This window comes from Nicotiana tabacum, chromosome 6 (assembly GCF_000715075.1).
Source record: "Nicotiana tabacum cultivar K326 chromosome 6, ASM71507v2, whole genome shotgun sequence".
Classification (NCBI taxonomy): Eukaryota; Viridiplantae; Streptophyta; class Magnoliopsida; order Solanales; family Solanaceae; genus Nicotiana; species Nicotiana tabacum.
Genome location: NC_134085.1, coordinates 158,560,002 through 158,632,090, shown reverse-complemented (window position 1 = coordinate 158,632,090; position 72,089 = coordinate 158,560,002). Strand labels below are relative to the sequence as shown.

Here is a 72,089-nt window from a genome sequence, read left to right as displayed (position 1 = left end):
GCTCACGACACCCAATATTACCCTCCCGAACCCACTTTCAAAGCGCCTGAGCCATATACCTATTCTCCCCATTTTGAAATCCCGGGAGAGGTTGAGAAACCGGTCAAGAATACAGAACAGGAGGAAGTGATTCGTAAAGTCAAAAGCCTGGAGCAATCCTTCAGGAACATGCATGGTTTAGGTAACCAAGTTAGCGTCGCATACAAATATTTGTGCCCTTTCCCTGATGTTCAATTGCCTGCGTGGTTTAAAATGCCGAAGTATGACTTGTATGAGGGGCACGGTGACCCAGTAGCCCATCTGCGTGGCTTTTGTAGCAAAATGAGAGGTGATGGGGGGAAGGATGAATTGTTGATAGCATATTTCGGTCAAAGCCAGCGGATCCGCACTAGAATGGTACACGAGACAGGACCCCGGCCGATGGTATACATGGGATGATTTAGCACAGGCATTCATTTGGCCATTTTCAATATAACCTTAAGATAGTCCCCGACCGTCTGTCATTGTTGAAACTGGAAAAGAAGCCTGGGGAAAGTTTTAGAGAGTTTGGTTTCCGCTGGAGGGAACAAGCAGCAAGGGTTGATCCTCCAATGAGGGAGAGTGAGATGGTAGATTACTTCTTGCAAACATTGGAACCTACCTATTTTGGTCATCTAGTGACATCTGTCGGGAAGTCGTTTAATGAAGTGGTAAAGATGGGAGCCATGATTGATGAAGGATTGAAGTCTAACAAGATTTTGAGCTACTCGGCGTTGAAAGCAACCACCCAGGCCATCCAAAGTGGCACTGGTGGTGTGCTTGGAAAGAAGAAGAAGGAAGAAGTTGCCACGGTTGAAGCTAGTGCTTGGTCCAGGCCCAATAACCCTTCACTCTACTACAACCGACCCAGACCCCACCACCCAAACTACCAATATACCCATATGGCCCACCGCAACACTACTATCCACCACCAGAACCACATTTTTCTATCCACCACTCCCAGACCTACACTCAGCCTCCGGTGCTCTCGCAATGGCGTGCACCGAATCCCCAAAACACACATCCACCCCCACAAAACACCTATCCACCTCCCAGGTCAAACAGACCAGGAACCAGCTTCCGCCCAAACCAAGCTTTTAGAAGTGAGAAGGCCCCAAACAGAAAAACATTTACTCCGCTGGGAGAATCTTACACTGCTCTTTTCCAAAGATTGAAACAGTTGGGAATGTTGACCCCAATTGAATCCAAAGCACCAAACCCCCTTCCCAGAAACATGGACCATTCTGTTAGCTGCGAGTATTGCTCAGGGATGCCGGGGCATGATACTAAAAAATGTTGGAAGTTGAAAAACGTGATACAAAAGCTCATTAATAACCGCCGTATTGAAGTACAGGCTCTAGAGGCCCCAAACATCAATCAAAATCTGTTACCAGCGCATTATGAAGCCAATATGATCGAACTGATACATAAGGGGACAGAGCCTAAAAAACCCTCGCAGGTGGTTATGGTGATTCGTTCTACGGAAGCCAAAGAAAAGACAGTGAGCGCAAGGCCAGTGGTTCAGTTAAAAGCAATAAAAGATAGGCTAGTGTTGGTAATGGGAAAGGGACCATTTGTTGCTGCAAAAAAACTAGAGCCAGTCAAGTTAAGGGTACCAGGGTCATCATCTGCACCCGTGGTGGTTGTGAAAGGGGCCTATGTAGAACCAGTTGTCATAAAACCAGTAGTCTAGTTACCCATAGTTGATAGCAAAGCCGTACCATGGAATATGACAAGGTAGTGGTGACATACAAAGGAAAGGAAATTGAGGAAGAGAATTGTGAAGCACAAGGACTAACTCGGTCGGGACGTTGTTTTGCTCCCGAAGAGTTGAGAAAGGCTAAGGGTGCTAAAGACAGTCCAGTGCTAATCAAAAAAGCTGTGACGGAAGAAGAGGCAGAAGAGTTTCTCAAAAAGATGAAAGTGCAAGATTATTCCATTGTTGAACAACTGAGAAAAACACCGGCCCAAATCTCGTTGTTGTCGTTATTGATTCATTCTGACGAGCATTGCCGAGCTTTGATGAAGATATTAAATAAAGCTCATGTGCCCGACAAAATTTCAGTGAACCATCTGGAGACAATTGCCAACAAGATCTTTGAAGTGAACAGGGTAGCATTTTCTGATGATGAATTGCCTGTGGAAGGCACAGAACACAATAAAGCTCTCTATTTGACGGTCAAGTGTGAAGGTTCAATGGTTACTCGGGCACTGATCTATAATAGGTTGAGTGCTAATATTTGCACGTTGTCCACATTGAACAAGTTGAAGATTGATGATGATAGAATCCGTAAAAATAGCATTTGTGTTCGAGGGTTCGACGGAGGGGGAACAAACACAGTAGGGGATATTATACTCGAATTGACTATTGGCCCAGTTGAGTTCACTATGGAATTTCAGGTGTTGGATGCTGCAGTATCTTACAATCTTTTGTTGGGTCGACCATGGATCCACGCGGCCAAAGTCGTGCCTTCCACGTTGCACCAAATGGTCAAGTTCGAGTGGGACAGACAAGAAATTGTGTTATACGGGGAAGATCCCACATGTGCCATGAATGATGCCATTGTGCCCTTTATAGAAACTGAAGATGATAAGGGACCATGGGTTTATCAGGTCTTCGACACGGTCCCGGTGAGCAGAGTGCCCGAGGGTAAAAGCATTCCATGTCCCAGGGTGGCAGATGCGACCGTCATGGTAGTATCAGCAATGCTGAGTAACAGGTTCATGCCAGGAAAAGGTCTGAGGGCTAAACTTCAGGGCATTATTCAACCCGTTTCTCTGCCCAAAAATCTGGACACCTTCGGATTGGGGTTCAAACCAACAGCGTCAGATGTTAGAAGGGCCCGTAAATTGAAAAAGAAAGCTTGGGTTCTTCCCAAACCAATTCCATGCTTGTCCAGGTCCTTCGTCAGGCCGGGTAGCAAGAAACAGTCATTGGCAAAGGTGTCAGGTTCACTGATTGGGGCAGAGGGGAACTTGGATAAGGTGTTCGAGAGAGTATTTGCTGAAGTGAACATGGTTGAGGCCGGGGAAGGGTCAAGCGGAGCAGATATACAGTACATCGGACCACATGCTAACATCAACAATTGGGAAGCTACTCCTCTTCCAATTCGGAGGGAGTCGTGGTAGTGGGTTTTGTTTTCCTTTTGTCACCTGGATTATTCCAGGGTTTGTAATCCAGTTGCTATGTTCCGTCCGTTTGGATGAGTTAAAACCTTGTTATCTTTACATTCAATGAAATGCAATTTTCTTCGTTCCTAATTTTGTTTCTATTTTTCTTTTCTTTTGTACAGTTCTTTTTATGCTGATATCAATGATATGACATGCATGAGGAATCTTCGGCCCAGTTTTAAAAGCCAATCTAGCTCGGAAGTAATAATACAAGAAATCGAGTGTGATGATGGGGTGGATTGTAATAACGATGAAGCTTATGAGGAAATTAGTAAAGAATTAAGTCATTTTGAAGAAAAACTCAAACCTAACCTAAATGACACAGAAGCAGTTAATCTAGGGGACCAAGACAATGTGCGAGAAACTAAAGTAGGTGTTCATCTGGAGCCACAACTCAAGGAGGAGATAATTAAAGTATTGCATGAGTACAAAGATGTTTTTGCATGGTCATATGATGATATGCCAGGTCTAAGCACCGATTTGGTGGTTCATAAATTACCCACTGATCCGGCACTCCTCCCTGTCAAGCAGAAGTTGAGAAAATTCAAAACGGACATAAGTTTGAAGATCAAAGAAGAGATTACCAAGCAGTTTGAGGCAAAGGTAATTCACGTTACGCGGTACCCCACTTGGTTAGATAATGTTGTGCCTGTGCTGAAGAAAGATGGCAAGACCAGGGTATGTGTCGATTATCGGGATCTTAACAAGGCAAGTCCAAAAGACAATTTCCCACTACCCAACATCCATATACTGATTGACAATTGTGCCAAACATGATATTGGCTCTTTTGTGGATTGTTACACGGGTTATCATCAGATTCTAATGGACGAGGAAGATGCAGAAAAGACGGCATTCATCACGCCGTGGGGAACGTATTGTTATCGGGTCATGCCGTTTGGTTTGAAAAACATTGGGGCAACTTATATGAGGGCCATGACAACCATATTCCATGATATGATACATAAAGAAATCGAGGTGTATGTGGATGATGTGATCGTGAAATCTAGACAGCAATCCGACCATGTCAGAGATTTGAGAAAGTTCTTTCAAAGGCTTCGCAGGTACAATCTTAAGCTCAATCCTGCAAAATGCTCTTTCGGGGTGCCATCTAGGAAGTTGCTGGGGTTTATAGTCAGTCGGCGGTGTATTGAATTAGACCCGTCGAAGATCAAAGCTATTCAGGAACTTCCACCTCCAAGAAACAAAACCGAGGTGATGAGTTTGTTGGGAAGATTGAACTATATCAGCAGGTTCATTGCTCAGCTCACGACAACTTGTGAGCCGATTTTCAAATTGTTGAAGAAAGACGCTGCAGTTAAATGGATGGATGAATGTCAGGAGGCTTTTGATAAGATAAAGGGGTATTTGTTGAACCCACCCGTGTTGGTCCCGCCAGAACCAGGGAGGCCCTTAATTCTATATCTGACGGTTTTAGATAATTCATTCGGTTGTGTACTGGGGCAGCACGAAGTTACGGGTAAAAAGGAGAAGGCTATCTATTATCTCAGCAAGAAGTTCACATCTTACGAGGTTAAGTATACTCATCTGGAAAGGACATGTTGTGCTCTAACTTGGGTGGCACAGAAGTTGAAACATTATTTGGCATCCTACACTACTTACCTTATATCTCACTTGGACCCGTTGAAGTATATTTTTCAGAAACCCATGCCCACAGGGAGGCTTGCAAAGTGGAAGATCCTCCTTACAGAGTTCGACATTATCTATGTGACACGGACTGCAATGAAAGCACAGGCACTAGCTGATCATTTGGTTGAGAACCCCGTCGATGAAGATTATGAAGCTTTGAAAACTTATTTCCCTGATGAAGAGGTGATGCACATTGATGAATTGGAACAAGCTGAGAAGCCGGTATGGAAACTTTTCTTTGATGGGGCTGCAAATATGAAAGGCGTGGGAATAGGAGCGGTACTTATTTCTGAAACAAGTCAGCATTACCCTGTTACAGCTCGGCTTCGTTTCTACTGTACGAACAACATGGCAGAATATGAGGCATGTATATTGGGATTGAGATTAGCTGTGGATATGGGTGTACGGGAAGTCTTGGTCATGGGTGACTCGGACCTACTGGTACACCAGATTCAAGGAGAATGGGAAACACAGGATTTGAAGCTTATACCGTATCGGCAGTGTCTGCATGAGCTTTGTCAACGTTTCCAGGCCATAGAATTCAGGCACATTCCAAGGATTCTTAATGAGGTTGCCGATGCTTTGGCTAATTTAGCGTCAATGTTGCATCATCCAGATAAGGCTTATGTTGATCCATTGCAGATTCAGGTCCGTGATCAGCATGCTTACTGTAATGTGATAGAAGAGGAAATTGATGGCGAGCCGTGGTTCCATGATATCAAAGAGTACATTAGGGCGGGAGTATATCCGATACAGGCCACCGGTGATCAGAAAAGAATAATTCGGCGATTGGCAAGCGGGTTTTTCTTTAGTGGAGGAGTGTTGTACAAAAGAACTCCATACCTCGGGTTGTTAAGATGCATGGATGCAAGACAGGCCACATCTATCATGACTGAGGTACATTCCGGAGTTTGTGGACCGCATATGAGTGGGTACGTTCTAGCAAAAAAGATTCTCCGAGCAGGTTATTATTGGCTCACGATGGAGGGGGATTGTATCAGTTTTGTGCGTAAGTTTCATCAGTGCCAAGTGCATGTAGATTTGATTCATTCTCCACCATCGGAATTACATACGATGTCTGCACCATGGCCTTTTGTTGCATGGGGCATGGATGTTATTGGGCCAATTGATCCAGCAGCGTCAAATGGGCACAGGTTTATTTTGGTAGCTATAGACTATTTTACCAAATGGGTGGAAGCTAAGAGGTTCAAGTCTGTGACTAAGAAAGCTGTAGTCGACTTCGTGCATTTAAATATCATCTGTCGGTTTGGGATTCCAAAGGTAATCATCACGGATAATGGGGCTAATCTTAATAGTCATTTGATGAAGGAGACATGTGAGCAGTTTAATATTACCCATAGGCATTCCACTCCATACCGTCCCAAGTCAAATGGTGCGGTTGAAGAAGCCAATAAGAATATAAAGAAAATACTCCGGAAGATGGTTGAAGGATCTAGACAGTGGCATGAGAAATTACCTTTTGCATTGTTAGGATATCGCACCACCGTTCGTACCTCGGTGGGGGCGACTCCTTATTCATTGGTGTATGGCACCGAGGCAGTAATACCCGTAGAGGTGGAAATCCCGTCTCTGCGAATCGTTGCAGAGGCTGAAATCAATGATGATGAATGGGTGAAAAGCCGTCTTGAGCAGTTGAGTTTGATTGACGAGAAGAGATTGGCATTAGTGTGTCATGGCCAACTGTACCAACGAAGAATGGCAAGAGCATACAACAAGAAAGTGCGTCCAAGGAAATTCGAAGTCGGACAGTTAGTACTGAGGTGGATTTTGCCTCATTGGGCTGAAGCAAAAGGAAAGTTTGCCCCAAACTGGCCGGGACCATTTGTAGTAACCAAAGTGTTGTCTAACGGAGCATTGTATTTGACAGATGTGGAATGAAAATGTATAGAAATGGCCATCAATTCCGATGCGGTCAAGAGATATTATGTATGATTTCTTTATTTCTGAATGTATCTATTTGTATTTGGCATATCTTAAAGATTGAAATGATGAAGGCGTTTTGTCCTGCTATCCAAACACTCTTATCCCTTGTCATCCCCTTTGAGCCTTACTTATTTTTCATACCCCTCTTTAGGAATCAACGGCACTATCAGGGAACACAGGTGCCGAATATAAAAGAAAGAAGAGAAAAACAAAGGAAAAGAAAAAGAAAGAAAAGCAAAAGAAAAAGAAAGAAGAGAAAAACAAAGAAAAAGAAAGAAAAGAAAAAGAAAAAGAAAGAAGAAGAAAAGAAAAAGAAATAAAAGCAAAAGAAAAGAAAGAAGAGAAAAACAAAGGAAAAGGAAAAGAAAGAAAAGAAAAAGAAAAAGAAAGAAGAAGAAAAGAAAAAGAAAGAAAGAAAAAACACAACAACAAAAGTTAATTATGATACAGTTAACTACGTTTGACTTGATCCCGAAAGGGTACGTAGGCAGCCTTACTCCGAGGCTCAGTCATATCAAAATAGAAATCCAAAAATCCCCAAGCAAGAAACTGGGGCAGAAGTTGTGATTGTTGTAAAAGTTGGATTCCGAAAGTTGTAATTTGAACCCATTTGAATTGTTTTGAGCCTTTCATACTCTTTCTTTCTAACCCAAGCCAAAAGCCTACATTACGGTCCAAAGAAAGACCTTCTGATCAATTTTTGATAAATGCCAAGTCGAGCAGGTAGCGGTAATTCTTGGCAATGGCAACACTCTGGTTCAAGCAAGAAGAACAAAAGATAAAAATGAGAGAGTCTTATGGGTGAAAACCCTTACGGGCACCGTAAGGCGACGAGAGCTGAGAGAAAAATAAATGAGAGAGTCTTGTTGGTGAAAACCTTTACGGGCACCTCAAGGTGAAGGTGAGGTAAGAAATGGCAAACTGAGAAAGATCCGTTGATAGAAACCGTTTCGCGGTACCGCAGGGGAACAAGGTTAAGGTCTGGATAAATCAAACAAGTGATGGAAGTTCTGGGCAATGAGGTACGGCAATTGAGAGTTGTTTGGTTGGACAGATTGGGCTGATTAATCCAAAATGCATGTCATGACCATTGGTACTAGCTGTCACGCTCAGATAAGCTTCTTTTCCTTCTATTTTCAAACAGTCATCTGATTTTGGATTCTTCTTATCCTTAACTCAAAAGGTCATCGCATTTCATTATCTTTTGAGGGTTTTATCTAGCTGAGATGTTTCAGTGCCAATTTTGTTCAAAGCAAGCAGAGGGGATTTCAAGGCTCACTACCAGCTTCCGGAATTGTAAAGCACAATGTGGTCAGAGCATGTCAAAAACAACATGATGTAAAATGGAATAGGGGAAGTCGCCGGAAGTTGCATCGGCAGAATATTTGGGAAATGTTATGGGAAATGGAAGGTTCATGCAAAAGGGCCGGAAAGATGAGACAACAGTATGGGTACAAAAGCATTCAGGTGGTCAGAAATTGGGGAATGTGGAAGTCGGTTGGAAAGTCAGACAGTTCAGAGGATGTCAGGCAATACAAAGCAAGGCAATGGAAGGACGATGCAGCAAGAATGTCATCAACTAACCACCATTTTTTTTAACTAACGAAATTTTCGGTGATTGAAACAGGGGCAGAAAAATTGTTTGTCAGGAGGAATTCGCCGTGAGGGAAGAGCGGGTATTAATCAAGTTTAATCGCAAGTGTGGCATGGTTAAAATACAAGATAATCATGAATAGCATATAGGAATATAAGTTGGTTGCAAAGTTCGCATGTTTAAGATAAATGCAAGTTGTCAGGAGTCCGCCTGGAGAATAGAGACATACTTTTCAAGTTTGATGTCAGGAGTCCGCCTGAAGAACGGAGACATACGGTTTAAATTTTAAAAGTCAGGAGCCCGCCTGGAGAATGGAGGTGTTAAATATTTTAAGCAGTCGAAGTCAGGATCCCGCCTGGAGAATGGAGGTGTTAAATATTTTAAGCAGTCGAAGTCAGGAGCCCGCCTGGATAATAGAGGAGTAGTTTCAATTTTAAGTTCAGCAGTCAGGAGCCCGCCTGGAGAATGGAGGTGTTAAATATTTTAAGCAGTCGAAGTCAGGAGCCCGCCTGGAGAATGGAGGTGTTAAATATTTTAAGCAGTCGAAGTCAGGAGCCCGCCTGGATAATAGAGGAGTAGTTTCAATTTTAAGTTCAGCAGTCAGGAGCCCGCCTGGATAACAGAGGAATACATTCGAGTTCGAGTTTATTCAAGTTCAGCAGTTTGGAGAGAGGGAATAACATCTCAATTCACCAGGGGAATAGCAACAGGGAATTTTATCGAGAAAGCACAAGACAATGAGGCAATAAGGAAACACAAGACAACAAGGCAGCAAGGAAGTACAAGAGCAAGTTTGAAGAATTTAGATAGGATTTTTGTAATTCATAGAGCATAGTTAGTTTAGCTTCTTTTATCTTTGACGTGGTGTAATAAGGGAGGTCAGCAAGCAGTAACAGCAGCAAGCGCAGTGAAATCACAGTTCCTGGTAGTCCCAGCTACCAGACATTCCCGATGATTCCTGTTTAGCCCAGGATATGTAGGCAACCTCTGAAGCAGGATGCGGTCAAACTTTTCAAAATGCTTCACAACGGAATATTTGAACGGGCAAAAATCGCTCGTATTTGCTCACTTATCTTTGCCCGAAAACCTTTTGTGTTTCCGAGCAAAGAGGGGCAGCTGTGAGCACGTGATTTTTGCCCTATATATGATTATTCCCAAAATCCCAAACAAAATAATTTTTCTTTATTTTTACAATTTTTGTGCATTTCGGTGTCATTTTCTGATAATTGTTACATTTTATTTGCGCATGTTAATTTTTATAAAATATAAAAATATGCATTTTCGCATTTAGGTTTTAGTTTTATATTTTAGTATCAATTAAGGGTTAATTTGTTTATAACAAAACATGAAAAATCACAAAATTAGTTCACTTTTGCATTCTAATGATTTTTATTGTGAATTTGTCATGAAATAGTTTTTAAAACAATTTTAGGAATTAATTAGTCTTTATTTTGAAATAATTAAGATTTCATGTTGGTGTTACATCTTTATAAAAATTAGAAAAATTATAAAAATTTAAAAATGAGAAAAAGGAAATAAAAGAGAAAAGAAAATAAGAGTAGGAAAGTGGTCTTAATAAAGACCCAAATTTGGGCCAATTCATTGATAATTTTCAGGCCCAAACACCCTTAGACCATTCCAACCGGATCCAGGCCCAATGCTTCAATACCCGGTCTACCCAACAAAGTCCAAACGACGTCGTTTCCTCAGCCTTTAATCACGACCGTTGGATCTCATCAATCCAACGGTCCGGATCTAACTAGGATGTTTGGTATATAAGTGTCCGAACTTCCCCCCTCACCCCCACTCGTACCGTACCCTTCTTCCTCATGAACCCTAATCCACGCCGCCCCTAAATCCCTCGCCGGCGGTGAACGTCACTTACACCGTTCAAACCCAAATTAACACCATAGATCCCCCATGAATCCCTCTTGCCATTCCCGTTATTGGTTTCCCTCGAATATTGCCGGGGCTCGTCGAATCTCCGGTTGAAGTTTCCGGTCAGATCGCAGGTTTATCCAAACCAGCCCAAAATCACACCACACAATCCCCTGACTTCCCTCAACCCAAATCCATGATTATTTTCCTTCAAATCTCTGTGAAGCGGCTCGAATTTCAGATGTAAGAATTTCTGGCCAAAACCCTAAACCAAAATCTTTATGATTTCGAACAGTAATATCCTTAACCATGTGTTCTCTTGTAAGAACACATGGTTAGGGATGTTGCGTGTCAAAAATCTGAAAGGATTCGGACGTCAATGACTGGCCGTAGTTTCTCGTGCTTCAGTGAGTTTTCCTGTTTCTTTTTACTTGCATGGTTGAAGTTTTAGTTATAGTCTTGATTTCATTAAGTGTTCTGTTAATTTTACGATTTACTTTTGTGTATTAGTATAGTTCTGTCAATTTCTTTTAGTTCTGAATTTGATGTTTGAATGGTCGATTGTGAGCTTATTGGTTAAGAGTTAATTAATTTCATTTAATGTTGATCAGTAGCTTAAGCTTTGCTTTGATTGATCCTGGTCTCTGGTTTTCCTAGTTTGATTGATTTGGTGTGATTGAACAATTGGGATTGGTTAGTTCGATTAGTTAATTTCTGAGTTCTAATTAATCAGTCCTAGTTAGTTTTGGATTAATTTAGGGGATTGGTTATAGCTGTTGAGAATGTGGGTAGAATCAGTAACTTTGAGAAGCTTTCAGGGGTAGTTTGGGCATGGAAAAGGGTAATTCTGATAGGAATAGTAATTTCAAAGTAATGAAAGGGCAGTATAGGTATTGCATGGGTAGAAGAATACCCTAGGGCCTTCTAGAATAGGATTTTAGTGCACATTTCAGCACAATAGAGGTGCTTACTTGAGTAACAAGTTAGAAATAAGAGGACTAAACTGAAAATAGGGGAGGGACTAAAAAGAAAACCCAAAATCTGATTAACCCTCTTGTATCACCTATAAAAGGACATCAAGTGCCTTGAGGAAGGGGATTTGAATTTTCAGCCCAAAAATCCCCACCAAAAGCTTTCCTCCTTGCTTTCAATTTCAGCTAGCACTTCAATTCCAATACTTAAGAAGAAACATCAAAAGATGGAAAAATCAAAAACAGTTTCACTAGTTCATCACTAGTGTTAGTGATTCTCAGTCTTTCTTTGGGCATTCTTTATTCCAACTCGAGGTTCTCTTCCTAAAAAGTGTTTGGGAGTGACTAACGACTGATTCAAGTGAGTTTGGGGCCTATTAGTTTGGACTTCAGTGGAGATTTGGGTCCAGAAGGATTTGAGAGCATCTAGGCTCAGCTGTGAGGGCTAGGAGTGCATTCCAAGTGTGTGTTGGATTGATCTGTTGAGTCTACTTATATTTCTGATTTTTCAAAAGCAGTTCCTGGCCTGTTCTGTGATGATATATTGTTGAGTTTGTTGTTGTTGCTGTTCAAAGTAGCTGACTTCTTTCCTTCTCATATTTTCCCTTATCCAGGTACACAATTGTACCCCTGATGACTGTGAGCTCAAGTGGGCAGAAATGAATTATGTGAAGAATGAATTTACTTGCAGAATTGAGTTCTGATTTAGCTAATTTCCAGATCTACGTATTCAGTGCTTAATTCATGGATATTGTTTAAGTTTTGCTTGCTTTTGTGCTAAATAGACTATATAAACTGTTATATTTCGGAGTCATGTGATTACTATGATGTGAACACTAGTGTTAGTTGATTACATGATAGGTTGATAGTAATGTTGGCGTGAATTAATTCAGAAGTAGTTAGTCTGCTTTATGCTATTGAGATCATGTTTACATCTTGGTTTTCACTTGATGATGTCTAAGAACTCACCGGAATATCAGTGGATAAATTAGTCCGTGCATAAAACTGGAATTCAATTGACTAGTATCCTTCTAATTCGAGTAGATGCGTATTGTTTCCCCTTTGCTAATTATTGAACACTTAAAATAATTTAGAGGTAATTTCAGGGGGCGTTTGGTTGAGCTAAAATCAAGGCCTCGCTGGGCTCAGCGATAATCCATCTTAGGCTGTCACACGGACGGCCTTCATGAGTTTGGGCTTCCTAAGGGATTCGATCACAGGTGCTGTTATCTGTCACCTGGGCTTCCCTTTCTCCTGCCTGACCGAATTTTGGGCTGTTTCTGAAGCCCATCAGTGGTCCAGCTCATTGTTGAGGTTGGACTACTGAATTTTATTCAGTTTACATGTAATTAAGTTCTCTTTCTTCTTTTAGGGACATTTGATCACTAGAAAATGGTAGTCACTCTCAAATGGGCCTTTTAATAAGTGTTGAGATGAATCTCGCCAAACAAAATCTCAAATACATGACCCTTATTTAATTAACATATGAATCCTTAGAATTCGAGGCGTGCCATTTGGTTGAATTTCCATGGCCCTCGCAAATTTAAAAACGCATAATTGCTTTAGGCGCGCTATTTAATAATCTACTTTCTTAAACTCGGGTGCGCATTGATGCGACCCAAATCCGAATCTCAACGGAGTCGAAATGTGTCAACGACCATGGGTGCATTGATTGTGACGTGGTTCGAGACCCGTTTTCACGACGTTGCAATTCTCATAATAATAATAAAAGCGGTTTGAAATTAAAAAAAATAACCATAAGCAAAAACATGTTCTGAAATCAGATAAAATTAAATACAACAGTTAAGCGACCGTGCTAGAATCACAGAACTCGGGAATACCGAACACCTTCTCCCGGGTTAACAGAATTCCTTACTCGGATTTCTGGTTCGCGGACTGTTAACAGGGTCATAAATTTCCTCGGTTCGGGATTCAACCGGTGACTTGGGACACCATCAATCTCCAAGTGGCGACTCTGAATAATTAATAATTAAATCCCGTTCCGATTGTCTTTTAAATGGAAAAACTCCTTTACGCCCTTGCGGGTGTAGATGAAAAAGGAGGTGTGACAGGTCTTATGGAAGACGAGGGAACTAGTAAGGTACGTCCCCCTACTTGTCCTAATTGTTATGAACTTCAAGAATTTGTTGATATTGCTCTTGCGAATTTTGAAAGAGTTCTAAATGAAGTCAGAAATATCCAAAGAGAAAAGAAAGATTTGGCCTTGAAGCTAGAAGTTAGTGAAATTGAGTGTGATATGCTACAGGAAGAAGTTAATGAACTTCAACTTTAATTGAATGGATTGCAAAAATCTACTAGTCATAGTTCAGTCAAATCAAATCAGCATGTTCATCACAAACAGAAGAAATTTCATGCCTGTTCCTTTTATGGTAAAATGGCCATAGTACTAACTAATGTAGGAATAGAATCAGAGCAGAAAAAGACTCTGAAAATTCTAATAGTCCATTTTGTTTTTACTGTGGTAAAAGGGGTCATACCTCAAATCCTTGCAGGTTCAAGGATAACAGGAGATGGGTTTGGCAACCCAAATCTTCAAATCATACTAACACTCAGCATTCTAACCATTCAGGACCCAAGCAGGCTTGGGTACCCAAAAATAAGTGATTTTGTTTTGCAGGAAAATTGCAAGAAGAATCGAAAAGGAAAATGGTATCTCGACAGCGCGTATTCCATACATATGACTGGTGACAAACAATTATTCAAGACAGTCACCAAACTAGATGGAGGAATCATTATCTTTGGAGACAAATCCAAAGGAAATGTAATTGGTGTTGGAAAAGTTCTTCTAAGCTCAACATGTGATGTAGATTAAGTCTACCTGGTTGATGAACTCGGCATGAACTCGGCTACAATCTTCTCAACATTAGTCAACTATGTGACAATGACTATGAGGTTCGTTTTAAGAAAAATTGTTGGTTTATAGAAGATGAATCAGGTAAATTCATTCTTTCAGGTAATAGAGACAGAAATGTCTATACTATTAGCAACTTAGATAATCTTGGGGATCAAATTTGTCTTGCTTACATGATCGATGATCCCTGGGTCTGGTATAGAAAACTTGGGCATGTCAGCATGCATACTATTCAATGGCTTTCCAAATATGATCTCGTTATTGGACTTCCAAAACTAGATTTTTCAAAGGATATATTTGTGATGAATGTCAACTAGGAAAACAAACTCATTTATCTTTCAAAATCAAAAATATTGTTTCCACCTCCAAACCTCTCCAACTATTGCATATAGATTTATTTGGTCCAACTAGAATTGTTAGCATAGGTGGTAGGAAATATTCTTTTGTTATTGTGGATGATTTCTCTAGATTTACCTGGGTTATGTTTTTAAGTCATAAAGATGATGCTCTAAAGAATTTTGAAGTTTTCTGTAAGAAGGTTCAACGAGAAAAGGGATACTACATCTCCTCTATTAGAAGTGATCATAGAGAAGAATTTGATAGCAGAGCTTTTGAAAAAAATTTCAACAATCAAGGAATCTCTCACAACTTCTCTTCACCGAGATCTCCGCAACATGATGGAGTGGTAGAGCGTAAAAATAGAACTTTACAGGACATGGCAAGAACCATGATTGTAGAAAATTCTCTACCTCACTATTTTTGGGCAGAAGTGGTGAGCACGGCATGTCATATCATCAACAGGTGTCTGATTCGACCAATCCTCAAAAAGACTCTGTATGAATTGTAGAATGGTAAAAAACCCCAATATTGGCTATTTTCACCCGTTTGGATGCAAATACTTTATTCACAATAATGGAAAGGACAATTTGGGTAAGTTTGATCCTAAAAGTGATGAAGGTTTATTTCTTGGATACTCTCCTTCAAGTAGAGCATATAGAGTTTATAATAAAAGAACTTTATGCATTGAAGAATCAATTCATGTTGTTTTTGTTGATACTAACCCTCGCCCAAGGAATGAAAAACTTTTTGAATATGAGAAAATCTCTTTTGTCCCTACATCTGTTATTGTGGGAAAGGATCATCAAAGCGAGTCAGCTGATCAGCAAACTTAGCCAGCTGAAGAGCCTGTAGAAAATCACGAACCATCTCAAACAGACCAGTCGACTAATGTGGAAAGAGAGCCTTCCTCAAGCACTCAAAATGAATGAAAAAGTGAACCTAGCTATCCTTATAAATTCATTATATGATATCCATAGGAAGGAATCACTACCAGAAGATCTCAGAAGAACAAATCAAATGTGACTCTTATTTCTCAACTTGAATCAAGGAAAGTGGATGAAACTCTGAAAGATACTCACTGGATAAAGGCTATGAAAGAGGAACTTGATCAGTTTGAAAGAAATAAAGTATGGGAATTGGTTCCAAGACCTTCAAATTCCTCCGCCATAGGGATTAAGTGGGTATTCAAAAATAAATTGAATGAATTTGGTCAAGTGGTTCGAAATAAGCAAGGCTGGTTGCTCAAGGATACTCTCAGCAAGAAGGATTCCACTATGATGAAACCTTTGCGCCTATAGCTAGGGATGGCAATGGGGCGGTGCGGGTGCGGGTCAGGACGGGTTTCAACATTCGTAGGGTGGGTTACAGTGTTTATGGGGGCGGGGCGGGGCGGGTTCTAATATTTTTAAAAAAAATCAACAAACGGAGAGGCGGGGCACGGGTCAAGATTTTTTTTTGAACTAAAAACCTAAAAGGCTAAACTGGAAAAGGCTACCAACCACACTAATTTCTCAGATTTGGTAGCGCCCAGAAGAGATTAACCTACATTATTTGATTAAAAGATGTTACATCATGTAAGGAGCTATTATGTGGAGCAGAACTTCAATTTTATCGATTTTGAATATTTCAACAATAATTTTAAATATTTATTATTAAATTATAAATTTAATATATATTTAACTTCAATAAATTTTTAATATAATTATATTATTTGAAATAAATTTACTAGGACAGAACCCATAGCTGGGTTTCACCTCTACACATGATTGCAGAACTGTAATTTGTATGAAAGACAAAAGATTTTGAAAGAAAAGGCTGGACGTGTTGGATAGACGATAGTTATAAACTTCATAAATATTTGTGAGTGTTCCATGAGTGAAAGATTAACTTTTTAGACAAAAATAGAAAAACAGTCTTATACTTGTTCTTCACTGAACAATTTCTTTTCCCTCTTAGAATAGTTTAGAAATTTTTTTTGGAATAAATATCTTCAAAAAATAGCACACAACACAAAGTAGAAAAAAAAATTAAAAAAATGTGGGGCGGGTTTGCACGGGGCGGGGCGGGTTGAAACCTTCGCGGGTTTGCCCCGCAACCGCACCGCACCACACCGTTTGCCATCCCTACCTGTAGCAAGACTCGAATCCATAAGAATACTACTTGCTTTTGCTACTCACAAAGGATTCAAGCTATTTCAAATGGATGTTAAAAGTGCGTTCCTGAATGGCTATATCTCTGAAGAAATATATGTGAAGCAACCACCAGGATTTGTAAACGTCACTTTTCCTAATCATGTATAAAAGTTGACTAAAGCTTTGTACGGTCTCAAACAAGCTCCTCGTGCCTGGTATGAAAGGTTAAGATCTTTTCTTCTAAATCAAGGTTTCAAACGAGGTAATATCGATACGACTTTGTTTATTAAGCATTCTTGTTCACGTAATCTTATTATTCAAATTTATATTGATATTTTTTTGGTAGTCCTAACTCTGTTTTATGTGAAGAATTTGCTCTTTCTATGAAAGGAGAATTCAAAATGAGCATGATGAGAGAATTAACGTTTTTTCTCGGACTTCAAATCAAACAGTCTCCTAAAGGGATTTTCATTAGCCAAACCAAGTACACTAAGGAACTTATAAAGAATTTTGGCATGGAGATTTTTAAGTCGATCGGTACCCCAATGAGTCCAAAAATGATGCTCTATGAAGACAACAATGGAAAGAATGTTGATGAAATCATGTATAGAGAGATGATTGGTTCCTTATTATATCTCACTGCTAGTCGACCAGATATTATGCTCAGTATCTGCAAGTGTGCAAGATTTCAGTCGGCTCCTAAGGAATCCCATTTCACTGTTGTTAAACGTATTATTAGATACCTTATTGGTACCTCTGAGCTAGGATTATAGTATGATCACTCCAACAATTTTGCCTTAAGAGGATTTTCAAATGCAGATTTTGCAGGTGACAAGAATGATAGAAAAAGCACCAGTGGCACGTGTCAACTTTTGGGAAATGCATTAGTATCTTGGCATAGCAAGAAACAAAATTATTGCTCTATCAACAATTGAAGCAGAATATTTAGCTGTTAGAAGTTGTTGTATATAAGTTCTATGGATAATACATCAACGTCTCGACTATGATTTATCTCTTACCTCTATTCCTATATTTTGTGATAATACCAATGCTATTTGTTTATCAAAAAAATTTGTGCATCATTCTAGGGCAAAGCATATAGAAATTAAGCATCATTTTATCCGTAATCATGTTGTTAAAGGTGATATTGTCTTAGAATTCATTAGTACTTATTCTCAACTTGCTAATATTTTTACAAAAACTCTTTTGGAAGAAAGATTTTGGTTTCTCCCAAAACAAAATTGGCATTGTGCCAAATTTGTAAAACAAATATTTTACTTTATTCTAAAATATTTTATTTCCTTTATTATGTGTGCTTAACTTTAATTACTTGAGTGTAATTATTGTGTTTGCATCAGTGCCACCGATCCATCACCTCAAAAACATCACTTTCTTTCTGAACCCGCCTTTTCCTTTAACCAAGGTGACCCTTCAATCCTCCTAAAGCTCGGATAAAAACCCTTTCTTCCCTTGTTACTCTCCTCATTCTCATAAAAACCAACATTCTCACCATGGCAAAAAGAAACCCTTCTTCTTCCACTGCAACCAGACGCAACAGAAGATTTCAAAAACCCCTCAACCCTAAAGAACTTGTAGACTTAGAGTCATCCATTGACTCAGATTTCCTCAAAATAGACAATGAGATAAGGAATCTTTCGAAAATCCTCCCATTAGTCAGAAAAGGGAAGGCAAAAGGCCGATGGAGCAAACCCCCAAAGAGTCTGTATGCAAGAAAGGAAAGGTGGAAAACAATGAATTCGGACCTGATGACAAGTTGATCTTTTATGGCCCGAGTGAAAAAGCAAGATTTGAGTCCTACAAGTCAAAATCTCTGGCTTAGGGATGCTCTATAAGTTTTTATCTTATGAAAACTTTGCACTGTGATGTGATCGCTATATTTGATTTTCAGCATCTTTCTTCTCTGTTTGATACTGTTGGAAACTTTGTTTATGAGGAACAAGTGAGGATGTTTTATTCAAATTTGTTTGTGAATGACAAAGATGATTTGGAATCTATGGTGTTAGGCACTCGAATTGTTCCGGGCTCTTATCAATTGGAAAATATTTTCTTTGTTAAGTTTAGTGGGTTTGATGTTTTTATGCAAAATTCTTGGCCAAAATATTTTGAAGTATCCTTTGAATAAGCAAAAACCTTTTTATCTGATAACCCTCCTGATATTGGCCCCAAGAATCTAAAGTTTGAACACTATGTCTTGGCCCACATGATTGTTACTACTTTACTCCCCAGAACTGGGTTCCTTACACTTTATCCACTAGAGATGTTTTTGTCCTTTACTGTCTTGTTAATAATAAAAGACTGGATTGGTTTGTGTGGATTTGCTAATACATGCTTGAAAGTATTAAGGACATATCTTCCTCTACTGCCTATTTACCATATGGTCTGCTCATCTCATTTTCGAAGTTATGAAGGTAGACTTGGCACCCTTTACACCCAAGCACATTACCAGCACTTATGATAAGACAACCTTTTAAATGATGGGGTACACCTTGGGTGATGATGGATGGGTTAAGCGCGCCAAAGTTGAAAGCATTCCAGTGTCAGGTTATGTTCAAACTGAACAACCAGCATCTCAGTCGACTGCCTCTCAAAATCTTCAGCAGATTGAACAATATTTAGATGAGGTAAAACAGCTAGTGGTTGAGATGAAGGAATAGGTAGACAAGATCATGGAAATCACTAAGGAGAGAGGTACAGATGGCTAAGCTTAGAATAGATATAGGAGCTACGCGGAAACATAGAACCAGGGCATTCAATTCTATGAGTGAAAAGATGGATAAGCTTGTCAAAGATGTCGAAAATTCCTATGAATCCTTCTGCGCCAAAGTGATCAACACTCTCAAGTGCTTCCTAGGAAGAAGCTAATGCGTATTTGTGTGATGGTATTAAAAATAATATTTTCTCTTTTTTATTTTTTCTCTTGCTTGCTTGCTGGTAGTTCTAACAAGTTTTTTTTTTTTGCTTGGGTCTGTATAAACTATGCCTCTGCTGAAGGCATTACTTTTGTTGCACTATCTCGCTAGTTATTATGTATATTACTTTCTATATTACTTGTCTTGTTTGTTTTTTCCCTTTTTGATTGATGTCAAAGGGGGAGAACAGTAGAGAAGTAGAAAAACCACTCAGGAGGAGACATCATCAACTCAGGGGGAGCAACGCAGAGGGTGAATAAAAGGGAAGTCTACATAATTATAATGTATTTACTGTCTTGATTGTCATCATCAAAAAGGGGGAGATTGTTAAGTCAAAATCTAAGTTTCAATGATGAAAATTTTTTCTTACCTTGTTTTGCAGAAATCAAGAATCAACAAAAGGAAAGAAAACTAATGAGAAGATGTTCAAATATGGGTTGTTGAATTCATAGACAAGAAAAAGGAATCCAAATCTATCATATCCTTTCAGCCTCAATCGAAGGAAATCAAACTAAAAATCAAGAAGCTATTTCCAGCAAATATTTTGTATCCTCAATTAGCTCAATCGAAGGCTCAAATTTATCCACAATGTAAGATCGTGACAAGGAAATTCAACGAATCCGGCCCTTCCCAAGAGCAGTATTTGAGAGGCACCCCTTGGGTCAAATCCCTTTGAAGATCCTGTGCCTCTAACTCAGTCAAGGTTCAACGGCTCTCAACTTTCCTATAAGAAGTCTGCTAAGATCAATTGGAAGATTTTTGCAACTCGAACATTATTTTCTAGATCTCTCTAATTCTTAGCCAAAACACTGTATTCCTCAGTTTATCAGTGTCACAAAAAATAGGAAGGGTTAGAATGCAAAAGAGAGTTATGTCACTATTCAAGATACATTATTGCTATACTTCGTTGATGTTGAAAGAATTAAAACCATACTTGTTGTAATAACTTTCAAGATCTAAGGGAACTCTTGTGACCCAAGGAAAACTGAATGTAAGTATCACACCGGTACCGAACCAATATAAAACCTGTTGTGTGTCATTCTCATTCTATTTACTGTTATTTTTCATTCTGCACAAAATCTAGTCAACTAAAATCATTGTTAGTCAACTAATTTTTAAATAGACCACAATTCACCCTCCCCCCTCCCCCCTCTTGTACTTTCACAAGGGACTACGATTATGTGGAAAACTCATACTTTGATCATCTTTTTAAGTTCTTAACAATATGAAAGCTATCACTTTTCTATATTTTTATGAACAATATGCGATGTTAATCAGGCAGGACATGGTGTGACTTCAGCTTACCGAGGACATGGCCCTTGATAGGAAGGTATGGAGGGAGAGAATTAGGGTTGAAGATTAGTAGGTAGTTGAGCATTTTTCTACTCCGTTCTGTGTGCAAGTCTAGTCGGTCAGTGTGTTTTAGTATGCTAGTGGTACATGTAGAGCTCGTACTATTTTCTAGGACCTTGTCACGGCACTGATTATTGATATTGCTTTTTCAGGTATATTTTCTAAATCTTGGCTCGCTGGTACTATCTTTCTGGTTATGGTGCTGTTACTATTCTATTGTCGCATTTCATCTTCTTGGGTCGAAGATCTATCGGAAACAGCCTCTCTATCTCTAGGGTAGGAGTAAGGTCTGCGTATATACTACCCTCTCCAGACCCCACTTGTGGAATTATATTGGATTGTTGTTGTATATGCGATGTTAATATTTTAGATGGGCTATAAGAGCAAGTTAATGAACATTACGTTTGACAACCTCTATTTTCTTAGATTCTTATTTTAATAGCATGAGAAAAACACATCTTAATTTATTACGGTAAATTTGAGCAAAATAATGCACATATTATATGTTTAGTTTTTTTGAGAGTATAAACAGAGTATGTGAGCCTAATCAACAAGTGGAATGTTCTCTAAAACAACTTTCTAACATAACATTTAATAACGGTACTTCTTTCACTCATCGAAATGGAAAAACACGCCGTCTAAAAACTATAGAGATAAGTCAGTGATAAAAGCTAATGTTTCTAAATCTAGTGTTACAGATTAAAATTGATACTCTATTCTCCTACTTATTACTATCCTAAGGAAAAGCTTATTTTGGCCAAGTTTCTAGAACTCTATAGATGACTATCATTTTTTTCCGTCGAGATGCATGGCTCTTACTAGTAGTACTTGTACTCCATTTCTTATTTCTAGATCATTGTTATTATACATTGTGTCTTTATTTTTTTTTACTTTTTTTGTTGTTGTTATTGTTGGTTGCTTTCTTTTTATTGTTCCTTGAGCTGAGGATTTATCAAAAATAGTCTCTCTATCGTCACAAGGTGGGGTATAAGGTATGCATATATATTACCTTTTCCTGACCCTACTTATATAATTATACTGAATTTGTTGTTGTTCGTCGAGATGTATGGACCTGTGAACGGTAAGAGAGAACTATAGTAGAAGAGAAGCCTTTAATGGATTGTTCTCACTCCAAATTTTTGTGGTATAAGGTTAAATTGCAACCATTAAACTTCAATATATTCCCTCTTATAAACTATATTTGACTTATTCATACTTTTTAATAAAAAATTCTCATATTTCAATAATAATATTTATGTATTTTTCAAAATCTAACTGTCACGACCGAACTAACTAACGCCCTGCCTAGGTGACTGGGCAGTGAAAGATAGCATAGCCCACTCTGCATCCCTTTCCCGACATCCGTCGAGTCAGAAGAAGCAGCGCCTAAAGGGACGACCGAGACATATTGGAGGCAAGAGGGCGTCGGCCCAAGTAAAGGGCAAGGGTGACTTGATTATATATAGTAAGGGAAAACCTTCGATTAAGGGGGTTGCTCCCTCCTTTCTCTCTCTGAAGCTCTCTTCTTGTATTCTTGATAGGAAAGAAGTAATCTATAGAAGAATATGTAAAGCTATCTCCCTATCGATCGATGGGAGGTACAATATTGAATTTCAATAAGATAATTTACATCTTTCTTATCTAATATACGATCCATACTATTAGCTCTTTGATCTAGAATTAATTATGTCTGACTAAGATTTACCCCTTCATCTTCTCTGATTGATTTGTTCAAAAAGGTTTCGATATCTTTTGCGTCAAACAATTTGGCGCTGTCTATGGGGATTTCTTAGTGAAATTTCCTAGTCTCTCCCAGATCAAAGGCAAGAAATACGATCCCCCACCAAAAGGAGAACGAAGGAAAAACCCAACCCACACGAGACAAAGGCGCAGTGCGGTAGGGGGAGGAGAGCCGAGAAAAATTACCAAACTTAGAAATCTTCGCCCCATCAACCATCGATATGCCAAACAAGACGAACAACGTTACCAACCTGTTCTCCTCTATCGGACCACCGGACGGGGGCAAGGAAAGTATCACTCTAACTCACCTTCTGCTCTTTGCTTAGGTAGGGACACAAAGGCCGCGCATGCGAACGAATAAAGAAACACCTCAGTTAAAGGACAAAAAACTACTGCAAAACAACTGTGATAAAGCCCGACGGTGATACCTCCAAGCCGGAAGGCGAGAGTTAGACAAGGAAACCACAATATGTGCGCAGAATGAACCTAAGGGAAACAACAACGTTTCACATTCTCCGACGTTGCACCCTCCATTGCGAGCAATGTCAAATAGACTGGGACCCTCCCAGAAGATATTTGTCTCTCCAAAAACTGGGACTGACGACGGGTTATTATTTCGATAAGTTCGAAATAACACCCTTTAAAGCCAAGGGCATTTGCCAAAAAGAGAAGAATTCGACCTCGATCGAACGACGACGGGTTACTATTTCGATAAGTTCGAAATAACACCCTTTAAGGCCAAGGGCCTTCGCCAAAAAGAGAAGAGTTCAACCTCGATCGAACGACGACGGGTTACTATTTCGATAAGTTCGAAATAACACCCTTTAAGGCCAAGGGCTTCGCCAAAAGAGAAGAGTTCGACCTCGATCGAACGACGACGAGCTACTATTTCGATAAGTTCGAAATAACACCCTTTAAGGCCATGGGATCGAACTACGACGGGTTACTATTTCGATAAGTTCGAAATAACACCCTTTAAGGCCAAAGGCTTCGCCAAAAGAGAAGAGTTCGACCTCGATCGAATGACGACGGGTTACTATTTCGATAAGTTTGAAATAACACCCTTTAAGGCCAAGGGCCTTCACCAAAAAGAGAAGAGTTCGGCCATGATCGAACAACGATGGGTTACTACTTCGATAAGTTAGAAATAACACCCTTTAAGGCCAAGGGCCTTCGCCAAAAAGAGAAGAGTTCGACCTTGATCGAAAGACGACGGGTTACTATTTCGATAAGTTCAAAATAACGCCCTTTAAGGCCAAGGGCCTTTGCTAAAAAGAGAAGAGTTCAACCTCGATCGAACGACGATGGATTAATATTTCGATAATTTCGAAAATAACACCCTTTAAGGCCAAAGGCCTTCGCCAAAAAGAGAAGAGTTTAACCTCGATCGAACGACGACGGGTTACTACTTCGATAAGTTCGAAATAACACCCTTTAAGGCCAAAGGTCTTCACCAAAAAGAGAAGAGTTCGACCTCGATCGAACGATGACGGGTTACTATTTTGATAAGTTCGAAATAATACCCTTTAAGGCCAAGGGACTTCGCCAAAAAGAGAAGAGTTCGACCTTGATTGAACGACGACGGGTTACTATTTTGATAAGTTCGAAATAACACCCTTTAAGGCCAAGGGCCTTCGCCAAAAAGAGAAGAGTTCAACCTCGATCGAATGACTACGGGTTACTATTTTGATAAGTTTGAAATAACACCTTTTAAGGCCAAGGGCCTTCGCCAAAAAGAGAAGAGTTCAACCTCGATCGAACGACGATGGGTTACTATTTTGATAAGTTCAAAATATCACCCTTTAAGGCCAAAGGCCTTCACCAAAAAGAGAAGAGTTCAACCTCGATCGAACATCGACAGGTTACTATTTCAATAAGTTCGAAATAACACCCTTTAAGGCCAAAGGCCTTCGCCAAAAAGAGAAGAGTTCAACCTCGATCGAACAACGACGGGTTACTATTTTGATAAGTTCGAAATAACACCCTTTAAGGCCAAGGGATTTCGCCAAAAAGAGAAGAGTTCGACCTCGATCGAACGACGATGGGTTACTATTTCGATAAGTTCGAAATAACACCCTTAAGGCCAAGGGCCTTTGCCAAAAAGAGAAGGGTTCGACCTCGATCGAACGACGATGGGTTACTATTTCGATAAGTTTGAAATGACACCCTTTAAGGCTAAGGGACTTCACCAAAAAGAGAAGAGTTCGACCTCGATCGAATGATGACGGGTTACTATTTCGATAAGTTCGAAATAACACCCCTTAAGGCCATAAGCCATCGCCAATGAGGAAGTGCGAAATATTCCTAAGGCCAAGAATCATCGGAACTTGCAAAAGACCGGGACTCGCCGTGCAGAAATCTATCTCGCACCGGAATCACGCAAAACGAAAACAAGAATAGAATACAAAGCAAATAACAGCGAAAAAATTCTCCTTTATACCAAGTCTCCACGCAAATGGTCGCGGATTACATGAGACCCAAGTCAACAGTCTAAAATAAAAAATAAAAAGAAGTAACAATGACAATTAACTATGAATGAAAAATTGAAAAACAAACAACCAACGGAAAACAAATCAACACCATTATCCCTCTACTCTGCATCGTCATCGCCTCTCTCTCTACTGCCATCTCCGGGAAGTTCTCCTTCGGCATCCATGTCCCCATTAGCTTCAGGCGTCGTTGCATCATACCCGCAATTGACGCGAGCCTCCCGCGCTTTCACTCACCCTTCTTCATATGCAGCCTCAGTCACAGTACCCGCCTCCCACAAACTTTTATATATATATATCATTGGGCTTCGGCGTAAACCCAAAGCTCGTGCATATGGCGGGGAATGGCGGTGGAGTAAAATTCAATCTGATCCAACAGTCGCCCATTTTCTTCCTCCAGTGCTGCGACCCAATCTCCCAGAACCGATGCCTCTTGATCAATCTCGCTTATGCGCTCCTCGAGCCTTGCTTCCATGAGGGCAGTCGACGCTCTTTTCGACTCCTGTTCGGACTGGAGAACGCGGATGGTGTTCTCTAGGGTCGTTACCCTCGCCGAAGCCGCGGACCAAGCACCCTCGATGCTCTCCAACCCAGTGACCTTGTTCTCCAGCGCAGTCAATTTCCCCATCCATTCCACGCTCATCACCTCGACCTTGATCAAGTTCTGATCCATCTCCGACTGCATTGACCTCAATTTCTCCTGCTTGCTCGCATTCTGCGGCGACTCCCTTGCCCAACTTGAGCTCCTCCTCCTTCATTCAAAGTTTCTCCTCAAGCACACTCCTGCTGCGGATAGCTTGCATCAACTCCTGGTCCCTTTTCTCCAACTTCTCACCAAGAGCCCGATTACCGGGGTTTGCTTTCAGCCGCTCATGCATCTCGTGGCACTTGTTGCGGTAGCGACGATATTTATTCAACATCTTCAAGAAAATCTTGGCCCGAATGTTGGCCCTGCGAATGCTTTCCACTTCCACCATATATGTCTGAAAAATGTAAAGACGGGTTAGAATCGTATCATCAAGAAAGGTGAGGGAAAAGCAAAAGTAAGCATAACATACCCTTAAGCCCATAGCGGCTACCTCATCCATCAAATCAACATCAGAAACGGACCGAAGGGCCGCATTCTCGGCTGCGGAGCATAACATGCTGAACTGCGGCACCAGATCCTCTGTGTCCCCCAAAAGATTGGTATCCAAAGGGATCTCAAGAATACGAGCCGAGCCTCTCACACGAACCATCGAGTGAGTAAGGCCCTCATCAAACATCCTGACATCATCAGGGTCGAGGTCTGATTCAGATTCGTAATCATCGATCACCACGCCTTTCCCTCTTTCGGCAGCCAAAGAGGAAGCACGACCAACTGTAGAGGATGAGGGTACGTATGAAACTATAACAGCGGCCCTAGAAGTCTGATCTTCCACCACGACAGGTTGCTGACGACCAACAATGGTGGGAATCTCTAATTGAGCCGAGGCAACGGCTGGTTCCGTCCCTACGGGGGGAGCCACGACAACCCCCTCTCCAGATTCCATCATAGGAGAGTCATCTAGATAAATCACTGTTGGGGGCGTAGTCTCAAACTCCACTTGTCGTCTCTTCGACGGTCCCTCCTCTTCCCCAGTAGACAAAGATTCACCCGTCGGGCAAGCAATGCGGGTCGGGACTTCGGCCAGAGAAGTGGCCCTCGCAGGAGTAACCAAGGCCGCAGGCTCAATTGAAGCAGCCCTTGACGAAGGTCGGGCAATGGGTACCGCGACAGGGTGAGTAGATGAGGCCGGCTGACGAAAAGCTAATGGAGGAGCCCTTGCTCTCCGCGCTCTTCCTAACATCGACAAACGAAACATAAAAGCTAAGTAAAACTAGAGGAAGAATATCAAACAGAAACGTCATCTCACCTGTAAGAGGCCTGCATCCGAACCTTTCATAAAAGGTCGACCATGTGCGAACCCCACTGTATTGGGAAGGATAGCACTCACCCATTCGCAAATACCTTCGACGGGCGGAGGGGGAAATTTCTCAGCTGCAAAGACATGATAAAGTTTAGTACCATAACAGAAAATGGTCGGGCATCTCATCGACTAAAAATACAAAAAATTACGCACAAAGTTCCACTTCTCAGGGAATCTCGTTGGGTCCGCCACAATATGCTCAGTACGCACGTAAAAATAGTTTTCGTAGAAACGACGGTTAGTCCTTTCGTCCATCTTCACCACCAGACTCTTCAACCCCCGAGGACACATGTGAATCATCGTACCGCGAATAAGTTGAGGGGCGAAGATGCTGAGCATATGGCCCAAAGTGACCTCACGATCGGCGAGTTCCGTGAACTTAAGCAGCATAAGTAATAACTTGTACAAATAAGGTAAAAGTTGGGCGGGGCATATCTTGTAAAAAGGGCAAAAATCCACCACCAACAAAGGAAGAGGAAGTGTATACCCAATAAGAAAGGGGTAGGCATAGAACACGCAATACCCGGGGCGGTCGAAATGAACTATTTCGTTCCTCACCGCCGGCCGCATATCAACGTAATTGGGGATTCCCCATCTTTCTTTCAACTCTGCAATGTCCCTTTTTCTCATAATGGAGTGGACAGGTTCTGATTCCACCCCAGCACGAATACTGAGATCGGTCAACTCTCTCCCATGGTGAGGCAGGATCTCAACCACCGACGGGACCTCCTCATCTTCCACCGCATCTACCCCTCCGGTGGCCTAAGCAACACTTTCCGATGCCGGAACTGTGGCAGGAAGATCGGAGCGAGAAGAATCACCAGTCATTTTGCCCAGATGAGGCGACAGAAAGACAACGGAAAGAAAGGACGTAGATTTTCAGTTAATTAAGGGTAAACAAAAACTTGGAGGGTCAGAAAGAGGATATATCTGCAGAATTCTCTCGAGTAAAGGTAAAGAAATGTGTCAATCGAATGATAAGCTCCCTCTATTTATAAGAGACATAAATCCCCCGAGCACGAAACCCAAAAGTCGCCAATCGAATCTGAAAGGGCACGAAACGTCTCAGTTCCCCGGGAACATGTGTCATAATGGCGGTAACCGCGAAATAGCGCTTTGATACCAAACGACATTTCGATTCCAAAACCGCCGCAAGGGTCCATGGGTATCGAAAGAACCCCCATCCCCCCTCCCCCAAGGAATGTAACTAAGGAATGAAAAGTCAGATTTCGCTCGAATTCGTAGCAATCATGATCCGTCTGCCGAGCCCGACAGACGAAGGGACTAACTGTATTGGTCAAAATCTGACTGTCACGACCGAACCAACCAGCGTCCCGCCTAGGTGACTGGGCAGTGAAAGATAGCATAGCCCACTCTGCATCCCTTTCCCGACATCCGTCGAGTCAGAAGAAGCAGCGCCTAAAGGGACGACCGAGACATATTGGAGGCAAGAGGGTGTCGGCCCAAGTAAAGGACAAGGGTGACTTGATTATATATAGTAAGGGAAAACCTTCGATTAAATGGGCTGCTCCCTCCTTTCTCTCTCTGAAGCTCTCTTCTTGTATTCTTGATAGGAAAGAAGTAATCTATAGAAGAATATGTAAAGTTATCTCCCCATAGATCGATGGGAGGCACAATATTGAATTTCAATAAGATCATTTACATCTCTTTTATCATATATGCGATCCATACTATTAGGTCTTTGATATGGAATTAATTATGTCTGACTAAGATTTACCCCTTCATTTTCTCTTATTGATTTGTTCAAAAAGGTTTCGATATTTTTTGAGTCAAACAACTTGTAATTCTTCAAATTTTATATTCCAGGTACGATTGACTAAATTCTCCTGCAAAAGAGAAACGAAATTGGAAAACGCTATTGTCGAGAGTACCAGAAAGACACTTGAATGAGTATTAGTACCAAAAGCTAGGAATTTAGGACGGAGTCCGGAGGAAGGAGAAAAGAAGTTTCCAAGCTAAAAAAAGGTTAGTCGTTGGTCAAGTATTGGGGTCTATTAATTACGTTCGCACATACCTTTTGGAAATTGGAAAAGTGCAAAGTTTCAGCTACTCAAGGCAATTCGCATTTAATCACAAGGCAGGCAATTAGCATGAGTTCTTAGAATTCTTCCAAGTAGTAGTAAAACTGTCCCTTCTAGATTTACGTTGACTATTCTAAGAATCAAATTTAATATTACTTCTGTTTTCTGTTTTAATTTAGATGAGGTAGTTTGACTCGGCACGGAGTTTAAGAAAAAAAAAAACTTTTGAACTTTGGTCTTAAAAGCTTAAGGGGTAAAAAATTTGTGAGACCATGATATTTTTGTGGTTATAAAGCTTCTTATTTAGGGTAAAATGAGTAAACTGAATAATTTAAAATTAAATTATTTCCAAATTTAAAAATATATCATTTATTTTAAAAAAGACTAAAAAAAAATACCTCATCAAATTTGAAAGCGGAGGAAGTAGTATGATTCTGTTGCCATAACCTGAATCAATGACTTTGCGTAATCAGTGACTTTGCAATTGGCCTAAAGCCTCATATCGTCACGCAATGGCATGTGACCTGAAGATCCTTTACACGTCTCATGCCTTGTTTCTTATTATTTCATTCTGCATTTTCCAAGCGAAACAGAAAAAACAAAAACAACTTTAATCGCAAAATTGTCAGAAAATATGTTATGGAGGGGAGGGAAAGAGTGATTTAAACATAAAGCTCAACAAAAAATATTACCATAGGAAAGCAAAGACCAAAAAAGAGGAGCCAAATATATATGTCCCTGGCTCTATCTCTGTGTCCTTTCCCCATTAAATAGGGCCTCCAAACCAAAAAAAAGATTATGACATTGTCACACCATGTCTTTCCTCCTGTTTACTATTGAAGGAAAAAAGTCTTGAAAATAAAAAAGACAAAAGCAAAGAACGGTCAATGCTTAAATAAAATTCAACGCAGACCAAGTGATGAGGCACCTTAGAACTCCAATAAGGGGGAGGGAGCCAACTGCCAAGGCCGTCAACCTTTGATTTATAAATAAATTGGTCCAAAAGCCAATAACAGCAACAGCCTTCCATAAAACGTAGCCATTTTCGACTCTCCTCCTTCGTTGGAGAGTTATTCTTCTTCACTTCATTTCCGTTACTCCAACGCTCTTTTGAGGTTCCTTATTAGCACTCTTGCAAACTACTGCAATGGCTTTTTCGGATAACTCTGTCCGAAAATCTTTGATCCCCAGTTATCTTTACACGGGACGTTCTTCTAATCTCACTACTTTGGATCATCATGACAAAATGGATAGCTCATCTCAGCCGTCCGTTTTCCCGTCATCATCAACCAAGAATTTCTTGGTTGCGGCACCGAAGGAGGGGTCGGGTTCAAGTTCGGGTTCAGGGTATAAGGTAGAAATGTATACACCGGCGTTCTACGCTGCCAGTGCGGTGGGTGGTATTCTGAGCTGTGGTCCTACCCACACCGCTGTCACCCCGCTCGATATTGTTAAGTGCAACATGCAGGTATTACCATATACTACAGCATAGGATATATCCCTTTTATTTTCTAACCTAGGATTTAAAAGCTTATGAATTCGCAATTGTTTATTGAGTTTTGCACATATTCAACGAATCTTTTGAGATAAATATAGGTTTTGAATTAAAGCTATTGGATTCGAGCGTAACGTAACGATGATGCTTAAGTTTAGTTTTTTGAAAATAACGATCATGAAAACCTGATGCTTAGGCTTGCATAAACTGTTCATGTTAAATTAGACTTAGTTTTGTGTGTTACTTTGATCAAAACTTCATTAAAGACTCACTACCATGTATAATAAAACAAAAGACAATTACAAAGTATTTAAATGAAGCAAAGAAAAAAAGGGAAAAAACCAGAAATTCAACTTCCGTTCACGTGTATTTTTAGAGCAATTCACATATAGTAGTTCAGTTATTTTAATATGACAAAAAATAATTTTGTCAATTTATTATTATAGTAAGTACAATTCATTCACATTATATTGATGTGACAATAAATAGTTTTTATCGGGCGAAGCTAGCACGTCGAATACGGGTTCGGTCGAACCCAATAGCTTTGGTTTAAACTTTGTATTTGTCATTAAAAATTCAATGAATATGTATCAATTACTAATTTAGAACCATAAACTTCAAATCCTGCCGCCGCCTCTGGTTTTTATCACCTTACTGTCGTAGTGGTAAATTTCAGTTACCCTACCAGAAATTAACCCTTGTAGCAAAGTTATAAGAGGAAAAAAGAGCCAAATTTCCACAAAAGTTTGGTTTAATGACGGATTTGATCTCCTTATAATTGACTTGTTTGATCTATCAGATTGATCCTGCAAAGTACAAGAGCATTTCCTCTGGTTTTGGAGTTCTGCTTAAAGAGCAGGGTATTAGAGGTTTTTTTAGGGGTTGGGCACCAACTTTACTTGGTTACAGCGCACAAGGAGCATGCAAATATGGATTCTACGAATATTTCAAGAAGTACTACTCAGACCTTGCTGGCCCTGAGAATGCTATCAAGTACAAGACTTTGATATATCTAGCTGGTTCTGCTTCTGCTGAAGTTATTGCTGATGTTGCACTCTGCCCTTTTGAGGCTGTCAAAATTCGTGTCCAAACTCAGCCTGGTTTTGCCAGAGGCTTGTCTGATGGACTTCCCAAATTTGTCAAAGCTGAAGGCGCTGCTGGGTATATATGCCTATTCTATTATGTTATTGTTAATTTTTTCGTTGTGGGGTTTGATCAATATTCAATACTAACGAAAACTTGGACTTGAATTTTTCTTACAGGCTTTATAAGGGGATTGTACCTCTATGGGGACGACAAATTCCATGTAAGCTTACATATATATGTTCTCTGAATTTTCCATCAGTTATGGTTTTAATGTGTTTTTATTTTGATACTTTCTTTAATTTAAATCTTGGAAACCTTCTCAAACGCGTCATCCTATTTCTTGCAAAAACAATCTGTATAACTTTAATCAGACCACTTACAAGGTAATTACGAGTAAATCTTAATAAATACTTATTAATTAGTAACCCAGTAAAAGCGGTAACTGACCTACTATCACAAGTTAAACTATATTGATAGTGTAAATAAATATATCTCAAATTCTTGACTTTTTATCGGCCGAAGTGCCTGGCATCTGTTTGCTCTTTGTTGAATGTTCCATTGACCGAGTCTAACATGGGTTATTTAACAGATACCATGATGAAGTTTGCATCATTTGAAACCATAGTGGAACAACTCTATAAACATGTCATTCCAACACCAAAAGACCAGTGCAGTAATACTACGCAGCTTGGTGTGAGCTTCGCTGGTGGATATTTGGCTGGTATTCTCTGCGCTGTTGTATCACACCCTGCTGATAACCTAGTTTCTTTCCTCAACAATGCCAAGGGTGCAACTGTTGGCGATGTGAGTATACATTAACCTGCATCCTCTATACTAATATTTTTTTGCAATATGCCTAACAATTTTTTTGTTCAATTTTTCCCTTTTGCCAGGCTGTGAATAAGCTAGGCTTATGGGGTCTCTGTACTCGTGGTCTTCCCCTTCGTATATTCATGATTGGTACACTCACTGGAGCACAATGGGGAATCTATGATTCTTTCAAAGTTTTCGTTGGCCTGTAAGCTTCTTCTACCTTATCTTTCATTTGCTCTCATTGAATCAAGCAATATTTACTCTTGTGATGTATTTATAATATGTTGAACTGATGCTTAGATTCCTCACCTTGCAGGCCAACAACCGGTGGTGCTGCTCCTCCTGCCCAGAAGTGAAGCAAGCACTGATGATTACGTGAATTCATGTGCACCTGATATATTCTTCTTGTTTTTCCCTAGTACTAGAAAGAAACAAGGAATTCTTTCAATTTTAAGTTTTTGATATATGGTAGCATTAGTTTTGCATTCTTTCAAGGTGTGCAGTTACATCCCTATCTTTCGAAGGATACATCACTGGGCTTGAAGTTCCACCTTAGTCTGTAACCACGATTTTTGACTTAAAATAATGTCAAACTTATAATGAGAATATGTTGCTTCTCCACTTCATAATTATCATGGTTCTCATGTGATGACATGATATTTCTTTTCTCGACTCCTTATACAGTGTGTATCCAACACCACAAAGGAAAGACCTTCACGAAACACCAGCAAACAGATGATAAGAGTACACACAATATCTTATCAAGGCAAACAGGAAAACTGTTTTTATTGGATCAAGCTATTTCCTTACACTTGACAGCTTTTCCTGCAACTGATAATACATTCTATTGGGAAAAAAACATGACTTCCGCTAACAAAAATTCTAGGTATCATCCTCGCCAATGTTTAATGGATATATCGTATCAAAGACAATCCTTGCAAAGACATGTCGAACTTCCTGTAGGCTACCCAAAGCTAACAACTCATAGTCTATCTTGCTACCTTGTTTAGCTACAAATCCCTTCTCCTTTCCCATTCTAACGCATTGGAAAACCTTGCACGATCTTAAATACAGTGCTAATGGAATAAACACCTGCAAAAGAATGAAAAAGGAAGAAATTAGCTTGCCCCTTCTTTGTCAGATAATATCAACTTTTTTTTAGTTTATAGCTGTATGCCAAAAATATGAAGAGACATTCAAACCAAGGGCAAACAACCAGGACAGGAAAGAAAGGACTAGTCACGAAGAATAGCAAACCAAGAACAGAAGAATATTAGGGAAATCAGCTTACCAGATCTGAGTACGGCGCTTTGGGGTAGTTGGTCATTGCTCGGGAGACAAAATACTCATCTGTCATATTAGTCAATGCCCTTTGAACAGAAGTTGCCAGTTCCACAACTTCCTCTTTTAAAGCTGCCAAGTCCAGATCCTGAGACTCCAACTCATGAAAGCTTCCATCATGTTGTGTGGAGATCCTTTTAGCTATACTTAATGCTTCTGACAGATCGCCTCCGTTATGGACACCAAGGACAAATGCAGCAACCACCAAAGGATCCCTTGGCTGATCTGAAAGTGCTTTATGGAAAGCCAAAATTGCAACCCTAAAACATAAAGAATTCAGATAAGCTTGGCCAATTGATCCAACAAGGACATTAGCTTCTTAGCATTTTGATGCACTTTGAATTTGAAAAGAGGATTCTGCATCTACATTTTTGGGAACAAAACTGAAAGAGAAAAATGTGTACGAAAAACTTTTTGGCATGCTACTGAGAGAAAAAATAGTTTGAAAAATTACTTTTATAAGCTCTCAGGCACACTCCCCGAGGATCCTGAGAACATGGAATCTTGAGTTTTCACGAACACCATTAGAGAGCCAACAGAGTTCCGATCATACCCCTGAAAACAGTTCCGGCATAGACCCCTTCACGCGCCTCCACGCGCAGCTCCGGCGCCTCCGTCACCACGCGCCGGCGCGTGAGCTGTTTCCAGGCCAATTTTCATTTTTTTCTTTTGGGACAGCCTACTCACGGCTTTATTCCGACCACATCCGTCTACCAATTTCTGAATTCCGACAACTTTTACTTTTTTCCGGCGGCGGGGAATCTTTTTCCGTCCAGATTTCAGCTATTTTTCAGTCAGTATCCAACGCTTTCTTCCTTCTACCTCCTAATATTGAAGAATATCCTTTTCCGGTGTGATTTAACTCCAATCGAGTTATTCTATTAATATGGATAGTGACAGGATTTATTATCATGCTGGTTTTAAATCTTTTGACATTACAAAAAATTGCTCTAGGTCTGAAGTTTGGTTCGAATGGGTTGAACGCAGCAGGAACCTGATGAGGAAAGCAACTGTAAGCCTTAAAGTCATGAAGTGGGTCGTGGAGGTATTTAATGTGGCCTCAAAGGAGCATGGCAGGGCAATAAGGAGGTGGAATATGAAAGATCACTATGCAGAATTTTATTGCACTCTTAAATACAATGAACATGGAAGGTACAGCAGTTTCATTGCTGTACAGGGGCAGAGTAGGTCTGTTATTATCACACCAGAAGTTACATTAAAGGCAGGGTGGGGAATAATAGCTCAAAAGATACAAAGGTTCATAAATGTCCCAGAAGAAGAGAAGAATATCCATATTGTCAGAAATCCACAGCGGGTGTCGTCCTACAACGAAGTAATCAGAACCAGTAGATGGCCATCAGAAGGGACGAAATCTTCTCCGATCAAATCCAACAATTCCAAAGTCATCATCTCTGGGGGTTCAGAATTATCGGATAAAGATGTGCTGAGAAGGTGCATAGTTGGTAAAGTTCTGACTCCTGCGAAGGAGACTCCAACTTTGAATGATATTAGGAGATGGGCCTGTAACACATGGAAATCTACCTTTGGAGTGAATCTGTACGAGATGAACGATTCCCAGTTCTTGTTTGAACTACCTTCAACAAAGGATGCCGAACATGTTCTTAAGGGTGAATGGCATTGGAAGAAGACCAAAGTGATCCTTGAATGGTGGAAACCTACTACTGGTTGTTGGCCTGAAGAGGTGGAGCGTAATTGGGTTTGGATTAGGCTCCTGGGTCTTCCCATTAACCTCTGGTCACAGAAAGTTTTCAAAGCAATAGGTGATCAATGTGGTGGTTGGATTGAAACAGAGGAGGAGACAACACTAAAAAACCATTTACACTGGGCTAGAATCAAAGTAAAGGGAGATGGAAGTAAGGTTCCGAGATTTATACAAGTGGACAGCGATGGGTATCTATACAAAATTCCTGTATGGTGTGAAGTTCCGGCGACAGTGATGGCAGCTCCAATTGCCAGTGTAGATGGGAGGAGAGAAGATCTGCTGGTTAATAGGGATAGCCTCGAAGATGGGACTTATTCGGCACAACAGTACCTAGGTCACATGGGCACATCGAATGAAGGGGAAAATTTTAAAAATCTTACTCATGTGCCTGACTCACGTGAATTGGACGCTGAATCCTTTAAACAAAAAGAAGTTCTGGGCCACAAACAATTAATTCGTGTGGGCCCAATTTTGACAGATCCATCAACTGATTCTAGGTGCAAAGGCCCAACACTAATAGCCCAAGTTGAGGTATTAAATAGTGTGGGTCCCAATTCTTTTGACCCTTTATTGCAGATGCAGATGCAGATCCAAGAATTTGAGAGACCACATGTGGCTATCTCTAAAGGCCCAACTGATAAGGATTCTAATGGCCCAACTTCTAAAGACTCTAATGGGCCTATTATTAATAACCTAATAGACATGAGGCAAATTTCTGGACCTCAATTGCCATCTTTGGAAGCATCGATGTTTCTGTCTTCGAAGGAGCAGACAGAAGAGATGAAGGAAGACCACTATGATCCTATGCTTTTGGAACTCAATTCTTCTTCTCCTTCTAATTTCTCTCCTCTGGGCATCGAAGAGGACTTGGCTCTGGTTCCTCTAATCTTGCATTTGGTCCAGGGAGATCAACTCATTAAAGAAGGGGATTCTTTGCATGCAGATGATGGTAGCAAACAACTGGTTATTTTTGGGGATCCATCTTCATGTATTGATGAAGAAGCTATTCCAATTGACATGTAAATTCAAAGGGCAGAAGAAGAAGCTTCACTGTGGGTGCATATGAATGTTATCAAACTAGGTAAGCAATTTGGGGTTGATTTTGAAGGGTGTGAAGGGGATGACATGTCTTTATTCATGAAGATTGACAGTAGAAGGCATAAGAAGATGGAAGATATCACTACCCAAAGTAACACTGCATTAAACCAAAAGGTCAGAAGCAATTAGAAGGTTAAAATCAGGCATTAAATATAAAGATGGGCAAGCTAGGGTTAGGGGGAGAGGCACCCTCAAAAAGTTGATTAATGAAGATCAACATACTATCATGGAACGTGTGGGGATTGAATGATGGGGAGAAAAGGGAACTTATTAAAACTGCTCTTAATGAATGGAGATGTGATGTAGTAGTTCTTCAAGAAACAAAGATAGAAGGTGATATATCTCGTGTTGCCAGACATTTATGGGGGAGTAGATGGGTGGATTTTGTCAATCTTGAAGCCATTGGTACTAGTGGGGGAATTCTTATCATGTGGGATAAAAGGGTATTAGAAGGGGAGTTGATTATTTCTGGAAGTCAGAGTATCTCTTGTAGATTGACTACAATAGACCACAATTTCTAATGGTTCATCACAGGGGTATATGCCTCAAATTCTAGAATTGAGAGGCAAGACTTATGGTGGGAGTTGGCAGCCTCAAGAGGACTTTGTAATGGGCCATGGGTGGTCTGTGGGGACTTCAACACAACCAGACACTCAAATGAAAGAAGCAACAATCACCGTCTCACCAAAGCTATGAGAGATTTCTCTGACGCAATCAATGATCTACAGTTAGTAGATCCACCACTTTTTGGGGGTTCCTTCACTTGGAACAAAGGGAACAATCAGGGGATTGCTTCGAGAATTGACAGATTTCTTTTTTCCATTAAATGGGATAAACACTTTAGGAATATTAGACAGTCTACTCTGCCAAGAATCACTTCTGATCATTGTCCTATTAAGCTAACTTGTGGTGATTGGGAACAAAGGAAACCTTCATACTTTAAATTTGCAAATTGGTGGTTGGAGGTTGACGGCTTCAAAGAAATGGTTAAAACTTGGTGGTTATCTTTTGCGGTACAAGGAGACCCAGACTTTATTTAAGCAACAAAGCTGAAACTCCTGAAAAGTAAACTAAAGGAGTGGAATGCTGCTAACTTTGGGGGATCTAGCAAAGAGGAAGACAGAGCTTTTGAACCAACTAACCATTCTTGATGTTTTGCAGGAACAAAGAAACCTCACTGATGATGAACTGATACAAAAAGCCAACATTGCTTTGGATTTCAAGGAAATATCCAAATATGAAGAATCCTCCTGGAGGCAAAAATCTAGAGTTCTATGGTTAAAGCAGGGTGATAAGAACACAAAATTCTTTCACAAGATGGCCAATGCACATAGGAGATTCAACACCATAGACAAGTTGGAGATTAATGGGATTGAAGTCTGTGATCCAGTAGAAATTAAAGGAGAACTCATCTCCTTTTATAAACAGCTATACTCTGAGGCAGAAGCTTGGAGGCCTAATTTTACTCCTCGGAATTTAGCTTCAATTACAGATGAGGAGCAAAGTTGGTTGGAGAGGCCTTTTGAGGAACAAGAAATTCTCCATAGTTTAAAGCTATGTGCCATAGACCAAGCGCCAGGTCCTGATGGTTTTTCGATGGGGTTTTTCATTACATGCTGGGAATTTTTGAAGGTCGACATCCTACAAACTATAGCCAATTTTCACTCTCTTGGAATTTTTGAGAAGAGTTTAAATGCCACATACGTGGCGCTTATACCCAAGAAGAGTGGAGCCAAGGAATTAAGAGACTTCAAACCAATCAGTCTGATTGGGGGCATCTACAAGATTATTTCCAAGACTCTAGCAGAAAGACTTAAGAAGGTGGTAGATAAAATGGTGAACAAGCATCAGATGACTTTTAACAAGGGAAGACAGATCATGGATGCTACCCTCATAGCTAATGAATGTGTTGATAGTAGACAGAAGGAGAAGAAACCAGGGATCCTATGCAAACTAGTTATCGAAAAGGCATTTGATCATGTTAATTGGAGGTACCTGATCAATATTCTGAAAGTTATGGTTTTTGGGAATAAATGGCTTAAATGGATCTTTTTTTGTATCAGTACAGTGAAGTTTTCTGTCTTGATTAATGGATCTCCTGAAGGCTTCTTCTCTTCAATGAGGGGTAGGCAAGGAGACCCTCTATCTCCTTTCCTCTTTATTTTAGCCATGGAAGGGTTGAGTAGCATGATGAGAGCCTCTACTATCAGTGGTTGCTTGAAGGGATTTGAAGTTCAGAACAGAATTAATAGCATGGAGATTTCGCATCTATTGTATGCAGAAGATGCTCTGGTTCTTTGTGATGCTGAACCTGCCCAGCTAATGCATTTGAGGCTGGTTCTCACAGTCTTTGAAGGTATCTCAGGCCTTCATGTTAACCGGAGAAAGAGCATGTTGGTGACTATTAATGCAGTTCCAAACAGTCCAATTCTAGCTGGCATTTTGGCTTGTGAAGTAGGAAATTTACCAACTAAGTACTTGGGACTATCTTTGGGTTCCAAGAACAAAGCTGCTGATATATGGGAAGGGGTACTAGATAAATGTGAAAAGAGACTTACAAGGTGGAAAGCACAATACTTATCCCTAGGGGGAAGGATCATTTTAGTGAGCTCTATCCTGGACTCCCTACCCACCTACATCATGTCCTTATTTCCTATCCCAGCCAAAGTAAGGAGAAGAATTGACCAACTGAGAAGGAACTTTATTTGGGAAGGCAACAGGGAGTCCAAAGGCTCCCATCTTGTTAACTGGAACACTCTCATCTCTAGCAAGAGAGTTGGCGGTCTAGGCATCAGAAACTTAAGTTTGCATAACAAGAGTCTCTTAATGAAATGGTTATGGAGATTCAACACTGAGAAGCAAGCCTTATGGAGACAAGTTCTCAACTGCAGGTACGAGCAATCAGGACACTGGAGCACCAAACCAGTGAGAACTCCTTATGGAGTTGGCAATTGGAAAGCCATCAGAAATCTATGGGAGGAATTTACAACAAACACAAGCTTTAGGATAGGAAATGGGAGGATGATATCATTTTGGCATGATGATTGGATTGGTCATGGAGCATTAAAAGATCTTTTTCGTGATCTGTTCAATCTCACCACTACGCCGAATGCCACAGTAGAAGAAACTTGGAACTCCCAGGGCTGGAACCTAATTTTCAGAAGGCTTCTCAATGACTGGGAAGTCACTAGAGCTACTGAGATTCTCAAAGTGCTAGAAGGTTTTGCAGGATTAAGTGGGGCGGAGGATTCTCTTACATGGAAAGGAGGGAAGGGCTCTAAATTTACAGTCAAGGTTGCATACAACTATCTATCATCCGGAGGACACCCCAACTATCCTTGGCCTTGGAAAAAGATTTGGAAGATCAAAGCACCATTCAAAGTTATTTGCTTTTCATGGTTAGTGATAAGAAAAGCCTGCCTCACTCTAGAAATTCTCCAAAGAAGAGGTATTCAGACCAGCTCTACATGCTTTCTATGTCAACAGGAAGATGAAACCAATGAGCATCTTTTCTTACATTGTGTTATTACTAGACAACTTTGGCAGCTCTTTATAGCATTAGCTGGTATTGTTTGGGTAATTCCCAAAGACACCATTGGCCTGATATGCATCTGGAACAGTATTAGGGGAAGAACTTGTCACAAGGAATGGTGGAAGATTGTTCCAGCGTGCATATGGTGGACAATTTGGAAGGAGAGGAATGCAAGATGTTTTGAAGGCAAGAGCAGTTCAACAGAGAAAATCAAGAGTTCTTGTATTTATCTTTTTCATTTTTGGTGTAAAGAACAGTTGATAGGTGATGTAGAATCACTACTAGACCTTTTTAATTCTCTGTAAGATTTTCAAGGGTTGTACATGTAAATATTAGATACCAGCCCCGTTTTTTGGGTGCTGAAGAATATAATTGTTACCTTTTCAGAAAAAAAAAAAAAAAATTGGCATGTTAACATACACCTTCACACTCACATTCTTTTAAAATTATTAGTTCTTTGACTAGGAATCACAAATGACAGAATATATGCACATAACTAGGCAGATTTCAGGTGCAATTACTGCTCAAAGAAAAAGTGCAGATTGTGCAGCTCCAATCACTTGAAAATTTTAGGTATGTAAAGCAAGATGAGTTAGCTCCAAACAAACAATAGAATCCGTCACTATGAGGCCAACAAATGCGCCAGATTTCTCAGTAAGATTGTTCACTTGCATGTTTTCAATTACAACAACAATGACAACATCTACACCTTAGTCCCAAACAAGTTGGTCTCGCCTATATAAATCCTCATTGACCATGTTTCTCCATTTAAATTCATCTCGGGCAAACATCATACAAAACAAAATAATTAGAAGTAAAAAGCACTAAAAGTTCTCATATTTGCTAAGGGCATAAGAATCTCTAATAAGGCTAAAAGACTCTTAGAAAGCATAGGTCTTAGCAGTAAACATACTAACATGATTAAAACATATTACGAAAAATTCTGCACTTGCATGTTTTCAATTACTTGCCAAAAGTATTGTTCGCTTGCATTTATCTGACTGAGAAATCCGTTGAAAGAGTTACACTGGGGAACCCGAGGGTTTGCAATTCTATCATATATGGAACATTGGCACATTTGGACCAGTAAACAAGCCCAGTCAACCTGACTGGGAGAATCGTGCAAGACATTCTAGATATTAAAAAGTTAGAGCAGCAACTTCTCTGTCAAAATTATTTTTTCTAGGGGTACATAGATTTTTTTATGAAGTCAAAGATCACACACAAACATATTTGATTTGTCCTTTAGGTTTCCATTTCTACCTAGTATTTTCAATGGTCCTTTATATACATATATGAGAATTTTGTTCTTCAATTTTCCTTTTCAATCTAGTACCTTTAACAGTCCTTTAACCAACTTTTTAGAGGAAAAGTCCTGGTGCCAGACACAAGAGAATTACCATGCAGAAATAGGAAAAATAGTACACAATCCAGTGAATATCCCATAAACTGAAAATGAAATTGATACATAGAACGCTTACAAACCATCTTACTTGCTGAAGCCTGTGCAAAGAATCTTACCATAAGCTACTGTGGCATGGCCTATCAGGGGCCAGTAATTTATCGAGGTTGGAAAACAGAGACTGCAAAGGAAGCAGAAACAGGTTAATCATTATAGCTTTGACTTCTTACTCATCAAACCAAAATCAGCATAAAATGGATTCAAGAAATGAGATACGCAAAATTTTAGCATGTCAAAACTTGCGTTTTGCAACTAAAGGAGATATGTGACAATTATATTCATGGTATTAAAACGGTCCATCAACAAAAAGATAGGGAATCAGAATAAAATCCACATTTGGATGTTGGTAATTGATGATTTGCACAAATAGGATGCTAGAGAAACCATGATTTATCTTCATTGTAGTATAGGCCATCTAATGCAAAAGAAAAAAATAAACATAAGCAGGACCACATGTATATTCTAAAAATGCACATGCACGAGATTTGGTATTGTTGTCTTAAAAAGTACTTAATAATCACACATAACGATGTAATCTTTATGGCACATTAAGACAATCATGACCAACTCTTTGCTAAATTTAAAAATTATTGCTTCTTCAGCCAGTGCTATTCTCAAATCCATTATTTGCATTTACAAGAGCATTGATTCTAATGAAAATGGCCCCAGTATGAGATCCACGACTTTATGATTCTCCATTAGATCAACACCAAGTTAATTGCAAACCGACAAAAACTGAAGTTTCTTGTTTTCTTCTCTCTTATTGGCTTCTTTAGGAGAATTTGAGTCCGTGATCATCAGATTTTCATTGAATGAACTTATGGTCCAAAATCCACCACGTCAAGGCGTTAATCACTTTTTAGCCAATAATGCAGCTATGACTAAGCATAATAACTTATAACCCCCCTTTTTACCATCACCTCAAGGCCAATATGTACTACTTTTTGAGGGGGGAAATTTTCACCCCCAAGTACCTTATTGAGGTCAGGAGTCTATGGTGGACCCAAAAAGAAGAAATGAAACACCTAGCATCCAGAGCAAGATTTATACAAAACAATTACCAAAAGCATGTTAGACCTCTTATCGCGTCTTCTAAAGCCATAGTAAACGAAATATGCTGCCTGCAAATTAAGCTATATCAGAAATGTAATTAAGTTAACCATAAGGTGCAACAGAGATTCAGAAGAGATTCAGAATATATTAACCTGAATTGGCAAAAGTATTTCTAGAAGACCAAATTTCCACAACAATCTTAATGAAGCCTCAGCAGAGCCATAAGCTAACATGTAATTCATTTCCATGAGGAGCCTTCCCTGGAAAAACCAAAGCCGAATAGAACATTTTGAAGTAGTTTTAGTGCTTTGACCTATTAAAATAATAGGTTTAGTGCTTTGTTGGCAGAGGCAGATCTAGAATTTAAAGGTGGCGGGTGCCAAAATTTCCTTTAATGTACACCTTATAATAACTACTAATATATAATTTGTTTGGAACGTTTGTCCGGTTCATTTTTTTAGTTTATTTGGGCAATTTAACAAGCACTTTATATGCAAATATAAAAATTACATCAATTTTCAGACCCTACTTATGGAATTTCATTGGGTATATATGTTATTATTGTCGTATGAAAATTACATTTCAGACATTAAGAAGCAAATATAATTAACATTTTAAAGAAGGAATCACACTTTTATTATTAATAATACAAGTACAATCAATATTTTCACTAGGGAACTACATTTTTTTGTATGCTAAAAATAAATTTGCACAAGTAAAATAAAATCTTTAATAAGGGAACTCTACCGATCAGAATAAGGAAAAAAAATCTTCAATAGATAAATTATACCCCATAAGTAAATGCAAAAGTAGATAAACTACAAGATCTCAAAACTTAAAATCATAAATATAATGCTTGCGAAATATTCATCATAATTTATTACTAAAGAGATTTAAATTGTATTTAACAATCGTAGAATAACACAAATTTTCATGTTATAATAAAAAATAAATTATAAATTAATTTTGATCTCAATCTAAATATCAAAACCCAAGTTTTTTTATTTTGAAAGAAGAAAACTAAAAGATTTGAGAATAAGAGAAATGTTTATACTATGAAATTTTAAATTTTGAAGGCTCTTTTTTGAGTGTTCTTGCTAAATATCACAAATAAAGTAATAGAATAGAGGGAAAAAAAATAAAAATAATAAACGACAAATAGGAAATTAGGAGGTAGCCAAAAAGGAAAATGACTGGGATAAAAGAAATAAAAAGCACAACGAAAAAGGAAAGTCAGACAACGTTCAAGATAAATTCGAACTAGAATTTTACACACAGGAAAAACTTTCAAAAAGGTCTACCAGTCATGGCACCTTTGTCTAGTTTGCACACAGGATCATATATTTAACCTAATTTTAAAAAATTTATACATAAATATATAATAATTTTACCAACCGAACGGGTGCCATACCACCCCCACCCATAAGGGTGGATCCGCCCCTGTTTGTTGGTAGACCAACATACATTAGGTATAAACATTACACGCATAAATACACACACACACACAGAGAGAAAGAGATGTTCTCCAAGTACCCTATCAAGCCTCAAGACGGAAGATGATAAGTTTTTGATAGAAAGAGCCGTCTCCCTTCCAAATCGAAATCCTAGTCTGGCAGCAATTCTAACTGCACGAAGGATTCGAGCTGCAAAGGTAAAGTAAAACTATTTTTGTTACATAACAAATATAAGTTAAACGATTACAATAAAGCAATGAAGTTGCTTTAGTGTAAAGAAAAAGAGCAAAGAAGTTGGCAATTTAAGCACTCGTGTATAGTATATAGAGAGAACAGGTCATTCAAGCAAGATTATACACAAAGCCACTAATGCCCGAACAGATAGAGGACTTAACTATCTATCATTCAAGAGTCAAACTTCACTAAAGGAACAGGAAATGAAAGGGAACTCACCGCGATCCTCTATGAATGAGAAACTGTCTATCATTCAAGAGTCAAACTTCATTAAAGGAACAGGAAATGAAAGGGAACTCACCGCAATCCTCTATGAATGAGAAACTAGCAGGCCCGATTGTCCGTACCTGTAGCACAAGTGATCAGATCAGAATGGAGAGGGACTAGGGTAACAATTAGACCTCATCAAAGATTATATGCACACTTTAGCTTTCCTGATATCATCCACTCCTCCCATGTAATCATAGACGAATTTTGAATAAGGGTCAAACATCAACCTGAGCAAAAACAAAGAGGATAATTTGCAATTGCGAGTAGACAATATGAAGTGTCAAGAGTTTTTAGATAAAGTGTAGATGTCTACTGAAATATCTCCAACCCATGATAAACTAAGTATAAATAATCAAAAAATTCAGTACAGCACAACACTAATGAAAAAGGGTTGGCCAATGCGGGACAATGACAAATGCAAAGTCAAGAAGGTGCTAGGATCAGATATGCAACCCATTAATTGTAAAATCTCTATGCAAACAATTTCTCCATCGAAAGTGGTCCTTCTCATCACAGTCAACTGGCTTCTCAAAAGATAAACTCAAGCCCCTCTCAGACCTTATTCCTGAGGTGTGAAAGCTTGAAACCTAATCAATAAAAATAAGATGTGTGTCATAAGCAAATAATATTAATTTGGAGAGCGCAAAATGATCTTTGCACCTAGATTGGAGAAAAGTGAAAAAGATCATGGCAAACCTCCACAACTTCAGTATCAACATGCACATGGCAGATTGGAAACCGTCTTCCAACTATCTCACAATGTGAAAATGTTCTCCTCACCTAAAAATACAATTAATATTCAGATCACATGTATATTCGCCACGGATATAAATTATTCATGTATTTTCAATATATAGAAATAAGATTTTAAAATAAAATACGAATAATAATATCTTACTAATTACAAAAAATAACATGAACAATAATATTCTATTCTCACATTTTTCTAATGAATATTGCAAGAAGAAGAATACTTGGAAAAGGAGAAAAGAAGAAGCTAGAAGTCAAAAAGGGAAGAAAGACACTTAGGCCAATATAACTCTCATATTGGCCAAAACATCTTGATAGATTTCCAGCTCTGAAGAAAAGTGTCATCTTTCGTCAACATATTATGTAGGAAATGGGAGAGAGAAGCCACATTGGCCAATATAGATTCCATTCTGACATAGCTCATTTTGCCAAAGTGGGAAGTAACCAAGACCCATCTGTTGATATAAATAGCAAGCTCAGTTTGTAAAAGAATCAAGTCTTTTTGGCAAGACACAAGAACTAGTCTTGGTCTCTTTCTTGGCTTTTTCTTGTAGCAGAAATATTTTTTTAGTCTTTTAAATTCCTACTTCGCTTTCTTACTTCATAGTTCATACTGGAGTTGTAACATTTGTCTCAGTTATAATACAAGCTTGACCTGAAATTTCCATATTGTGCTGGAATGGAAGTTTTTATTTAAGTATATATATTACTTCTATCTATAAGCTATTCTTATATTAATTTTGTAATGTTAACGTAGGCAAACAAAATATTACATAACTAATGGGTAGTGGATTGAGAATAAATTTTACTCCCTTTGTTCCAGTTTATGTGAACCTATTTCCTTTTTTGTCTGTTCCAAAAAGAATGACCCCTTTCTAAATTTAGTAACAATTTAGCTTAAACTTACAATTCTACCCTTAATGAGAAGCTTTTATCTACACAAATACTCGGGCCCTTTTTGACTTGTTTATGACCACAAATTCCAAAAGTCTTCATTTTTTCTTAAACTCCGTGCCCAGTCAAACAGATTCACATAAATTGGAATGGAGGGAGTATTAATCTATTATTCCAAGCCTATAATCTTGCTTACTTTCGTTTTAATTCCCACAGAGGAATTGTTGCAGAAAAGATTATTGATTTATAATAAAAATAATTGCAAGAGGTTTACTAGCTTTCAACAAAATTCAGGATAGAAAATTATTTTGACGAAATTATTTTGGTTTAATCGTCAGTAGTAATATAACATATAATTCACATAGCCTCACTGAGTGTTATTAATTAATTTATTTCTTAGTGAGAAAATTATAATTATTTTAGCAATAAGTAATTATTCTTAACAGAAATACACGTCGAAATTGAGATTTTATTAAAATATTTTTATCAAGTGAGTTAAGTGATTCGTAACTCTAGCTATAACACAGCGATGTGTCAATCCCATGTCGAAAGGAAAAAATAGTTCAGATAATATTTTTTAACTGTAAGGTTTCACCTAATATATGATGGCATTTGATGTTACCATTGCATGTTAGAAGAGAAAAAAGTTTAGCTAATAAAACCAAAGTCTTCACAATTGTCTCTAATTTGTAATACACCCAAGACAATTTCTCCAAGCAGCTGAATTCTCAATAAAGATTTAAACATAAAACCATCAAGGTATATTTCCTGTTAAATCAGGCTACGCATCCGAACTTTGTGTATTTTAAATTCCTTCAACTGCTGAGCTGAGATTACACTCTGAGTGGGACAGAATGGAAGGAATGGTTCCAGAGTTAATAGTGAGAAAATTAATTAAATAAACTACATAACATTATATGAGCTTGAAGGCAAGAAGCAAGGACAATGCATAGTAGGAGGGGGTTTTGAAGTTGTTGGGGTACGTTTTTAGGCATTAAAGTCCTCCTATGTTTGCTATGAAAAGGCTCTAATTTTACAACCCTGGAAACTGACAAAAGGCAGTAACGACATCTATAGTGTTAATATCTAGTATCTACTATGAAATCTCATCGAGGATGACTCACAACAAAATCTACCATGTCCCTAGCACTGCACATGCAGAAGAATGACCAGTACACAATTGAGATGCAAGACTAACCTCTTTAAGTTCAGCTGTAGTTATAATGTCAAAGTCTTTGGGCGTTCGTTTTAAAATAAGATCCCGAACACAGCCCCCCACAAGGTAAACTTCAAATCCTACATGATAGATGGAAAGAATTTTTCATGGAATCAGAATTCTGAGAAGACATTGAACTGATGACACGTGGAAAAGAGAACACTAAGAGATTACTCGCAGCCCGTATAGCTAAAGCATTAGATAACAATTTATCAAGTAACTGAAAAAACTTCACCACAAAATCAAAATCTAATAGTTATCCATCATCAGCTGCATGTTATGCAGCGATAATTATCCACAATATAATCATTACTAGCTCTAGATGATTGGGCTCCGAACCATCTTACATCATGAGCAATAAGAACTGAAAGACCAAGAAGCAATTATATATGGAGTATTAACATCACCTTTTTTTTGGGGGTGTGTGTGTGGGGGGGGGGGGGGGGCAAGTATTTGGTAGCTGTTAAATGGGGGTCTCAGTGGTTGCAGTTTCTCTCTGCATTTTATTGCTCCATGAGTGCTCCAGGATTCGTTCATCATGTTTTTACTGTAAAGGAGTTTGAAATTTGGATCTTCAAACAAGATTTTGTTTAAAGAATAAAGAGAAATCTCTTCACAGGGACTAATTAAAAGTCCCCTGTTAGGGTGTGCGGGTAGCAAATTTCTTTTATGGGGAGCCTGATTCTACTCCTGTGAAGTTACACATCTCTTGTCAATAACCTAGGCAACGAAAAGGGGTCTGATACTTCAACTAGAGGAGCTACCAGTTGGTTCACCAAACCCTCGCCTAGCGTCAAATTCCCTAGATCAGAAGGAATCCAATACACGGGGTAGATGATTCATTGCTAAACTCAGAAAAAATAGGCAACAGGAACAATCTCCCATCATAGCTATCACCTAAAGCAGCTCAAAAAAAATTAACATGATAATTAGCCACGTCCCAAATGGTAAATCCTACATACATTGCATTTCTCTTAAAAGAAGCATGGATCTCAAATATGTAATTATAAATAAGCAATAAACACCAACACCCTCAAGGAACTCCCACGCAAAGCTTAAACCCTCTTTTATTCTTGTTTTACACATGTTTATCGCCAATAAATGTTCACCTTTCACTCTCTGCATTACTGCTGATGGCAGCAAAGGACAAAGCAGAGTAACATGAACGATGGAGCCTAGTCCTATTCATTACGTTTGCCCAAATAGCTAAAAAACAATTAATTTACATGGCCAAAACAAGTACTACTAACTACTACTGATTGTTATAATTTAATAATCCAAAACAAAACTAAACTAAAACATAAAAGCAGCAAATTATAATCAAGCCCGCATTATTTAGTACCTTTACTTTTGAGACCATTAAGAACAACTCTTGTAGGCTTAGCGATCATCGAACTGCTAATTCCTAATTCCTTGGAGTTGAACCTCTTCCATTCCGCTGGTTCTGTAATGCCACTAGGATTTTATCACCTTTTCTTTTACTTTAATAAAAATTAAATTTCTCGAAATTCAACTACCTTTGCCACTGTCGGTCTCTTCAATTGCTTCAATTGCTGCGGCACAGCTAACAAATACCTGCAGAGAGAATTAAAGAGTACTTCAAATAATATTCCAACTTTACAGTAAATAAACGAAAAATAGGCACGTGCATTTTCATGAGTAGAGAAAGAACAAAGAGGCACCTTTCGCATGCCATGAGAGAGGGGGAAATGCGGACGACAAGAAAATGCGAAACCACTGGAAATGGCCATGGTTCGTTCTAAATTTATGTTTCTGCAACAATGAATTTGGGGTTTTGGTAGGGTTTTAGAACAAGAGGAGAAGCGGTGACGATTTTGGACTCGGGTCGGGCTTGGTCTTATTCAAATGATTGGGCTTCTTGGATATACATGGCCAAGTTTATGGGGCTGAAGCCTCAGGCATCCCATAGCAGGCCCCTTGGCATTTCTCTCGCTCAACTTCTGAACTCTTTAAGATTCTTCTGGTCTCAATTTTTTTTGGAATTGAAGCATAATTGTAGTTTCATAGATGTTGTAACTTTTTGGTTTGAGTTATTTAATCTGATTCAACCAATTTTATGATAATTTTTTTTATATTGACAAGTATCATTTCTATCTAAGAAATTAATTCCTAAAGCTAATTATTAACTACTTATCTTTGTTAAACTAATTATTAACTAGCTTTAGGATACGTGCGTTGCACGTGTTTATCGCGTCAATCAATTAAAATTTATGTAAAAGAATAAGTTATGTAAAATTGTAATGGACATTAAAGTAGATGCAAACATTTGTTTATTAAGTTAATGCGATAGTTAGAGTTACAATAATTGGACCTACAACGATAAATAATTTGATTAAGTTTGTTATATTATTCCTAAATAGTAGGGAATTAATTAAATGATTATTTTTAAATATTAGGGAAATAATCAAATGACTATTTTGTCTAATGTGAACTTTATTTTAAAAAGGGTAAAAAAGGCGAACGATATTTCGTTAAGGGTCTTCGTGCTTTTAATATAGTATAGATTAGTTCTCCAAATCAATAAATAATTAGAAGCAATTTAATAACCCAATCATAGATTCTCAATGTAATATTAAACTATAAAGGAAACAGAAAATTCATGGATCTCTTTATCAAAAATTAAATAATGCACCCACGCATTCAAATGACAATTGTGTACATAATTTCACATCACTTCTCCATATCCATTGCCAAAATCAATAAAATATGATTATTTGGGTTTTCATAGTTGGGCTTTACGCAAGCCAGTTCAGAAACCTTGGTTCCGTCTTCCTTCATAAATATGGCCATAAAAGGAAGTCTGTCCAGCGAATACTCATCGGTATTTCCATTTCACGTTCTCTACACTAGTATTCGTACCTGCGCGTTGCGCGGAAAATATTAAATATAATTTTTCATAAGAAAGCATTACTTCAAAAATATGATAGATAAAAAGGAGCATGCAAATACTATTATTTTATGAACATGTAAATGCACCATCAATGTATATATGGGATGGAAAATAATAATATCGGGAATTACATCACAAAACCTTGTAGCAACCACAAGAAGTCTTTACAATTTAATGTTTTCACATGGTGTTTGAGTATAGTAATATGAGCCCATGGCAAGTCACCCCACTTTGTCATGTACTTTGATATTGCTTTTTCATAAGAATTCTCTTCTAATTCATTCGACTGCTCAATTGCTCTCTGAATCATCGATAAAATAAAATGAAAACTTTAATAGTAGTTGTTAAGTCTTTTATGAAATTTTTCAAGGCACTTGAAGGGGAGAAACTTTATGTTATAGTTCTATCGTATAAGTTCAAATTATCAGAAAAATATGATTATCCTACATTCATATTCACATGCTTATAAGTAGTCCTAATAAAATTTGAATTATTAGAAAGGTTATGCATTGCTCCTTTTGAACTGCAAAAGTTGCCTAAAATCAACTTATCTCCTCTTTACTAACTGATGCAATCGGAGTATCAATATCTCTATCAAAATCAATTTATTTCCTCTTTAATACTTTTCATGGGAGGCAGATATTTTATCCTAATTCTCATGCTACTTTTTTCTTAGTTGGATGTTCAACGCCAATTCAGTAGAAGTTACTCATCCAGAGATGAACATCAAACATCAAATTACAGTTCTAACTCAACCCCTATACTTTATGCAATAATTTTGTATCTTCTCACATTTGCATCTTTCTTGAATCCTTGCCATCCCAAAAGACAATTGTTAACAACTAACTGCACTTCTCCCATAATATGCAGCCTAGGCCGGAGCAGTAAATTGTAATTAAGGTGGATGGTCTCAGCAATCGAGTTTTTAATTGGGAGTACAACTTTATTTCGATACCATATTTCAAGTGCATAAGAAAGGAGAAGTAATAATATAAAGATGTGACAAATAGCAAAGCTTCTTTGGAACAATTCAAATGCCTAAGAAATAAGAAGTAATATCAATGTAATTCACACTCACACAAATTAACGTAAAACTATAACTATTGAGAAATAGGAGGAGAATGTACCATAGAAATAGAAGCAAGCTTTATTGAATGATGGAGGAGATCAAGTATGTCTTCTGCCACCGTATGTAGTAGTTAAAATAGCATGGCAACATTACTAATTATTTATGTGGACCGGCCCAACCAAACAAAAATAAATGTTCAAAGGTAACCAAATTGTAGCTACAAAGTAATATTATTTTAATTTATAAGAATTAGTTTCTGTAACAGAACATATATATCAAAGGCTATTGAGTCTTTGAAACTTACGTTGATATGAAAATCTTAACATCACTAACATATTCCTTCAATTATTTTGTAGTCGATGAACTTATAGGCTTATTGTTATTATATTATTTCTTAAATAAGTCCCTATTAGGAACACCTAAAGAAATATATATAGCATTAGCCACGGGAAATACCAAAGTCCTCTTCATTGTTGCATCAATTAAAAGCGATGTGGCTTATTATTTTTGCCTTTAAGAGTACGTTTGGAACATTAATACATAATCTTTTCTTCCATATTCTTGATAATGGTATATTGCATAGACGTTCCAGATCATATGTCATCATCTGATAAAATAACACATTCCTTTGTGGGTTCGACTATATAGTATTAGAATTTGAAATTCTCGCATAAAAACTTCATTTAAGGCAAAAAAATACGCCGATGAACAAAACTCAAATGTTTTATTCTAATAAATTAAGATTGATATTAGTACGAAATAATTTTACGTTATTTGGAATTCATTGATATGGAGAGATTTGTTCTTCATTTTGTAGCACCAACTATTATTAATTTCTTCTTTAAGTACAGAATTTTGAGATCACATTGTTTCAAATATCATTACACACCTGGAAGGGGTGTGAACTTTGGAAAGTCTATCTGTTAAAAAAATATAATATATAGAAAAACTAAATATACATGATTAAATACAATTGTATATCGGGCTTGCTAAAACATTTATTTTCTTATCAACATGTGCTACCAAACAAAAGCTTTTCTATTAGCTGATAAAGATGAAATATAGGTTTACAGAAGTATATATCTATGTTCAGGGATTTGCTGCTAGCGAGTGCTTTTTGCCCTACTATTCAATTGCCCATTCTTTTTCTACACAACGGTGATATTGTCTTGTATTCTTTGCTCGCTTTAGTGCTGGTTAGTTATCTCTCTCTAGAAATGTAAGTTTAAACTTTTTGTCTCGGGCAACTCTTTTGTGGTTGAAACTGATGAAGCTGGTGTTCTAGGTATAAATAAAGATATTGCACCAGTCTGACTTGTCCTGAGCCTGTCCAAATAGTCTTGCACATGTCCGACTTATCCTATACCTGTCCGACTTTATCTTTGACTTTGGCTCAAAATTGTTTGTTTCACCATATACAGCGAACATATGTAGAAGGCGACATACCCTCTCTTGATAAACATAAAATACAGAGGGTAAGTTGCAAATCTACCATCAAAGATTCATGTTTTATATAGCAGTTTGTTAAATGTAATACTATCGGCCAAAAAAGTTCTAGTTCAAGCAACCAATTTAGAAATATGTACTTAATGTATTTCGAGCTCATTTATATGTAGACAATAATTCATGAAGTTTTAGCTTATGTTGCGTCTGTCCGACCTGTACCGGGCCTATCTGACTTGTCATGTGCCTATCCGACTTGTCCTACACCTTTTTTATTTAAAAAGTTTAAGTGATTGTTATCTCTTTCATAAATGTTTGTGAAGATTGTAAGAGTGTTTCTCTCATTTAGGAAGTGGAAAACAGTGTCATTAGGCATGTATCAAAAATAGAGTAATAACTTATTTGAGCACACTTTAATATTGGTCACCTTCTCTTCTTATTATGTTACGGAAGTCAGAAGTTGTTATGAATTGAAGGACTTGATTGTTCCTAATATTTTTTCATCCATTGTTTTAAATATTGAGATTGAAGACCTGCAACTCAATCATTTGAAGATGCATATTTGCACAAACATAAATAACAAAAAAGGATAAGGAGTGAATTCTGCACCTGTGCGTCGTATTTTTTTTATCAACATCAGCAGATAAGTTGCTATCCAGATCTTCATGTATGGGAACTAACTCTACAATACATGAGAAAAATTAGAAGAATGGCCTTAAATATTGATATTGAAGCATGATGCATATGTATGTCACTTATTTGAAATGAGAATTATTGTCCTAGATTGTTGTCCTAGATTGTTTCCTTGGAAATTATCATCTGTTTTAATGTCAGCCTTAGATTGTTGTCCTAGTTTTTAATTTGTTGTTTGGTTCGACAACAAATTAGTTCACGTAATATAAGCCAGGTTCTTGTATCTTGGTCCTAAAAAACGTATATATTTTTCAATGGAGGCATGTATACGAACATTCTAAAAAATGGATTCAATCAGATCTTCATGTATGGGAATTAACCCTACAATACATGAGAAAAATTAGAAGAATGGCCTTAAATATTGATATTGAAGCATGATGCATATGTATGTCACTTATTTGATATGAGAACTATTGTCCTAGATTGTTTCCTTGGAAATTATCATCTGTTTTAATGTCAGCCTCATATTGTTGTCCTAATTTTTAATTTGTTGTCTGGTCCGACAACAAATTAGTTCATGCAATATAAGTCGAGTTTTGTATCTTGGTCCTAAAAACGTATATATTTTCCAATGGAGGCATGTATACGATCATCCTTAAAAAAACGGATTCATTATTAGGATATATCATATTGCTAATAAATTGCATATATGTAGGAATTAGTGCATCATTGTGAAGTCAACTTTAAGAAACAGTAAGAGAAATACTTATACTACACATAATCATTTCATATATGAGCCAAGTTTCATTATATTAGACTATTAGTCATAACGAACTTAATAACAAACTTGCTGATAATAGTTTAACCGAGGCAACCATATTTGTTATCTGGCAGAGATTTATTTTCAACACAATATATGTTATTTAGTACAAGAATTCAATATAGATGAATTACAATAATTTATAATGAGTTCCATATCAATTAAAGAACATTATATATAGAACTTGAATTACTGGCAATTTTCTTACACTTAAGAAACACAATTATGAATCCAACTTTAAGAAATAGATAAAGTAATATTTGTACTACACAAAATTGTTTCATATATAAGCAAAACTTATGTATGCTCGTCCTAAAAAAATAAAAAAAAAACTTTTAGATGATAAACTTTCAGAAACAGAAATAGAATGCCGGTACTACACATAATCGTTTGATTAATACAATTTATTATGGAAAATATATCCTTTAAACCAGCAACGAAGAGAAACTTTAAAACTATGTAAAGTTGAATATGTTATCTTTGCATCTTATAAAATCAACTCTATGAAATTTGATATTTCAAGCTTGAAATGATCCGAGATTTCCCACATTCGAAGGGCTCTAACTTTGAGATTCTGTTGAGTTGCTTGAAATTTGACTAATTTTATGAAGTGTTGTAATCATATTTGTAAAGTTGTGTATATTGAGCAAAAAAAAAGGGAACGAAAAAGAAAATAAAAGGAGGAGCAGACGTTTGGGACAGTATCAGCGTAGGAAACAATTTTTAAGTTATGGATTTGGTTTTGATACCCACATTTGGGAAGACGATCGTGGAGTGTTTGGGATCGTGGAGTGTTTTTCTTCTTCTTTTCTTCCTGTTTGTAAAATTCACTATTTTTTGTCGAATTTTCAGGTTTTAATAAACTAAATAAAAAACTAATAAAACAACGTGGGTGTCAATTTTTTTTGAACTGACTAGACGCTCGTGAAGCGTTTTAGTTTTTTTCCCATTTCTATGTAAAAATTTGTATAAAAATTTTTGGCGAATTTAGGTTTATAATAAATTAAAAACTTGAGTCTATTTTTTGGAATTGGAGTAATTGTATTTTTTTTTTAGTTTTCAGTTTTAATAAATATATGCCCAAAAACGTGGAGTCCATGATGTGAATAAATTTTGTAAGTTTTTTTTTTATTTTAAGTTTTTTTTAATCTCCAAATTTATAGGAGGTTGGTCCTAAAACTTTACACATATTGATATTTCGTTGTGACACTTGGCATAATATTATGGATTTACTTCTCCTTTTATATATTAATAGATTGTTGAAAAGTAGTACTTTAAAAGTTTGCCTATACGTGGTATACGCCTAAGATAAGATGAGACCATTAAATTCACCAAAAAGACCCTCTTGGCGAAAAGTCAAGAAATCCATAGAAATAAAATTGAATTTAATTAGGCTAATTTAGGGGATAGAGAATACGAAATAGGAAATATAGATTCTTTCGCATTATCGATTCAGTTTTATTTTTAAAAAAAGAATTCATCGAAGAAAATATCTGAAACAACAATAACAACAATCAGATCAAAATATTATTTCCTTTTTGTCTGAAACCTTGGCATATATCTAAACTATACTCCTCCCGTGGAGTATGAAAAATAAAAAATAAAAAGATGTATTCGCCCGTGCAACGAATATAATAAATGCGAAATACAGAAAAATAGAATGCTCTTATTGAGTTGAACTCAAAACTTCCGCTTACTAAGCGAGCACTCTAACCAACTAAGTTATGAGAGCTTGTTGCTCTCTTGTCTCAGTTCAAAACAATTGATCTCTTGTCTCAGTACTACATATGGGTTTGCTATAAAATTCAAATATTTATGAATTGTAAATTTTCTGAAAGTATAGCTACGAATGGTAAATAATGTGTATATGTTTGATGTGTCGTGTAATTTTTCTTCTCCTTTTTCTAGTCTTAAAAGCAAACAATTTCAATGGTGTATATGTATGGGTCTGAATTTGACCGACCACGACCTGCAGTGAGCACGACAAACAGCTGAGCACCTGCGAGCCGATGCCTAGAAGGGTACAACCTTGTGGTAAAAGAAGGAATAATACGACCTCGGTGGTAGAGTAAACCCATGAGGAGACATTGAGAATATTCCTAAAGGGATCTTTTGGGTGTCATTTCTACGGGGGTGGGGGAATTCCTCAATATATAAGAGGAATGAGAGCCTTGTAAAGAGGGCAGACTATGTAAACTTCACGAACCTCGAATGAAAAAGGAAACTTACAATTCTCTTCCCTCTGTTATTATCATCCTAGAGTTTATTATCTTCAGCTACGATTTACCCCTTCATCATTGATTGATTTATTCAAAAAGGTTTTAATATCTTTTGAGTCAAACAATTTGGCGCCGTCTGTGAGGATTTCCATAACTGAAATCATAGTTCTCATCTAGGTTCCTGAAAGTTACGGTTACTATTCTTCAAACCTCATAAAGACCAATAATGGCGGAAAAAGAAGCGAGGCTGAAGACAATAGCAGATGTCTCGAACAATCTCCTGAACTCCCTCAATGAAGCCAGTAGAGAAGACACCGAGAATACAACACCAAGAGTTACACCGGAAGTGGAGATCTCACCTCCTCCACACGGAGATCTAATGATCTTGCACGATAGGGGAGCCTCAACGTTCGCGGTGGGGGAAGCACCACTAGCAGTCAAAAAGCTGCTAGAAGAATGGTTGACGAGTGCTCTGAGCAACATGCTTGAAAGACCTCCCCAAGGAGATGTTGAAGATTTGCCACCTACAGAAATCGTAGCTACCACCAACGAGCCGAACACTACACGAACGGGTAATGCCCGCACTGCCACTGATACAGGTGACGATGCACTCATGGCTATCTTAAAGAAAATGGAAGAGATGGAAAATGAGAATAAAACACTCTGTGATCAAATGAAAGAGCATTAGGAAAGGGTTGACAAAATACCAGACGCCCCTAAGCTGTTACCAAAACGCGACATGGGCCGATTTGTCAAACAGTCATACAATGACGGGGTAGCTCCTCATCCTATTCCAAAAATCTTCAAGATGCCACCATACTTGAAAATATACGACGGGACCACGAACCCCGGAGGATCATCTGATTCATTATGTTACTGCGGTAAAAGGCAACGATCTGTCAAAGGAACAGGTACTATCTGTGCTGCTAAAAAAGTTTGACGAGACTTTGATAGGGGAGTATTGACATGGTACTCCCAGCTGCCAGCGCCATCAATATCAACGTTTGAAGAGATGTCAGATAAATTTGCCATCGCTCATGCAGGGGCGAAGAAGGCTGAAACTAGGGTCAATGATATCTTTGCCGTCAGAAAAACGATAGGCGAGGGACTTCGGGATTTCCTGGCCCGATTCAACAGAGTAAGGATGAGCTTGCCGAATGTGTCAGAAGGGATGGTAGTAGCAGCCTTTCAAAATGGATTGAACAGGAACGGGTCAAAGGCAACCAAAAAACTGCTCAGCAGACTCATGAAGTACCCCCCCACACACAACTTGGGAAGAGATCCACAACGCCTATTGCGCCGAAGTAAGGGCAGATGAGGATGATCTGAACGGCCCGATTCAGCGATTAACATCGGTACAGACCGAGGCAAGGAGAGATCGACATAAAGATGGGCGAAGAGATCAACCCCTACGTTTCAATCGAGAAAGGCATCAGCCCTATGTCCGAATGTCTAACCCACCCCCTCCAAGACATGCAAATGCCGTGCTACGACACATTGCACCCCTTCAAAACGAAAGAGGTATGCCTCCATTGCTATCTGCTCATAACTTTTGTGTTTCCCTTTCAGAGATAGTGTATGCACTAGAGAATTTGGGCATAGTGTATGCACTAGAGAAGTTGGGCACATAGGTGCAGTGGTCGCAAAAGATGAAATCTGACCCAAACACCAGGAGGTCAAACGTCCTCTGTGAATTCCACCAAGAAAGAGGACACAAGACCGAAGATTGCATAGGTCTGCAGTAGGAAGTAGTTAGGATGTTGAACCAGGGGTACCTGAAAGAACTGCTCAGCAATAAAGGAAGGGCCAACTTTGCTAGAGGGCGTGATCCATCTCAAGGACCTCCAAAGCCACCATCACCGACGTGTACCATACAATTGATCATTGGCGGTGGTGACGACACGGTAATCAACCATGTGAAGTTCACCACCACGTATAAACTTAAACTGACGGTTGCCCACGAACGGTATGATGACCTCGAAGACAGTATCATCTTCGATAAGTCAGATGCCGACGGTTTATCTTTCCCTCACTATGATGCTTTGGTTATAACTTTACACATCGCTGATACAGATGTAAAAAGAATCATGGTAGATGATGGAAGCGGCGCACGTATTTTTCACCTGCGAGTTCTCATGCAAATGAGGCTTGAGAATAAAATAATACCGCGTTGCATAACACTAATGGGTTTTAATAATGCAGTGGAGTGAATATTCGGAGAAATAATGCTACATGTCTTGGCAGGAGGAGTCACCCTGGAAACTACATTCCACGTCATGAACCAGGAAACAGCCTATAACGCCATCATAGGGCGACCGGTGGATACACACCATGCGAGCCGTCCCTTCAAGCTTCTATCAAGTGATCAAATTTCCCACCCCGTGAGGAATATTCAGCATCCGAGGTGAGCCGCGCACTACCCAAGAATGCTACCGGATCGCCCAAGATTGCCCGTACACCAAACAACTAAAAGGAGAAAGTGTGGAGACATAGCAATCAGCCATGTCGAGAACTAAAGCCGACCTACAAACAAAGGTCATCAAAGACCCGGATATCGTAGAAGCTTGCAATGCAACTATAGAGGACCTTGACCCCGTCCGATTGGATGACGCCGACAACACAAAAAGGCTTACATAGGGCATAACCTCTCAGAGCCAGGTAAGTATCGTGAATTTTTAACTAACAACGCCGATTTATTTGCCTTCTCCCACTCAGATATGCCAGGGATCCCAAAGGACATCGCCACTCACAAATTGAATGTCGACCCACTCTATCCGCCGGTACGACAAATGAGGAGAAAGTTCAATACCGCAATCAATGAGGCAGTCAATGAAGAGGTGGATAAATTACTCACCAATGGTTCCATCAGAGAATTGAAGTACCCCCAATGGGTCGCCAACGTGGTCATGGTAAAAAAGAAGAACAGGAAATGGTGAATGTGTGTGGACTTCACCGATCTAAACAATGCATGCCCAAAGGATTCCTTCCCGTTACCCTATATCGACCAACTGATCGATGCGACAGCGGGGCATGAATTGCTGAGCTTCTTGGACACCTACTCCGGTAACAATCAAATTCTAATGGCTAAAGAAGATCAAGAAAAAATGGCTTTCATCACTCACCAAGGAACGTATTGCTATAAAGTGATGTCGTTCGGACTCAAAAATGCAGGAGCCACGTACTAGAGGCTAGTCACCAAAATGTTCAAAGAGTAGCTCGACAAGACCATATAGGTCTATATCGACGACATGCTAGTAAAGTCGACAAATAAGGAGGATCACATTGGCCATCTGAAAGAAGCCTTCGAAATATTAAGGCAGTACGAGATGAAGTTAAATCCCGAGAAGTGCACCTTTGGCATAACCTCAGAAAAATTCCTCGGCTTTCTCGTGTCACAACGGAGGATCGAAGTCAACCCGGATCAAATCAAAGCCATCGACATAATACTAGAGGTACTGACCAGCAAAAAACAGGTACAGAAGCTAATAGGGAGAATAACCGCCTTATCGAGGTTCATTTCACGATCCTCGAACAGATGCCACAAATTCTTCAATGTGCTGAGAAAAGACCATGGGTTACAATGGAACGAGGAATGTGTCGACGCCCTGAGAAATCTAAAAGCATATCTGTATTCTCCGCCACTACTCGTCAAGGCGGATCCGGGTGAGTGTCTGCTTGTGTATTTGGCAGTTTCTCAAGCAACAGTAAGCGCAGTCTTGGTACACAAAAATATAGGTATGCAATCTCCAATTTACTATTTCAGCAAAACTTTAATAGATGCCGAGACAAGGTACCCTCACCTTGAAAAGCTAGCTCCGGCACTGGTCATGGCTTCACGTAAGCTTAGACCATATTTTCAATGTCACCCCATAAAAGTGGTAACAACTTTCCCCCTAAGAGGTATCCTGCACAAACCCGAACTATCAAGTAGACTCGCCAAATGGAATCTAGAATTAAGCGAGCTCGCCATTAAATCGCAGGTGCTCGCCGACTTCATCGTTATATTCAGTGCGGAGATATTGCCCGAGGCAAAACAAGAAGCACTTCGTGCTTCCACACGTACCGACCTTTGAGCCCTCTACACCGATGACGCCTCGAATGCCTCAGGATAGAGACTGGGACTCGTCCTCGAGGTCCCTACAAGCGAAGTAATTCGCCAGTCCATATGATGCCTCGAGATGACTAACAACGAGGACGAGTATGAGGCTGTGATTGCAGGTCTGAAGTTAGCCCTCAAATACGGCGACTGACGACTCGTCCTCCACTGTGACTCTCAACTCGTTGTGAATCAAGTCACCGGGACTTTCCAAATCAAAAAGTAGAGACTACAAAGGTACCAATAAGAAATCCACAAACTGCTGCCAGAGTTCGATGAATGCCGCCTCGACCAGATACCTAGGGCGCAAAATATTGAAGCAGATATCCTCGCCAAACTAGCTGCGGCCACCAGGAATATCAACAAAGAAAATGTGGTCACCCTCATTCACTCCGCAATAGACCACGTCGAGGTATATTCTATAAACCTAACTTGGGACTGGCGTAACTGCTTCGTAGCCTATTTATAGGATGGATCGCTCCCGTAAGACAAAAAGGAAGCTAAAAACTCCGAATACAGGCAGCCCGATACAGCCTAATAAACCATGATCTCTACAAAAGAACGTTCGGCGCCCCCCTAGCCAAATATCTTGGACCACACCAAATAAGACAAGTACTGGAAGAATTACACAAAGGGCACTGCGGTGCCCACATGGGAAATTGCACCCTCATTTGATGTCTCGTCCGCGCCGATTACTACTGGCCTACCATGAAAAAAGAAGCCGCGGACTATGTTCAAAGGTGCGAGCAGTGTCAAAAGTATGCCCCTATGATACATCAAGCAGGGGAACTCCTCCATTCCGTCACTTCGCCATGGCCATTCATAAAATGGGGAATGGACATAGTTGTCCCCCTCACAGCAGGGCGAGGTAAGGTACGTTTCCTTTTGGTTTTAATTGACTACTTCTCTAAATTGGTGAAAGCATGTGCATACACTCAGATACGTGAGCAGGAGGTCATCGCCTTTATATGGAAAAATATTATATGCTGTTTTGGCATCCCCAAGGAAATCAGCTGTGACAACGGACCTCAGTTCGTCGGAAAAAGAATGACTAAGTTCTTCGAAAAATGGCACATCAAACGGATACTCTCCACGCCATATCATCCTACCGCCAATGGCCAAGCCGAGTCCTCCAACAAAGTGATACTGAACATATTGAAAAAGAAGCTCAAGGAAGCTAAAGGGCTATGGCCTAAACTACTACCTGAAGTATTATGGGCATACCGCACTACGCCAAAATCCAGCATGGGAGAAACGCCATACTTACTGGTCTACGGGATCGACATAGTTATACCCGTCGAGGTCGGGGAGCCCAGCTTGAGATACTCCAACGAGAGCGGGGAAGATAACGACAAAAGTAGGCTACAAGATCTAAATGAAGTCGAAGAAAAAAGAGACATGGCCCACGTAAGAATGGTATCCCAGAAGCAGCAAGTAGAAAGATACTACAACAAGAGAGCCAAGGTGCGATCACTCAAAATTAGCGACTACATCCTCAAGGCCAAAAAACAGGCATCAAAGGATCCATATGAAGGAAAATTAGGAACAAACTGGGATGGACCGTATAAAATAGTAGCAGCAGCAAACAAGGAGCGTTCTAGCTAGAAACAATGGAGGGAAAATTGCTCCAAAACAACTGGAACATCGCCCACCTCAAGTATTTCCACTTCTAAAAGGTGTCACATAAGTCGTACTCTTTTTCCCTTACCCGGGTTTTGTCCCAATCGGGTTTTCCCAGAGAGGTTTTTAACGAGGCGGCAAAGGAGATGCCCTACGGGTCAACACGTTGTCCATTACCTTAACCTGTCGATATGATCTCCAGATCGAAGTAATGAACGGACTACATACAGAGAATCAAATCTCCATTATATGAGCGGACTCTAATCTCCATTGTAATCTCCGTTGTACGAACGAAATTAAATCTCCATTGTATGTACAGAATCTAATCTCCATTGTATGAGTGGAATCTAACCTCCATTTCATGAACGGATCAAATCTCTATAGCAGGTGCAGAACCAGATCTCCACTAATCAATAGGTGACGTCTTCCTACAGGAACACGGTCAAATCTCCAAATTATGAGTTCGACCTCGCTCGAACTATGACAGGATCCTACTTCAACGACCGATCAAAGCAACATCCCAATGACCAAGGCCATCAACAAAAACATGGGTTCGACCTCGCTCAAACTATGACGGGATCCTACTTCGACGACTATTCGAAGCAACATCCCAATGGCCAAGGCCATCAACAAAAACATGGGTACGACCTCGCTCTAACTACGGTAGGATCCTACTTCGATGGCTGTTCGAAGAAACATCCTAACAACCAGGGTCATCGATAAAAACATGGGTTCGACCTCGCTCGAACTACGATGGGATCCTACTTCGACAACTGTTCGAAGCAACATCCCAATGGCCAAGGCCATCGACAAAAACATGGGTTCGACCTCGTTCGAATCATAACGGGACTCTACTTTGACGACAGCTGAAGCAACATCCCAATGGCCAAGGCCATCGACGAAATTATGGGTTCAACCTTATTCGAACCACGATGAGACTCTACTTCGACGACAGCCAAAGCAGCATCCCAATGGCCAAGGCCATCAATGAAATTATAAGTTCGATCTCGTTCGGACTACGATGGGATTCTACTTCGACGATAGCTCGAAGCAACATCCCAATAGCCGAGGGCATCAATATCATATGCGATAAGCAAAAGAAAAAATGACAAACAAACAAATCGACGAAAGTAAAATTTACATTGCAGCAAAATATCATTTACATTTGCCCCTACAAACGGCCCAAGTACGGCCCGTACCAAAAATTCATAAACAAAAGTAAATACAAACCAAGACTACACATCATTCCCAGCGGGGTAAGCGTCTTCATCCCACGAATCTGAAGCGAGGTGACTCGCATCATCGGAATTGATGCCTTCCCCGCCAGGACTGAGGAGGTCGTACCCGCATGACTCACGAGCTGCATGTGCTTCAGCGTGCATCGCTTGAACCTCCGCCTCCGTAGTCCTTCCCTCGGCGTGAAAAGCCTTATACACATCAAGTCGAGCCTCTGCATGGACCCAAAACTCATACAAGCGACGAGACGAGCCCTGGTCAGCTGAGGCACGAGACGTGAAAGGCTAAGAATGTCGATTTGCCTCCTCCACCCTCAGTAAAGCCATTTGTCCCTGCAATGCAGCCAACTACGCCTCTAACTCCCTAATACGCCCTTCGAGACCTGCGACTTGACGACCAGAGGCTTCCCTCTCCCCAGCAAATTCCGACCTAGAAATGCGGAGAGCATCCTCCAAAGATACCGACTCAGAAATAGTGGCTGCTAGCTTATCAGCGCTGGCGCTCAGCTCGCCCTTGAGCCCGTCAATCTCTGCTACCTTAGCATTCAACTCGGCTGTTAAGTCGGCCACCTTTAGTTGTAAGTCAGCATTCTTAGCCGTTACCCCCTTGCTCAATTCGAATTCGTCCTCTTTCGCCTTAAGGAAGGCCTCCAGTTCGCTATTACGGGCGATAGCCCTCACAAGCTCCTCGTCCCTCTCCCTCAGCTCCTCTATCCTACGCTCAAATTGGTCCTCCCGTTGCTTAAGCCGCTGGTGAAACACCTGGAACTCGGGATCCTGATGATAGATGTCAAACATTGCCCGATGTTTAGCATGGTACTACTGATACTTCGACGACATCTTCTTATAAAGGCTCGTCATTTTCCTTTCACGACGCTCCCTATCCACCTCCAGGATGAGGGTCTGACAAAATAAAAGGGCAGAAGTTAGAAAACAAAATACACAACGACGACTGTCGCACCAACCTCACGACAAAAGGAGAAGGAAAAGGAACCTACCTGCAGGGCCATACCAGCGACCTTCTGAGATAACTCAACGTTGTTCATTGCTCCAAGCATCTCGCTTTCAAGAGCGGCGTATAGAGGAGCGAGGGCCAACGCAACTTGCTCGTTGTTCAACAGCAAGTTGTAGTTCCCCGGGACTACCACATGACGGTTGGACCCGTCCATCCTAACCTCCACATGGGAATGGCGACCTAAAAATTCATTGGCATCCTCCGGGTCGATATCCGAACCCGAGCCGTCACCCTCGATATGAGGTCCTCCAACATTAGATGATGTGCCACCTCAATGGAGCGCACTGAACCGGCTCTCAGGTCAATTCCCTCCACATGGGGTGACCTGCCCGAAATGGCATCAGCTATAAATACGGGCACCGGGGCTGTCTGGAACGCCCTGCTGCCATCGACATCTGTAGCCACACCCTTTCCCAGCTCCAACCTCCTCTTTTTCCTCTCTAGCGGCTCGTCACCGTTAGAAGATTCATCCATAGGATGTGAGGTCGGTACCGACGAGGCCTCTTCCCTCGTGGCCATAGTTCGAGATGAATCTCCCAGTTGAATAAGTTGAGGACGACGCTCCCGAACAGACTCGCACAAAATAAATCGCATGTGCGCAGTAGCAACGGCTTGTCTAAAAGCGGGAACTGGCACCCTCCGTCTAGAAGCTCCCTGACCTGTCATCGCAAAAGGTCATACTACTAAGCAAGGTCGCACGACCAACGGGGTAGTAAAGCAAATATTTACCTGAGGAAACCCTAGGGCCATAACGTTGCACGAAGGCGGGCCAAATCCGAGTTTTCGCCGCATGAGGCAACAGGCGGGCTACCCAATCCTTGATATCCGCAATAGGGCAAGGTGGACGGCCCATAGCTGTAAGACGACGAGTAAGTTTAAGCTACAATAATTACAGAAGATGGGGGAACATAACAAACGATGTCACTTATGATTTATGTTCCATCGTTCCAAAAATCTGGCGGAGTCAGAAATGACATGTTCGGTTTTAATGAAGAAATACTTGTGGCAGAACTTATGACTCCCCTGGTCATCCGTCCCGACCACCAACCCTTTTGTACCACGAAATCTCAAATACACCATGGTACCCCTGAGGAAGTCGGGCGTGAATAGGTGCAAAAGATGATGAACAGAGACGCTACACTCCGCCAACTCTGCATACTTAGTCAATAGCAGAAGCACCTTAGGCGTGTACGACAAAAGCTGTGCTGGGCAAACCTGGTAAAATCTACAGAATTCTTCCGCCAAAGGGAAAAAAGAAAGGGTGTAGCCGATCACGAAAGGATACTCGTAGAAAACACAGTATCCAGGTCTGTGGACGTCAACATAATCCTCCCCCGCCAGAATCATCTCTACAGGGGTAAGGATACCGTACTTTATACGGAGGGCATCAAGATGAACCTGCTTCGTCTCAGAAAACATGGGGTTTGGGGTAGGAGGCGGATCTTTGAGGAAATCATTCCGGGACAAGGGATGCCTCGGTAGTAGCTCCTCCACCGTAAGAGGGCTGTCACCCTCTTCTGCCACCACTTCTCCACTGCCGAAAAGAGGCACTATGGATAAAGGGGTGGCTTCTGGAACCTCTTCGCTAGTACGACGAGACCTCGACATAGTTTCATTTAAAGGAGTAGCGACGCAAAAGGGAGTGAAAAAGAAGAAACTTCCGGCGAAGAATAGAAACGAGAGCAAGAAGGTGTAAGAACAAATGAAGAAGACTGAGAGGCTATCAAGAGGGGAGTGGCTAAAGTTTTTTAAAAAATCAAACCCTTCATCTATTTATAGGGTTGGGTGGCACCAGAATCGAGGGGGCAGGCCTCAAATCAGCGCAAGAATCAAAATGCCAAACCGTCAGTCCTTGCCTCGAAAATCCGCGTAATGATGACGCACGTAAAGCTGACATCACCCCCGGGTAGCGTGTACTCTACAGCGCTTCGCTGAGTGTGATAGTCATCCCTCGTTGGCCGCGTCGCAACGTTCCTACGGGTCAAATTTCTCCCAAAAATGGCAGAGTCCCTCATCGTGGAAGCACTCGGTCGCAACCTCGACGAGCGGAAGGACTAACTGTATGGGTCTGAATTTGACCGACGACGACCTGCAGTGAGCACGACAAACAGCCGAGCACCTACGAACCGATGCCCAGAAGGGTACAACCTTGTGGTAAAAGAAGGAATAATACGACCTCGGTGGTAGAGTAAACCCATGAGGAGACATTGAGAATATTCCTAAAGGGATCTTTTGGGTGTCATTTCTACGGGGGTGGGGGAATTCCTCAATATATAAGATAAGAGGAATGAGAGCCTTATAAAGAGGGCAGACTACGTAAACTTCACGAACCTCGAATGAAAAAGGAAACTTACAATTCTTTTCCCTCTATTATTATCATCCTAGAGTTTAGTATCTTCAGCTACGATTTACCCCTTCATCATTGATTGATTTGTTCAAAAAAGTTTTAATATCTTTTGAGTCAAATAGTATATCTCTTTCTTTTTATCTATCTCGGTGAATATGCTATGATAATAAAGGCAATTCGTATGACCAAATGACCCCAACTAATTTGAGATTGCGATATAGTAAATTGTTATTTTATTGATATTTTGATTCATAAAACAAGTGCAAGTAAATCTACATATGGAAGCTGGACTATTCCAAGCTCTTCTTGTGGAAACTGCAGTTCATTTCAGATTCAAGTTAACCTTTACTCTTGAAAACACACCATAGACAGATGGGTTTTGTTTTTTAACGGAGTAAGATAAGGGAAATACTAGTAGTTCTATCTTTTAATTTTCAATTTCTTATGAAGTCACATTCACATTTACTCTCCACTTTATAAAATATGTAGCCACAAAATACTGCCCTGGTCGAGTAAATAGCAAAGACTTCAACCTTATCACGGCATTACTAATGGAAGAAAAAGCTTATTTCACATCAATTACCAGCTAATTAATTCACAAACAGCTAGCTCAACATCATGCTCCAGCTGATAAACAAATGAAGTACGTAACTGTACTGCAATTTTGAGCTGCTACTGTCTCTCTCAATAGTAATTTCTCAGTGCAGAAACCTACAACAGTAACGATGGAGACCTCTTAATTTGTCCAATTTATGACAAATATATACTATCGTCGTTATTCTTTTTGGAAACTTAGTAATACTCCTACAATATCACGTGTAGCACTTCCTTTTTGTGTTTTTCCCTTGAGACACCACTTTTAATTTGATGATAAAATCTTTCTTTCTTTCTTTCTTTCACCCGATTGATGAGACATAAAATTGACATTTCTTTATGGTTTCTGCGCGTTTTGTATGTTTGCATGCAATTTGGAGTCACACTTTAATTAATTTCCGCGTAAATGGATAAGTATATGAGAGTGATTCCTAAGGATCGGAGTGTTCAAAAATGGTTTGACCTCTTGAACAAAACTGGATTATCAGAACTGTTGCTTTTGCATGGTTTTGTAGAATTTCGTAGTTCAGAAGAAACGCTAATAGTGGAAATTTCCGGTTGTTTGTTTCTTTATATAAATATCAGAAAAGAACCGTAACTAGTAAGTAGAAAGATGTGGATTGAAATTTCTCATGAAAACAACTAGTAGTAGTTGTTCCATATCTTGACCTATACTCTCGGTGCTACTCATTTCTGCATATACATAACAGTAATACAGAAGTAAACTCCGTACAGATTAAATTCTTTTATTTTTTCTAGAGACAACTTTCGTCATGTGAAGACATAAAATTAAATAGGTCAAACATGTGTAATAAAATTGATATGCATATATCCATTATTCGGACTTAAACCCGAATGAAAGACTAACATATATAGTTTTGAGCGTTAAATAAGGGAAGGTTTATTCCACATCAAACCGATATAGCTTCATTTTTTCCCCAGTTTGTCTCGTTATGTTGTAGAATTTTAATCTGATTTCTCTATCAATTTTTATCTTTACTTGCATGGAAGGGTGGACGGTTATGACTCAAAATTTTCTTATAGTATGCCTAACATTATCCCTATTCGTGAATAGCAACAAAAAGTACATATTTTGCAATTTAAATTTTAAGAGGGTGTTTGACTAAGCTTATAAGCTGGTCAGACTAGCTTATAAACACTTTTTGATTTATCTACACGTTTGGTACAATTAAAAGTGCTTATAAGTTAAGTATTTATAAGCCAAAATTCATAAGTTGGTCTCCCCCAACTTATCAAATTTCAGCTTATAAGCACTTTAGGTTTGACCAAAATATTTACTATTCTATCCCTAAAATACTTCTTTTTAAAACAAAACTTTTCGTATACCCAGTTCTTCAGTTGCTTATTATTAATTTCAGTACTTTCATCCAAACACGTAACTGTTTATTTTTTAAATCAATTTCAGCACTTAAAAGTGTTTTTCAGCACCTAATGTTTATCAGCTACTCTAAATCAGCTAAGCAAAACAGGCTCTATCTAAATTAAAGTAGGTAAATGTTCTCGGAAAGAAATGATCTCCTATTACTAGCTAGCTAGTTATATTACTGTTGACCAGAAAGAAATAATGTTCTAAGAAAATCTCATATGTTTTATTTATGATGAATTTCTTGCGTTATATTTTAGAGTTCTCCAATGAAAAAATTTATATAACTAAAAGAACATTTGTAACGACTCATAAAATAAGTGGGCGTTTGGACATAAGAATTGTAAAGTTTTAAAAAAAAAGTGAAAAAAAATTTCAAGTAAAAATAGTATTTAAAAATTAGAGCTATGTTTGGACAAGAATAAAATTTTGGATTGTTTATGAAGTTTTGTGAGTTATCCAGTGAAAATTTTGAAACACAGCCTTTTGAAGTTTTTCAAATTTTTAAAAAATTTCAAAATTCATCTTCAAGTGAAAATTGAAAATTCTATGACCAAACACTGATTTCGAAAAAACAGTGAAACTTTTTTGAAAAAAAATAAAAAACATTTATGTCCGAACGGGCTCTAAATCTCCTCTGTTCTCCTCGCAATCCGTCTATTCCCAGAGGAAAATGGGAAGAAAAAGGAGATCTTTTGAAAGTTGACGTGTATTTAGATTTGGAAGGTCGCAGATTTTGGGGACCAGAAGATTATTGGCGTGAATGGAGATTTTCTTTTTAGATTTTGGTTGCGTCGTTATTTCATTTTAAATTCTTTTGTCCTCGTCTTCTCAAGTTGTTTATTTGGAATGACCAAACAAATTTAAATCCGAATATTGCAAAAGGAGAGGTAAATATAATAAGGACTAAAGTATATTTATTTTGAAGTTACTTCGCATCTCCATTTCAGTTTCATCTAATGGACAAATCTATTTTTGTACCATGTTTGTTTATATATAATCACTGAATATTTATTGACTATGAGCCAAAAATTTGTACCAAATTTTTGCACTTTTCGACTTATCTACGCGTTTAGTAAAGTTAAAAGTGCTTATAAGCCAAATGCTTATAAGTCAAAAATAAGCCCAAAGTCATAAGGTGGTCGGTCACCTACAGCTTATGAATTTTTAGCTTATAACACTTTAAGTTTGACCAAGATTTTTACTATTTTATCCTTAAAATATTTCTTTTTAGAACAAAACTCCTACATTGATACTCACTGACTCAGGTATTCAACCTAAACCCTTCAACCCTCCCTCCCCCTCTTCTTCAAGTCTGCAATTCTCATTAACTATTTAAGATAAGCAAATTCTCTATTCCTTTGCATACTTATATTTATGTGATTGTGTATTAATCTTTGAACTATTTGTAATAAATAAGGACATATCAATTTTTTGGTGTATTGCTTTTTAAGCGTTGTGGTGACGAAGAAAATGTTTGTTTCTCTGCAAATAATTTGTTTTGTCCTATTTAGGTTTATTTTTTACTGAGAAACTTTTGTCAATTTATTAATTATTATAACTTATGATTATATGCTTATCATAAAATAAATTATATTTATCGTAAAAATTATCTTATCTAAGCACAATTATATTTAAAATAATATGGCAAATAGAATATTTTGTATTTGAATCGATCTGGAATCTAAAATTTTGAAGAAACTACGCCCATATAAGTGTAAATAGTTCTAAGGCTATTTAAGTTATTTTAACAGAAAAAGAACTTATCAATATTTTTTTATCAAATACTGCAGCAACTTATTATCAATTTCAACACTTGTACCCAAACATGTAACTGGTTATTTTTTAAATTAGTTTTAACACTTAAAAGTGCTTTTCAACACCTAATGCTTATCAACTACTTCAAATCAGCTAATCCAAACGGCCTCTAAATGAGTTCATTGTGCTCCTTATAGCTTGATTAACGTTATGGTTTGTATATACTTCGTTTGATTCTAGAACCAGATCTTGGAAAAGGTTAAAATGAGAGTACCTTTAATTTAGACATGGGATTGGCGAAGAGAAATCTTCCATATAAATACATATTGAAACTCCAAACTGTACCAGGCAGGTCATGTAGTATTTTTCTACAATAATATTCGTCTATGTTGTTTAATTCTAGATTTCTATTATTTATAAAAGTACAATGTAAATTTAGGGCATTTATCATTTTAATTTTTCTCTATTAAAGCTGAAAAAAGTATTCTAGCACTTAATTTGTGATCCTCGGGGAATTTTAAAAAACAACTAAGAAAATTGACCGACAATTTATTGAACCTAATTTGCATCTCTCCCGTCGCTATTTCTCAGCGCTAGTTAGTCGTAGCGCAATGCTTCACGGGTCTCTGATCTGTTGAATTAAGATGTTAAAAAAAGAAGCCAAATGAACCTATAAATGAATGTGTTTACCCTCGAAATCGGATGACAATTGAATTTGTAAGTGATTTTAAGGGTACGTGGATTAACTTGACATAAAATGATAAAATAGATTGCAATTGGAATAAATGATGATAAAGTAAATTCAAACCATGCGAATTGAACAGTTACAGTCTTGGGAGGTTAGCCACTCTCGAGCTGGATGCAATTCGATTGGTATCAAGACACAATTGAGCAAAAGCTTAAAGAGAAAAATAATGTATTGCTTTGGAATGCGTGTTACAACATGTTAAACAGATTATCAGACCCCCTTTATATAATGGGGGAGTCCTACTTCAGGTACAATTTTATAAAAGGCAAAAATCTCTTGATTTGCTGATTGCTGGTTCCTTATTGATATGTGCCGAGATTCCCGCCATAATATCCAACTGGTCATGGATATTCCGGTCTTCTGTTGGTTACGCTAATAATGTTTCTTTGAGCTCGTTCGGGGTCAAGTCGATTTCGGGATTACGGATTCAATGTTCTCGAAGACAAACATTCTGACCTCGGGTTCTGGTTCGATGGGACTTGGGATCGATCTTCAGTCCCTCATGTTCCGATCCCAATCTACCATGTCGTAGAGGAGCCCGATTTCGACCGTATACAGATAATCCCCTCGTTTTTCGGAGAGTAGACGACGAGAAACAAGCTTCTGATTCTCACTTCGATACCTCACGACAGAAACAACAAAATAAACAAAATGTCACGTCAGTCAAGTCTTAATGGCATTAAATGCTTGTCCGTTGCCGGTCGAGC

At 39.0% G+C, this 72,089-nt stretch overlaps 2 protein-coding genes across 3 annotated transcripts; one reads left to right on the top strand and one right to left on the bottom strand.

The window, feature by feature from the left end:
* The first annotated feature begins 30,073 nt into the window (after positions 1–30,073).
* Positions 30,074–33,092, top strand: LOC107793714 (mitochondrial phosphate carrier protein 3, mitochondrial). The gene is made up of 6 exons (XM_016616118.2): positions 30,074–30,537; positions 31,364–31,725; positions 31,827–31,870; positions 32,240–32,454; positions 32,544–32,668; positions 32,780–33,092. Exons 1-6 carry the CDS (start codon positions 30,217–30,219, stop codon positions 32,817–32,819), a joined length of 1,107 nt encoding a protein of 368 aa, XP_016471604.1. The 5' UTR covers positions 30,074–30,216; the 3' UTR covers positions 32,820–33,092.
* Positions 33,093–33,221: 129 nt separating this feature from the next.
* On the bottom strand, positions 33,222–49,344 carry LOC107827603 (uncharacterized). Of its 2 annotated transcripts, XR_012710867.1 has the most exons (15): positions 49,173–49,344; positions 49,008–49,065; positions 48,833–48,934; positions 47,473–47,570; positions 45,327–45,410; positions 45,084–45,217; positions 44,785–44,857; positions 44,662–44,707; positions 44,206–44,315; positions 42,825–42,932; positions 42,681–42,740; positions 41,679–41,740; positions 34,259–34,798; positions 33,755–34,064; positions 33,222–33,555 (listed from the first exon to the last, which is right to left on the bottom strand). XR_012710867.1 is itself a non-coding variant. In XM_075255694.1 (14 exons), exons 1-14 carry the CDS (start codon positions 49,239–49,241, stop codon positions 33,346–33,348), a joined length of 1,524 nt encoding a protein of 507 aa, XP_075111795.1. In that variant the 5' UTR covers positions 49,242–49,324; the 3' UTR covers positions 33,222–33,345. The 2 variants fall into 2 exon arrangements, 1 of the variants encoding a protein (XP_075111795.1); XM_075255694.1 differs by lacking the exon at positions 34,259–34,798 and having other exon boundaries at positions 49,173–49,324.
* Between the last annotated feature and the right edge of the window lie 22,745 nt (positions 49,345–72,089).

Bases quoted from the DNA above. Each gene is read 5' to 3' on its own strand.
- LOC107827603 (XM_075255694.1), bottom strand. From the start codon at position 49,241: ATGGCCATTTCCAGTGGTTTCGCATTTTCTTGTCGTCCGCATTTCCCC. The intron at 49,066-49,172 runs GTGCCTCTTTGT...TTCTCTCTGCAG, and splicing joins TCTCTCATGGCATGCGAAAG to GTATTTGTTAGCTGTGCCGC. The intron at 45,411-47,472 runs GTTAGTCTTGCA...TTGTATTTTTAG, and splicing joins CTACAGCTGAACTTAAAGAG to GTGAGGAGAACATTTTCACA.
- LOC107793714 (XM_016616118.2), top strand. From the start codon at position 30,217: ATGGCTTTTTCGGATAACTCTGTCCGAAAATCTTTGATCCCCAGTTAT. The intron at 30,538-31,363 runs GTATTACCATAT...TTGATCTATCAG, and splicing joins TTGTTAAGTGCAACATGCAG to ATTGATCCTGCAAAGTACAA. The intron at 31,726-31,826 runs GTATATATGCCT...TTTTTCTTACAG, and splicing joins AAAGCTGAAGGCGCTGCTGG to GCTTTATAAGGGGATTGTAC.